Raw genomic sequence first — 72,089 nt, 5'->3', positions numbered from 1 at the left:
TAATTAGTTTTAGCCATCCAAACTCTATGTCTGAAGTCCTATACAAGAAGCATCCCATCTATTTACATTAAATTCATGCTCTCTAACTCGGTTATAAGATAATATAAACTTTAGATTACCTAGATGTTAACCAGCTGTAGGAAGGACGTGCCAATGTCATTTCCAGCTAGACATCAAGATTGTAGATACATTATTCTCAAAGATTAATATGTCTTAGACCCATACACACCTATGTATCCTCTTTCATGGTTGTAAGGCATGAGAGGCAACCTTTAGGGTTTTTGGAGCCTTCTATATTGTCAGTTCAGCCAAGAGTAGAGAAGGGAAATAAATCTTATTTAAGTGGGATTTCTGGGTTCTGTTTCCTTACTATAACAGTCGGCTCACCACTATTGTGGTACCATTAAAGAAGAATAAATCCCACTATAGCGGGTTGATATCAGCCCAACTCTAGTATTTTTAATTCTTAAATATTAATACATGTGGCCTCATATATTTTTTCTAATAAAATCCCATCATTGACTATACTCGACACTAATATTGAGGCATTTTCTAATAAAAATAGATTCAATCATTATAATAGATACCAATTTACCCCTCACTCATCCTCGAGCAATTAAAAAAAAAACGTCTAAGTCTGGATACCTTTGGGCTTAATCCATTCCCTATAAGGCCTTAGGGCACTAATTACTATTACTTGGATTCTAATTTGAAACTCAAACTACCCATACTAATTAAATTAGGAACATCATACTAGAGTTAAAAATTTAAACTAAAAATTCTTTAAAGCTGAGGCAAAACCCCACTATAGCAGTCATTACACTACATTACCAGTGCCACAATAGTGATGCCACTTTAGTTGTCACTACCCTGCTATAAAATTCTAAGGTAGTATATAGATGAGGGGAATGGGTTCATTTCCCTTTTTTCCTCATCTAATCAAAATTAGTCCTTCTTTTCCTCGATTACTTTGCCGTCGTCATTAGAAATAGGTAACACTCAACTTTGTTACTCTCTCTTACTTTTTTACTCGTGAGTGTATTAGTCTAGAATTTTATATTAAAATAGAGGATTAGAGTGAATTTTTGATTTTTTAATCTTTGGGCTTGGTAGTGTCAAAAATTTGAAGCATGGTTGCTTCCCTTAAATTTACAATTCTTCTATTGCGTTCTGGGTGTTAGAAACTTGAATCTTGACAATTTAAAAGGATAAAACTAAGAATAATGTGAAGGGTGTTATTTGGTTTTGAAATGGCAATTAGGGTATGATTTAAGACTTATCATGCCCGAATTTTTCTATAAGCTAGTTCTAGGACATTGCTTGAATACTAATGTAAGATCATTAAAATTTCAATTAATTTATTTTTGTGCTTACCATGTTCATAATATCAATTTTTGACTTAAATTTTGTTTAGGGATGTTAAAAGGGTAATCCGAGAGAGTTTAAAAATTTTTGGAAAGGGTTTGGAGAGATTTTGGAACCCCGAGGTAGTAGGGGTCTGGAATATCAATGTGCCATGGAGGTTAATATCTGTGTTTTTAATGTGTCACAGAGGCTACCCTCTACAATATTAGTGTGGTGTGGAGGATAGTCTCCGCGATATTGGCCTGCCATCCCAAGGCATAATTTTTGTGTAGTTTTTAATTTTTTTATTTGGGGTGAGAGGTTTTTGGGTCTTTTCACTCTTGTACGGCCCTTAAATATAAAATAAACTTATTTCCTTTAGTTTTCAAAGATTAACTCTCAAACTCAAAACCCAAGAAAACTCAAGGGTTTTATAGAGAATTCATCATCCGAGCTCTAACCTTTAAATTGACTACGAATTCTTTTGTGTTTAGAGATGTATTTCTTCCCCAAACTTTAATTTATATGTAGAATTTATTTGATGGATTTTTATGTGATTTAACTGTGGGTTTTGAAATTGGGTTAAGGGGTTATGGTTGTTATTGATTTAACTACTTGTCCCATGACATAAATTTATTTTCCATGCTTTAAATTGGTATTTTGGGATTGAATATGTACTTTAATTAAATAGTTGGAATGGAGAACATGGTTTCCCTAAATTGGATGAATTTTGATTTGGAATTGCATGAACCTTAACCCCCTTTATGAATTTGATTTAAATTATGAAAAATTACATGGTATAATTAGTTTTTGAACTCAATGTATTTTAATAATGGATAAATGGTTGTTTAAATTAGTTTTAAAAGGCATTTGTGGCCATGGATTGGATTTTAATGGAAGCCAGAGAGTCAATATGGTTGTGTGAATTGATTTGACATGTGTGATTTAGCTTGAAAGCATATTGGTATGATGATTCCAAGTGGTTAATGCCTTAATGAATGATTCCTATATTAATGGTTGGAATTATGTGTGTAAATGGTTTTAATTTCTCTTAAAGGGGATTGTGTAGCTCGTTGTGGAAAGTGGAGATCCCGGGGAAAATGATACTGGAAACCACGTTTGCCGGTGTGGGGGTCTTTATGACTATGTGCATAGTTTACACATTACATATATGTTTTGGAATGGTTGGAGCCTTGGTTTCTTTGTCCCTTCCTCGAATATCTCCGGTTTATGCGGTTAACACACACTAAGGCCCTTCCGTTGAGGGTAGCCAAACCCATATAGTCCGTAGGTGTTTTGGATGATTAGAGATACACTGTCCAGGTTGTTAATTTTAAAATCTCATGCTTAAACCTTAGTACCTATCTCGGTATCTTATATATACATATATAAATATGTGTATAATGGTTTTAATAGATTTTTGTTGAACATGGCATTATGTAATTATATCCCCTGAGTTATATGATAGATCTCACCCCATAAACCATCTTCCGATACTACATTGTTTCATAATGTAGGGTCTAAATTTATTTATTTTTACCCCTGTGTAGTGTTAGGTGGATTAGCACGTTCGTTGAGTAGCTGTGAAGTGGTGAGCCTCCATTATTCGGAAGGTATTTTCATTTCCATACTCTTTATTTTAATGTAGTACTTTTTGATTCGTTTGGTCATGGTAAGGGGCATGTCCTAACCTGCCTAGTATTCTAGTTTAGAGGTTATTGTGGACAACTATGGGTTGGTTAGTTTTTGTTTTGACACTTAGTTTCATTTAGTCATTTATCTATGTCCTTATTATTTTTTACATGGTTTTTGTATTATTGTTATTATTATTATTATTATTATTATTATTATTATTATTATTTTGTGCTCATGATGTTAGGCAATGGGGTGGTCTCCGGTCCATGGTGGACTTGAGATACCCATCATGGTCAGGCCCTAGTTCAGGCCATGGCAAGATTGGTACCAGAGCATGATTTAGTGTCTTCGGTGTCCATAATATTGTGTTAAATAGAGTCCTTTTTATGGGTGTGTAGCATGCCACACTTATAAGGAAGAGGCTACATGACATTTTGGAATGTTTCCCTTTTATGCGTTCTATTTTCGAGCTATAGTGTCTAGTGTTATGAAACTTCTCTAACTCTTGGCTTCCGCACGTTGCAGATCATGCCTCCCCAAAGATCTAATTTTCGTAGAATCTCTTTCGGGAACTCTATCCTACCTGAGGATAATATAGAGGGGACATACCTTGTATATGGAGTACAGACCTGATCTAGGGTCCTTAATCCTGATTGTGCTGCTCTACGTAGAGTTCCACCTGTCCCTACTAGTCCTTCTTAGGCTTCTCGAGGTGGTGATACTTATGCTATGCCACCTCAAATTTATTTATTTGCTCACTCAGTTGGTGACATCTGAGTCACTTTCTTTAGATCATGTTGGTATTATTGCTTCTTCATCTGAGGTTACTCAGGTTGGACAGTTTATGAGATTGAATCCCCCAACCTTTATAGGATAAGGTTGAGGAGGATTCTCAGGTGTTTGTGGATGATATGGAGAATATTTTTAGAGTAATGCATGCTATTGATTTTGAAGGTGTAGAGTATGTTGCATATCATCTGAAAGATATTTCCTATCAATGTTATGAGAAATGAGCAATTGAGGGGTGATAATGCAGATCCAGTAATATAGGATGAGTTTTTAGGTACTTTTCTTGATCACTTCTTTCCTCAAGAGTTAAGGGAAGCTAAGACGGAGGATTTTGTTAATTTAAAGCAGGGAAAGATGAATATGAAAGAGTATTCATTGAAATTTCAATAGATATCTAGTTATGCACCTGAGTTGGTGTGTAACCAAAGGTCCAAGATGATGAAGTTTGCTTCTAGGTTATCCCGTGACTTGGTATTACAGTGTAATGCTACAATGTTGAACAATGATATGGACATCTCCAGAGTCATGGTTTATATAGAACAAGTTGAGGGTAAAAACAAAAAATAGGCAGAGATCGGTGAGAGACAGAGAAAGAAGTTTAGGTATTCAGAGTAGGGCGGGGGTAAGCAGAATAGTGGGAGAGATGGTATATAGTGGACCAAGAAAAAGAACTGGGGCAATTCTTATTTTTCTACCAGTGCTGCTGATCCTAAGCCTTCGAGCGATCTTCATTCTCAAGATAACAATAGTTCTAAGGCACAAGGTGCCCAGTCTCAGGCTGGTGGAGCTCAATCTGCCTCACTTTATCCTCTTTGTCATTTTTATGGGCAATTTTTTATGGTTATTGTGAGGAGGGAATGAATTGGTGTTATAATTTTGGTTAGCTGGGTCACATGCAGCAGGATTTTTCTTTAGCCAAGGTTGCTACTGGAGCTAACAAGGTTCTTGTTTCCACATCTTTAGCTCCTGCGCCAAAGGGTGCTACTTCTGCAATCGGCACTGGTCAAAATCGCCTCTATACACATTCTACTCACTAGGAATTTGAGGCATCTCAAGATATTATTATTAGCATCTTACAACTCTTCCCTCGTAATGTGTATTGTTTGCTTGACCCTAGGTCTACCCTTTCTTATGTGACCCCTTATATTGTTGTGCATTTTGGTTTTGGTCCTGAGAGTATTTTTGACCCCTTCTCTATATCTACCCTAGTGGGTGATTTTGCAGTTTCTAGAAAGATCTATAGGGATACTATGGTGTCTATCTTTCATAGAGAGACATTGATGGATTTGATAGTGTTGTATAATGGTAGATTTTGATGTTATCTTGGGGATAGACTATCTTTATTCATGCTATACGTCTTTGGATTGTAGGATTCGAAAGGTCAATTTTCATTTTCCAAATAAACCAGTATTAGAATGGGAGGGGAGTTCCACAGTTCCTAGAGGGAGGTTCATCTCTTATCTTGGAGCATGGAAATTGATTTCAAAAGGATGTTGTATCATCTAGTTTGAGTTAAGGATTTTGATTCTGAAAGTCCTTCATTGTATTCTATTCCCGTGGTTAGTGAGTTTCTTGAAGTGTTTCCTGATGATCTTCCTGGAATTCCTCCCAATAGGGAAATAGACTTTGGGAATGATCTTCTACCAAACACCCATCCTATTTTTATTCTACCTTATAAAATGGCTCCGGCTGAATTAAAAGAGCAGTTAAAAGATTTTATTAATAAGGGTTTCATCCGTCTAAGTATTTCCCCATGGGGTGCTCCTGTGCTATTCGTGCATAAGAAAAATTGGTCTCTTCAGATGTGTATAGATTAACGTCACTTGAATAAGGTCACAGTTAAGAATAAGTTCCTTTTTTCTAGGATTGATGATTTTTTCGATCAACTTCAGGGTGATAGATACTTCTCTAAGATTGATCTTTGTTCAAGGTATCATAAGTTGAAAATTTGGGAGGTTGATATTCCCAAGACTGCTTTTGAAATCGGTATGGTCACTATGAATTTTTGGTTATGTCATTTGGGTTGACTAATGCTCTTACTGTGTTTTTGTAGCATATGAATCAGGTTTTCAGACATTTTTGGGACATGTTTGCGATAGTGTTTATTGATTCTATCTTGGTGTATTCTAAGAGTAAGGAGGATTATGTTAATTACCTATGAATTATGTTGTAGACCCTTAAGGACCAGAAGTTGTATGCAGAATTTTCTGACTGTGAGTTTTGGTTGAATACTGACTTTTGTTCATGTTATTTCTAGTGAGGGGATTAAGGTAGTCCATAAAAAGTCAAGGCGACGAGGAAATGTCCTAGACCTATGACTCCAACCGATATTAGGAACTTCTTGGGCTTGGTCGGGTATTATAGGAAGTTTGCAGAGTGTTTCTCTTCTATTGCTTCTCGATTGACAAGACTAACTCAAAAAAGATTAAGTTTTTATGGTTCGTGGCTTGTGAGGGTAGTCTTAAGAAGTTGAAGGATAAGCTGACTTTTGCACCAATTTTGACCCTGCCCGAGGGTATTGATGATATTTCTGTGTTTTGTAAAGTGTCCTATATGGGACTGGGTTGTGTGTTAATGTAGCATAGTAAGGTTGTGGCCTATGCTTCTAGGAATCCTAAGCTTCATGAAAGGAACTATCTGACTCATGACCTAGAGTTGGCGACTATGGTGTTTGCTTTGAAAAATTAGTGCCATTATCTGTATGGGGTGCATATGGATATCTATTCAGATCATAAAAGCTTGCAGTATGTGTTCACACAGAAGGAGTTCACTCTCAGGCAAAGGAAGGGGCTTGAATTTCTTAAGGATTACGATATGAGTTCACTACCACCCAAGTAAAGTTAATATTGTTGCTAATGCTCTTAGCAGGTTTTCTTTGGGGAGCTTATCTATGTTGATGATGAGAAAAATGGATTAGTGAAGGACAATAACAGATTGGCTAACTTGGTAGCTCATCTTTTAAACTCTGAGGATAGAAGAGTCATTATTCAAGAAGTGTTCAATTCATCTCTTGGTGCTGAGGTAAAGAAGAAGATGGCTTTGGATCCCATACTTATGAAAATTAAAGATGATGTGGGTCAGCAAAAAGTTACGACATTGAAAATTGTGGGAGATTGTATTCTGAGATACCAAGGTAGATTATGTATTCATGATATTGATGGGATGCGAGAAAGGATTCTAACTGAGGCTCGTGAGTCCTGATAAACAGTTAATCCAGGTTCTTCTAAGATGTACCATAACTTGAAGGAGATCTATTGGTGGAATAATATGAAGAGGGATGCAACAAACTTTATTGCTAAGTGTATAGTTAGCCAACAAGTTAAGGTTAAGCACTGGAGGTCTGGTGTCATGTCTCAAGAGATGGATTTGCCTATGTGGAAGTGGAAAATGATAAATATGGATTTCATTACAGGCTTTTCGCAGTCTGAGAATCAGTATGATTTGATTTGGGTCATTGTGGGTAGAATGACTAAGTCCACTCACTTCTTGCATGTAAGGACTAACTACTCAGGAGAGGATTATGCGAAGTTATTCATTCAAGAGATTGTGAATCTGCATGGTGCGCTAGTGTCCATTATTTCATACCGAGGTACATAATTTTTATCTCACTTTTGGCATTCATTTTAGAAAGGTTTGGGTACACAAGTGAACATTAGCACCGCTTTCCACCCTTAAATGGATGGACAAATAAAGCATACTATTCAGACCTTGAAGGATATGCTAAGGGTCTGTGATTGATTTCAAGGGAATTTGGGTTGATTATTTTCCTCTTATTTAGTTTGTGTATAATAATAGTTATCATTTGAGTATTTAGATGGCTCCTTTTAAGGGTCTTTATGGTAGGAGGTGTAGGTATTCCATTGGATGGTTTGAGGTTGGTGAAACTAGGTTGATTGGTCCTGACTTCATTTACCAAGCCTTGGAGAAGGTAAAAGTGATTAGATAAAGACTTAGACTACTCAAAGTCTCTAGAAGACTTATGAGGATGTGAGGTAAGAAAAATTAGAGTTTGAAGTGAATAATTGGGCATTCATGAAGGTATATCATATAAAATGAGTCATGAGATATGGAAAGGGGAAGCTCAGTCCTCGTTATGTTTATCCATACCACATTTTGAGGAGAACTGGGAACGTTACTTATGAGTTGGACTTTCCTGCAAGTTTGGGTTCTATTCATCCTATGTTCCATGTGTCCATGCTGAAAAAATGTGTAGGTGATCCTTCCTTGATAGTTCCTGTTGAATATGTTGGTGTTACGAATTCCTTATCTTATAAGGAAGTCCCAATTGAGATATTGTATAGGGAGGTTCGTAGATTGAGGACCAAGGATGTAGCTTCGGTGAAGGTCCTTTGGAGAAACCAAAAGGTAGAAGAGGCCCCATGGGAAGCTGAGAAAGATATGAAGGCTAAATATCCATTTTTGTTTCCCGAGTTAGATAAAAATGCTTAAGGTATGAGTTTCATTTTCCTCTGGTCATTTTTTGAGTTTATCATTTGATTCTTATATATTCTTGCTATTCTCATGCTAAAAGTATCCTAACTAATAATTCGGGGATGAATGATCCCAAGGGAGGATAATGTAAGACCATTAAAATTTTGATCAATTTATTTTTGGCCTTGTCGTGTTCGTAATATCGATTTTTGACTTCAATTATGTTTATGAATTTTAAAAGGGTAATTCGGGAGAGTTTCAAAATTTTTACAAAGGGTTTGGGGACATTTTAGGATCCTGTGGTAGTAAGGGTCTACGATATCAACATGCCACAGAGGCTAACCTCTGCATTTTTTTCGTGTCATGGAGGCTACCCTCCGTAATATTGGTGTGGCATAGAGAATAGTCTCTGTAATATTGGCGTGCCACTCTAAGGGATAATTTTTGTTCGATTTTTAATTTTCTCACTTGGGGTGAGGGGCTTATGGGTCTTTTCACCCTTGTACGACCCTTAAACATAAAATAATCTTATTTTCTTCAGTTTTCAAAGATCAGATTACTCTCTTTCACTCTCAAACTCAAAATCCAAGAAAACTCAAGGGTTTCACAGATAATACATCATCCGAGTTCCAAGCTTCAAATTGACTCTAAATTCTTGTGTGTTTAAGGCATGTATCTCTTCCCTAAACTTTAATTTTACATTGTGACATTGATTTGATGGATTTTTATGTGATTTAACTGTGGGCCTTGAAATTGTGTTGAGGGGTTTTGGTTGTTATTGATTTAATTACTTGTCCCGTGACTTGAACTGATTGTCCAGGCTTTAAATTGGTGCTTTTGGGAATAAATTGGTACTTTAATTAATGATTGGAATGGAAAATATGGGTTTCCCAAATTGGCTGAATTTTGACTTGGAATTGCATGAACCTCTACCCACTTTATGAATTTGATTTAAATTATGAAATTTTTCATGGTTTAACTAGTTTTTGAACTCAATGCATTTTATTAATGGATAATGGTTGGTTAAATTGATTTTAAAAGGCCTTGGTTTCCATGGATTGGATTTTAATGCAACTCAGGGAGTCAATGTGGTTGTGAAAATTGATTTGGCATGTGTGATTTAGCTTGCAAACGTATTAGTATGAGGATACCAAGTGATTAATGCCTTAATGAATGACTCTTGAATTTATGGTTGGAATTATGTGTGTAAATGGTTTTAATTTGGGCTTAAAGGGAGTTGTGTAGCTCGTCGTGGAAGGTGGAGGTCCCGGAAGGACTGATACTAGAAACCATATTTGCTAGCATGGGTGTCTTTATGACTGTGTGCATAGTTCATACATTACATATATATTTTGGAATGGTTGGAGCCTCGGTGGCTTTGTCTCTTCTTCGAATTGCTTCAGTTCATGCGGCTAATATGCACTGGGGCACTTTCGATGAGGGGGAGGGGCAGGCGGGGCGGGCAGACCCATATTGACCATGAGTGTTTTTAGGATGGTTAGAGCTATACAGTCCAGGTTAATGATTTTAAAATCTCATTCTTAAACCTTGTTCCCTATCCCAGTATCTTATATATACATATATAAGTATGCATTGTGGTTTTGATTATTTTTTTTGGACATCGCACTATGTTATCATATCCCCTGAGTTACATGCTAGAACTCACCCTACAAACCATCCTTATACGCTACATTGTTTCATAATGTAGGGTCCTAAGATACTTCTTTTACCCTTATGCGTTGTTAGGTGGATTAGCAAGTTCATTGAGTAGCTGTGAAGTGGTGAGGCTCCATCCTCTAGAAGGCCTTATCATTTCAATAATCTTTTATTTTAACTCAATAATTTTGAATTCTCTTTGTCATGGTCGTGGGAATATCCCGACCTGCTTAGTATTTTAGTTTTAAAGGCTATTATGGACAAATATGGGTTGGTTGGTTATTGTTTAGACAGTTAGTTTCATTGAGTCATTTATTTATCTCCTTATTACTGTTTACTTGGCTTCCATATTTTTTAATTATTATTTTATGCTCATAAGGTTAGGCGATGGGGGTGGTATCCAATCTATGATGGATTTAAGATACCCGTCACGGCTAGGCCCCAGTTTAGGTCGTGACAACTAATCTGGGTTTAAATTTTGAAAATGGGAAGATTTAAGTCAAGGGGCGCCATTGTTGCACCCCTTGGCTGGGAAGATTTTAGTAAAGGGTGCCATTATTACACCCCTTGGCTTTTGGGAATGATGAAAACCACTATAGCAGAGAAATTACTGCTATAGTGGCGCCACCATAGTAGGAGGCCGCAGACAGTGGTCTCCTAGTTTAAACTAGACTTTCTTAATTTTTTGCTGCTCAATTCTTACTTGAAATAAGCTGATTTTGGATGGGTTTCTTTATTAGTTTTTGTAGGTAAATGTATTGAATGGCAAGAAACCAAGATAATTCCCATGCATACGATTGGTTCCTGGATCAATCTAGTCGAGATCGGTATTGAAAGTATCGGAGAATGGGGATTTGCTTGAGTTAGGCTTTGACATGACAAATGTCGAGTATAAAACATTGAAATTCTACAATCGGCTACAGGGGTTTAGGTGGGGCCCATTGGTGGTAGCTTTTCGTGAAGGGGTCGCGACTTGGACAAAGGGTTCTTTGTCATACTCCCTACCATTCTATGGGGTTACACTAGCCATACAATCCGCATTTGGGAGTGGTTGTTTTCATTGATCTTTGCACCGTTAATGTCCCGACCTAATTTCTTAAGTCATGATGGTGCCTAGTATATCCCACCAATAGGGAAGCCAAACCCATAGTTCGGAATGGCTAGTAACAGACTACCAAATATATATTGAAAAGAACTGTGGAATAGATGAAATAAGGAAGGAATTACATAATATAATCCCAAAACCTGGTGGTATCTGTACAAGAGTTGCTAATAATATAATAGTGCAAAGTGAAGTTCAACTAAATACACTAATATAACTTATCTCCAAACACAACATAGAGACTAGTCTAATACATAAGAGAGATAGGTAATACTTCAAATTTTAGGAGATTACTCTAAGTCTCCAAACCATGGCTGCTTTATACGATGCACACAAATCAACGGCGATAACCCATACTATGATATATAGGTAGCAGAAGTGTAGTATGAGTACCAAAAAAATGGGTACTCAGTAGCATCATCGGTCGACTGAGCTAAGTCATGATATAAAGATGATTTAATGTAAGATAATCATAACTAAGTCAAGGTACTAAATCGAACCTGAGTCATCTCCATTATCACTATATATAATAAGTAATCAAAACAAAATAACAGTATAACATAAGGTATCCACACATGCCAATATCGCAGTACATAATAATTTAAAAATATCAGAATAACAATATAACATAAGGCACCAACGCATGCCCATATCGCTATACATAAGAATTGGACAATTAGGAATAATAATGTATCATGAAGCATCAACACAAGAAATCACAAGTACAAAGTTGGCTCCCCTACACCAATTGGTGCATAAAATAAAGAACTCACCACAGTGTTCCATACCACTGGGAGTACACCCAAGAGAAATGTAAATGGATCTAATCAACAAAATATCCAAACTCCATCGTTATTAAATCATCAATCCATACTTACCATCAATCGGTCAATTTATTAACATTCCACAATTATCATCAACATTGATAATTAAATGTGTGACAATATATACATAACTATAATAAAACCATCATTTAGACAACTATATCCTTGATACGCATTAATAGCTATTTATTAGTTAGTCGGCGCATATTTACTAATCCAATTGCTCACTAGTCATCATATACCTTCTAATTTTTAATTATACACTATTCACCACATAATCACTATTATTGGGTCAACAACTAGTCATTCTTCACCAATTAGTCAATAACTAGCACATAGCCAAAATTCATTACTAAGCCATATTTATCAACTAGCCAATATTTGTTTCTAGCCATCACAAACTCACTAATCACCATTGATCCAATAACCACTAGTCACCAAATATTCACTATTCAATTTATTGACTAAATGCTATGTAGTGACTAGCATCACTAATCCACAAATCCTAGTTAGGCAACTAGTCATCATCATCAACTAAATCATTACTATCAACTAAACATCATTGCTATAAGTCTTTATTTATGCTAAACATCATTATAGATTAATCATCATAATTACTAGTCATCAATACCACTAGTCCTCATTATTTCCAAGGTTCAACTATCCATATGTCATTATTAACCTCTTAATTTATATTCACCACTAATCATATTTTTAACCTTCAATCAACAACTATATCACTTTATACCTTGATCACTAGAGAACTATGAGCGACATCTATAATATCAATATTATACCCAACTATGCATGACCATAAATACATATAGTTTCCATACATAGGGCTAGCCAAACTCGAATCGGTAGATGTACTCATAGGCAAATCAATAATCATCCTCTGGACTTTTCAGATATATATACGTATCATCATGATCATCCTTTGGACTTGCCGAGTATCATTATATCATCATAGTATCCTCTGGCCTTGCCATTTATCATCTTATCATCATAATGCTATAAGTGATAATTCAATAGTCTAGTCCATTGGACCATGAGCATAACCATAAGAATTATCATAAGCAATGTCCCATAAGTAACCTATTCATTGGCCCACCATTAGCATAAAGAAAGCTTATCACTAACTTAAGCAATATCAAATCCATGGCATAATCTATGGCTTATTTGTAGCAAAGTTCATATCGTGCATTAGGGCTTAAACAATGTTATAGTCAAGGGACAATTCAATAGCCAAGCAATAGCATAATCAATAGCCTAAGTGATAGCCACATCCATGGTTTAATGAATAACATGGTCATGGGATTCTTTAATAACATAAACAATAGCTTATTATGACATCATCAATAAATTTACTATCAAGGTTCCTCAATATTGTTGCAAGGAGAATTTTCCAGGCATTTTACAAGCATCTATGGGTCATACAAGGACTACCTCAATATTGGCTTAAGGTGCATCAAGGCCCACTTCTAAATCCCCCAATATAACTTCTAATTTCATTTCTACCATGGACTAAGCTAAGGTATCTAATTGAACTCTTAGATGTATAGTAAGCCACCATTAAGTCCAAGATAGGGATCCAACTCAAATACTATCACTAAATCAATTGGAACTAAAATAACTTCCTTAGGGTAAGAATCTAAAGCCGTTCTTACCCTAAGCATGAGTGATAAGGTCACTCTCATCCAAATAGAGTAATTTTAAGCATTCTTATGTTAAGCATGAGGTATTAAGTCTAATCCATTAAGGTTCAGAACAACTAGCTAGGCATTTCACTATATGGGTGCAAGTGACCTAAAAGATCCAACTAACTATAAGTCTTGAATAATCATCAACCACCATCTAAAACAACTCTCAATCTACCAACAGATCACAATTATACTATGACAAAGCTCATTCTAACAAGAGATAAACCTAACCTACCTCTAATTCAAAGAATGCTCATCAATCTGCTAAGCCTTTGATTTCTTCTTTCAAGAAGCCACTTCATGATGCCAAGATATCAAAAACAAAATCTACTCATCAATACGAGTATAAAGATACCCCTATTACACCATTATGCTTTGGGTCCAAAAATGACTAAAGAAACCTCAAGTGGATCCCACTTATGAAAAACATATTTCTAAGGTCAACCCATAGTTCATACACCATCAAAGAATCATAACCCTCAAGAAAAAGGTAAAAACTAAGCTTATTTAGGGCTAAAATCAAGCCCTCAAACTATTTAGGATTTTGGTCAAATAATCAAGAAATTCAAGCTTGAAATTGAAGGATTCTTACCTTAAATCTATTGTTAATCATGAAAATATATGTTTATCAAGCTTCCAAGTCTTAACCAATACTCCATTTAGAGTTATCTCACCCTTCTAGGGCTTCTAGGCCTCAAAGATGAAGAGAAAAATAGCTAAATCGTAACTTGGGGGACTATTTATAGCCCCTTTAGGCATGGAGATACTGAGATCGCCATCAAATGAACTGCGATTTCCATACCATGATCGCCATGGGCCTTACTACGATCACCATGGCACTGGTACTAGAAAAATCAATACTTATTTTTGACCCTCGAAACTCATTTGGACAACAATTTCATAAATGAACTATGCAACCCCACTAAATTCAATATTCTAAATGTGTTGCTAAATTTGAATTTTCCATCCAAGGTCATTTATTCTAGTTATGGGCCCTACACCGATATCTTCCAATTTTTCTACTTTCCAACCAATAGGTTTAAAAGAAATCAGGTGCATTAGGACCCAAACCAAAGGTCTACCTAGCCTAAAATCAATACTTTGAGTCTGTTGATACAGTCAAAAATTTTATCCAAGATTGTTTTATTGAAGTTTTGCTTGGTTTCCATTTGGAACGAGGGAAGACTTCTAAATAAGTAATTAGTTTTAAAAACCAAACAATTTTCCTGATAGCCGAGATATCAGTCCCAGCAAGTCATAAATGGCTTGGCCAGCTATGGAGAATCCCTAATAGTAAAGGTAAGTGGAAATATGAAAAATGATTGGAAGGATCATTACAATATCCACTACTAAAAGAACTTTCATTCCCGAAAGTCAATGGATAGGAGGAATCTCAAAAGCTCAAAATGATGAGGTACTAGGCTCGCATGCTCTGAGCATGACTTCCTAGATAACCTCCATAAAGAGAGAAAACTTCTAAGGGATTTTACCACATGTATCCCTTTTTTTAACAAGCACTCTCATTTCACTTCCAAAGAGCCAAAACTCAACCTTAACCACTAACTGGCCTCTAATTAAACTAAGAAGGATGATGCACACAAATCTTAACCACAACATACTGAAACCATCATGATATCTGCACAAATCAATAAAGGCTTACCCGAGCCAAAACCAACACAAGACGTGAGTAGTACCATCGACTCCAAACCCAACTATAACTTTTTGTTACCATCTTAAACCTGCTATCTACTCCAAACTAGGAGGGAAATCACCTAAGTCCTATCCGCTTAATCTCATAATAGACAACTCAAGAACTGAGGTTGATCCATTGAAAGTCCACTTGAAAAACATAAAAATAAGCCCATAAGGTATTGTTTGAGCACACCAATAGGGATATTCAAGGGATGCAATATATGTTGATACTATATTTAATCCAAAGAGTAATCAAACTGGAATAAAAAAGATCAAGGTAAACTACCCATCACTGAATGATCAGTACCAGGATATCCCATTAACCGAGAATGAGACAATACTAAATCCAACTAAAATATATTACTCCCACTGAGTCTATCATATAAAATTTCAAAAGAATACTAATAACTCATGATCAAAATTGAAAGAACCAATACCGAGTATATGGACTAACATCTAAACACATATCAATTATAATCTAACATTTGAGAAAACCGAATAGGCAGCCATAAAGTAGGCTTAAGTATCCTAAAATTGAAATCCAAATGGAGGCAAATCTAAAAAGAAGGTTGCACTTAGCTTCACAACTCTAAGCTAAAATCTCAACACTAAGGCTGACTCGCTCGATCTCAACTACTCAAACCAAACCTAAAGACGAGTAGGCATTCATACTCCAATTTTGTTATAACTTCCAAATCACCATTCTAAGGAATCAAGTTAAAACTGAGCCAATAAGTGTATATCAAATGTCAACCACTCAAATCAACTTTAGTATCTAGATATGACATATCCAAGCAAAATTATACCAAGAAAAAATTAAAACTTAACTGAAGAACAAAGTCACCACACAGATAAACCATTGACTAAAAACATAACAACCAGCTCTATATTAGCTAGGGGTACGAAAAATAGCAACAGAACATAAATCATCCCAAAGGATAAAATACTGGTTATAGATACAAATAACCTACTCCATATCCGCTGGAGGGCATCAAATATACTCAAAAACTCACCAAGGCTGCAAACCACACTAGAAATGACAACAAATCTAACAACTCGAGGAAACACAACTTTTCCCAACAACTTATCAATCTAATGCTCTATCTTAACAATAATAGCCATAGGCATATATCAAAAGGGAAAATCACTACCCCAAGCCTCATTAGGACGAACAAACCTTAAAATAAGGGTTTATTAAATCCACCCATATAGGGTAATCATCACTCGATCAATCTATGGAACACATCATCAAAGAAGAAAAATGCTAACTTACGATGTAATCACAGGAAAGGCCACCTGGCTTTATCTCCCTAACTTCACAAAAGGCAAGGATCATATTATGATGAGAACAAAGCATAAAAATCCATGAATATAACAAAAGAAAACCATCATAAGGAGATAAATCTAACAATTCTAAGAGATAAATCTAGGGCCTCTCAAAATCCATATTAAATCGCTATTGGGCAATAAAATAGCCATGAATAAAGAATGGCCTCAAGCTGGTCAATCTCATAAATAGGTTAAATAAAAAGGGATAGCCAACATAAAAGCCTTTTTAACCCAGGAGGATGTCTAAGAATGTAACACCCTAGGTGTTGATCTCTAAGAACTACTAAAATTTTATCCTCATTGTCCTGACTACAACTCCCCTTACGAGTCGTAAGAAGTCTTAACAGGTCTTAGGGACCAAACTGTATCCTAAATAATGTGTGTGGCTAGGTTTTATTCTGATTATGAGTTTCTCACTATGAGTTATAAAGACCCATGATGAGTCATTTTGTGAAAATCGTAGGATGTTTTGTGTTTACCCCAAGTTCTGTGTTGAATACGACAGGACCCTACGAGTCCTAGGGTCTCATTACGAGCTATGGTGTACGATTCATAAGGTAGATAGTGTATGTGCTTGTTCACACTATCTTGATAATGACTTATGGAGACTAGTCGTAATGATTTTTGACAAGTCATCATGGGACCTGTAATGACTAACAGTTATTTTTTAGCTTTTTAATATGGGTGTTTTTGAAATTTCCTTATTATCCCAATAGTAACCCATGCCCTAAAAATATGCTTGGGTCCCTATTTTCTTAGATAAAACACTCCAAATATTATTTCTTCTCTCTCAAATCTCTTAAGCATCCATAATTAGTATTTTGAAAAAGTAGATCACCTAAGGGCTAAAGGGTTGAATTCTCTCCATAATCATGAGTATTTTCAGGCATGCTACTCTTTCCTAAATGCTAATTTATTAAAAACATATGTTTTAAAGCATTGTTCATATGGTATTGATATTGGTTTTGAAACATGAGTTGAGGGTTTTTGATTGTTTGTTGTTGAACAATGTTTCCCATGGTTTACCTATGATTATTCATGCTTTGATTATGGTTTTTAACTTGTGGGGTGTATGGATATGGTAAATAAACTAGGGACATGTGATTTTTCCCAACTAGTGACTTTTGAAGTAGTAAGAACCTCAACCCCATATTGTGAAATTGGTTTTAAATATGAAAAGTAAGCACATTGAACTACTCTTGAATTATTACATAGTGTGAAAAGCTAATGAAGCATGATGATTTTTAATTGAACCTTATGGGGATGTGTAAATCATACAAACTAATGCATAATTGAACAAATAGGGCTATAATTTTCCCAAGTTAATAAAAAAATTTCAACATATTGATGTTACCTTGCAAGTATAGTTGGTATGACGATATCAACAACATATGAATGAATGTGTATCATGGTTCAATGAATGGGAATATGTGATAATTATTTTAATTGGGATTTAATTAGGGTTGTGTAGTTGAGTCAAGAAAGTGGAGGTCCCGAGAGATCACTACTAGAAATTGCATTGCCGATGCGGGGGTCTAAATAACCGATTGCTTTGAGTCCCCCTTACTATTATCATATGATTGGGAGGTTTGAGTCCCCCATATTATATTACATAACTGAGTTCTTGTGTCACCTTGATATGCCAGGAGGTTTGAGTCCCCCCATAGTATATATATATATACCTCTAGTTTATCCAGCTACACGTACTGGGACCCTTCCAGTAGCTGGGCCCATATAGCTCATGGGTGCTTTATTATGTTATGATGGTTAAGCTACACAATCCAAGCTAAAGTTTTAAAGTGCATGCTAAACCTTGTTCCTTACCCGACAAGTGATATATATAAATACATATATGTATTCATATATGATTATATGTATTAGTTTTTGGACTGGTTTTGAATTGTTATCCATGATATCACTTTATCCTTATCCTTGAGTTATATGCTAGCAATCTAACCGCTAATCATCTCTAAATGTTGTATCTATATGTGATGCTAGTACTATAGATACCTCTACTTTTCCTATACAGAGTTAGATAGATCAGCTTAATTCGTCTGTTCCCTATGGTGAAGTGGTGAGCTTTTATTCTCTAAAAGGCTTAGACATTTTATCAGTTCTTTTCATAGACTAGAATTAAGAGTTTACATTATCATCAACATAATTATTACCATTGTTATTTTTTAGAGTTGGGGACATATCCCAACCAAATCTAGTTTTTGGTTCTTTTGCATAGAAGATTTGTTGGATTACTATCGATATAGGTGATGTTGGTCGATCATCATTTGTCAGTTATAGACATATCCTAAATCCCTTGATCTTATCTTATGCCATCTTTTTATATGTTTAGAATTCATCTAACATTAAGGATATTGTGTTTTGTTTGGATAGGTGTAGGGGGTGATCTTTGGTCTTCAATGGACTTGAGATACCCATCAAAGCCAGACCCTAGTTTGGGTCATGAAAAAGTTGGTATCAGAGCCTAGGTTCCTGTTATTGGGTATCCATATGGCTGTGTCATATCTTTTTTATGGGTGTGTAGTATGCTATACTTATAAGGGAGAGGCTAGTAGGAATTAATAAATGTTTCCCTTTCTTATTGTTCTAGTTTGAGCTATAGAGTCTAAGGTCTTGAATCTCTTCTAATTCCCATATGTTTTCTTTTCAGATCATACCTCCCAGAAGATCTGATTCTTATGGAAACTCTTTTTGTCCTATCTGAGAATAATATAGATGAAGATAATCCTACTCAAGGAGTTCAGACATAGTGTAGGGTTGCTATTTTTGATTGCCCTAGTGGAGTTCCACTTGTTTCCCCTAGCCCTTCTCGGGCACCTTAACCTGGTGTGTCTAATGTTAAGTTTCACCAGTCAATCCATTTGCTTATTCAGTTGGTGGACTCTCAGACTGAGTGTATTAATTCTATTGCTCCATCTTCTAAGGACACTAGAGTTGGCCAATATATGATGTTGAGTTCTCCTACTTTTACTAGTTCTAAAGTTGAGGAAGATCCTTAAAATTTCATCAATGAGATGGAAAAGATTTTTCATGTGATACCTGCTACTAATGTAGAAGTAGAGTTATTGTTTATTAATTAAAGGATATGGCGTATTAGTGGTATGATGAATGGGACCAGTCTAGGGCTGTTAATGCTGAGTCCACGTTGTGGGATAACTTATCTAGTGCTTTTTTAATTGCTTCTTTCCTAGGAGTTGAGAGAGGCAAAGGCCTAGGAATGTATCAATTTTAAGTAAGGCAGAATGACAATAAAAGAGTATCCCTTGAAGCTTCATCAACTGTCATGATATGCTCCAGAGTTAGTAGCTAGCATGAGAGCTAAAATAAGGAAGTTTGTTTCTGGGTTGTCTTGTGATTTGATCTTAGAAATTAAGGCTGCCTTATTAAACAAGGATATGGAAATCTCTAGACTGGTGGTATATATGTAATAAGTGGAATAGGAAAAGAAAAAGTAAGCAAAGATGAGTGAAAGGTAGAGTAAGATGTTTTGGTATTTGGATCAGGGTAGAGGTCAGCAGCAGAGTGCTAGAGATGGTAAAAAATAGTCTAAGAAAAAGTGGGGCAATTCTACTTCCTACTCAACGGCTAGTTCTCCTTATCTAAAGTCATCGGGTGACTGTCATTTTTAGAATAGTATGGGTCCCGAGGAATAAGGTGTCCATCCTCAAGCTAGTGAGGCTAGTCAGCTCCATCATATCCCTCTTGTAGATTTTGTGGCCAGGTGTATCGTGGTGTTAGTGAAGAGGGGAGGAATAAGTACTTTACGTGTGGTTAGATTGGTCATATATAGAGGAACTGTCCTTTTGGGTTGCTTCTGGAGCAAATAAAATTCCTATTTCTACATTATTAGCTCCTGCACCAAAGGGTGCTACTACTACTTCTGGATCCAACACTGGTCAGAACCGTCTGTAAGCTTTTACAACCACCCAGGATTCTGAGGCATCCCCTAATGTTGTTACTGGTACACTTAAACTTTTCTCTCATGATGTATATTTTCTACTTGATATTGAGTCTACTCTCTCTTATGTGACCCTGTATGTGGCTATCCATTTTGATTTTGTTCTTGAGTGTATTCCGGATCCGTTCAATATATCTACCCCGGTGGGTGACTTCATTATGGCTAAAAGGGTCTTTAGGGGTTGTGCGATGATGGTCTATGGTAGGGAGACCTTGGTGGATCTGATAGAGATGGATATATTAGACTTTGATGTGATTTTTAGGATGGGATGGTTGCATTTGTTCTATGCGTCTCTTGCTAGTTAGACCTGAAGGGTCCTCTACTTCCTAAATGAGTTAGTAATCAGTGTGAAGGTAGTTCCCAAGTGCCCAAGGGAAAGTTCATTTCGTATCTTAGATCTAAAAATTGGTTTCCAAGCAGTGCCTCTATCATTTAGTTCATGTTAAGGATTCTAGATCTGAAGGTTTTTCTTTGAAGAATGTCCCTGTGGTCTGTGAATTTCTTAAGATTTTCCCTGATGATCTTCCTGGTATTTCTCCTAATAGGAAATTGATTTTGTGATTGATCTTCTTCCGAACACTCATCTTATTTCTATCTCTCTTTACAAAATAGCTCCAACTGAGTTAAAAGAACTCAAAGAGCAATTGAAATATCTTCTAGATAAGGGTTTTGTTCTATTCGTGCGTATGAAGGATGGGTCCCTTCGGATGTGTATAGACTCGTCAATTGAATAAGGTGATCATGAAGAATTAGTATCCCCTTTCGAAGATTGATGATCTCTTTGATCAGTGTTGGGGTGCTAAGTACTTTTCTAAAATTGATCTTTGATTTTGTTACTATCAGTTGAAGATTAGGGAGGTAGATATCCTTAATACTGCTTTTCGAACCAGTTATGGGCATTTTGAGTTTTTGGTGATATCCTTTGGTTTGACTAATGCCCCAACAATATTTATGGATCTTATAAATAGGGTATTTCGTTAGTTATTGAATTTTTTCATAATTTTATTTATTGATGATATTTTGGTGTATTCTAAGAGTAGGGTGGATCATATCGATCACCTTCACCTTGTATTGTAAACCTTGAAAGATCAGCGTTCATGCTGTTTTTAGTGTAGGGATCATGGTGGATCCACAAAAAGTTGTGGTAGTTAAGAAGTGGCCTAGACCCACGACTCCAACTGATATTTGGAGCTTCTTGGGTTAGCTGGTTATTATAGAAGATTTGTAGAAAGTTTCTCTTCTATTGCTACCTTATTGACTAAGTTGACTTAGAAAAAGGTGAAGTTCTTGTGGTCTAATGCTTGTGAGGGTAGTTTCGAGAAGTTGAAGGATAAGTTGACTTCGGCTATAGACTTGACTCTACTTGAGGGTACTGATGGTTTTGTTGTCTATTGTGATACGTCCTGTGTGTGATTGGGTTGTGTATTGATGCAGCATGGCAAGATGGTTGCATATGTTTCTTGACAATTGAAGGGTCATGACAAGAATTATCAAAATCATTATTTGAAATTTTTGGTTGTGGTCATTGCTTTAAATATTTGGCATCACTATTTGTATAGGGTTCTTGTTGACATCTTCTTAGACCATAAGAGTTTGCAGTATGTATTCACTCAGAAGGATCTAAATCTCAGGCATAGGAGATGGCTTGAGTTGCTTAAGGACTATGACATGAGTCTCCATTATTATCCAGGTAAAGCTAACAGGGTTGTTGATGCTGTTAGTAGGTTGTGCATAGGGAGCTTATCTCATATGGACGAGGAGAAGCGGGATTTGGAGAAGGATATTCATTGTTTGGCTAATCTTGGAGTCCGTCTCTTGGATTCCAAAGATAGTGGTGTGATTTTTCAAGATGTGGAAAAATCATCACTTGGTGTTGAGGTAAAGGAGAAACAAGTGTCAAACCTTCTCTTGATACAATTCAAAGGGGATGTAGGTAGGCAAAATGTGATTTCTATTGAGATTGGTGGTGATGGTATCCTTAGGTACCAAGGAAGATTATGTGTTCCTGATGTTGATAGGTTTCGAGGAAGAATTTTGGTCGAAGCTCAGGAGTTGCGTTATATTATTCATTCTGGTTTGACAAAAATGTATCATGATCTTAAGGAAATTTATTGAGGAATAATTTAAAGCGGGATGTGGCCGATTTTGTGGCTAAGTGCATGGTAGGTCAGCAGGTGAAGGTGGAGCACTTGAGGCTCTGGGTTGTTCCAAGAAATTGATTTGCCTGTGTGGAAATGGAAAATAATTAATATGGATTTTCTTACCAATCTTCTGTGGTCTCACTAGAAATTTGATTCAATTTGGGTCATTGTGGATAGGATGACTAAGTTTGCTCACTTGTTTCGAGTGAGGAATAATTTCTCTTCTGAAGATTATGCTAGGTTGTTCATTGAGGAGATCTTGAAGTTTCATAGTGCTCCAGTTTCCATCATATCTGATAGAGATACTCAGTTCTCATCTCACTTTCAGCATTCTTTTCAGAGAGGTTTTGGGATTAAGGTAAGCCTTAGTATAGCTTTCCACTTACAGTGGATAGGAAAGCGGAAAGAACCATTTAGACATTGGAGGATATGTTCAGATATTGTGTGATTAACAATGGTGGTAGTTGGGTTGACCATTTGCCTCTCGTAGAATTTTCCTACAACAACAGTTATCACTCTAGAATTAGCATAGCTCCATTTGAGGCCTTGTATGGTAGAAGGTGTAGGTCTCCTATTGGGTGGTTTGAGGTTGGTGAAAACTAGTTATTTGTCCCTAATTTGGTTCACTAATCCATGTAGAAGCTGAAGGTGAATCGGGATAGGCTTAAGATGGCCCAAAGTCTCCAAAAGTACTATGGTCAAGTGAGGTGAAGGGAGTTGGAGTTTAATATTGGTGATTGGGTATTCTTAAATGTGTCTCCCATGAAAGATGTGATGTAATTTGGGAAGAAGGTAAAGCTCAGTCCCCGTTATGTTAGCCCTTATTTGGTTATGAAGAGGGTTGGCAATATTGCATATAAGTTGGAGTTGCCTTCTAGCTTGAGCTCTATTCATCTAGTCTTCCATGTCTCGATGTTGAGAAAGTCTTTCGGTGATCCCTCATTGGTGATTTGGTTAGAAGGTGTGGGTATTTTAGATTCCTTGTCCTATATGGATGTCCCAATTGAAATCTTGGATCGGTAAGTCTGTCAGTTACTGACGAAGGACGTGGCTTCGGTAAAGATTCTTTGGAGGAACCAAAAGTTTGAGAAATCTACTTGGGAAGCCGAGGAGGACATGAAGTCCAAGTATTCGTCCTTATTTCCTATTTTGGATAATTATGCTTGAGGTATGTGTATTTCTTAATATTCTTGTTTTCTGTATTTGTTAAAGGTAAGTGTGGTTATGTTTGGAGTCAAATCATTCTAAGAAAAGCCTTGTCCTGTCATTAGAGGATGAATGATCCTAAGGGGGGAGAATGAAACACCTCAGGTGTTGATCTCTGAGAATTTCTAAAATTTTATTCTCACTGTCATGACTACGAGTTCTCTTACAGGTCGTAAGGAGTCTTGATGGGTCTTATGGACCCAATCGTATCTTAAATAATGTGTGTGTCGCTAAGTTCTATTCTGAGTACGTGTGGCTCACTACGAGTCATAAAGATCCCTGATGAGTCATTGTGTGCAAATCGTAGGAGGTCCAATGTTTATCCCAAGTGGCTTCTGTGTTGACTATTTCTGGACCCAACGAGTCATACGGTCTTATTACGAGCCATGGTATATGAGTCGTAAGGTCAACAATGTATGTGTTTCATGACACTGTCTTGACATCGACTAGTGAAGATGAGTCGTGACGAGTCATCATGGGACTTATAATGACTGATGGTTATTTCTAACTTTTTAATGGGGGTATTTTAGACATTTTTCTCTTATCCCAATAATAACCCACGACCTATAAACATACTTGGCCCCTATTTTATCAAAAACACACTCCAAACATTCTTGCTTCTCTTCAAGTCTCTTAAGCATCCATACTTAGCGTTTCTAAGAAGTAGATCACCTAAGGGATAAAGGTTTAAATTCTCTCCATAATCTTGGGTATTTCAGGCATGCTACTCTTCCCTAATTGCTAATTTATTAAAATCATATCATTTAAAGTGTTGTTCATATGGAATAGATGTTGGTTTTGAAACGTGGGTTGAGGGTTTTTGAATGTTTGTTGTTGAACAATGTTTCCCATTGTTTACCTATGATTATTTATGCTTTGATTATGGTTTTGAACTTGTGGGGTGCATGGCTATGGTAAATAAACTAGGAGACTGTGATTTCCCCCAAATTGTGACTTTTAAAGTGGTAATGACCTCAACCCCATATTGTGAAATTGGTATTGAATATGAAAAGTATGCACATTGAACTACTGTTGAATTATTGCATAATGTGAAAAGCGAATGAAGCATGATGATTTTGAATTGAACCTTGTGGGGCCGTGTAATTAACCAAACTAATGCATAATTAAACCAATGGGGCTATGATTTTCCCCAAATAATGAAACTGTTTTGGCATGTTGATGTTACCTTACAAGTGTAGTTGGTATGATGATACCAACAATGTATGCCTAAATGTTTATCATGGTTCAATGAATAGGAATGTGTGATAATTGTTTTAATTGAGCTTTAATGAGGGTTGTGTAGGTGGAGGTCCCAAGGTAAAACTACTAGAAATCGCGGTTGCCAATGTGGGGGTCTAAATTATCGGATGGTTTGAGTCCCCCTTATTATTATCATATGATTGGAAGGTTCGAGTCCACCATATTATATTACATGATTGGGTGCTTATGTCACCTTGATATGTCGGAAGGTTCGACTCCCCTATAGTGCATATGTATACCTTCTGGTTCATGCGGCCAAATGTACTAGGTCCCTTCCAACTAGGGGAGAGCTGAGCCCATATAGCCTGTGGGTGCCTTCTTATGTTATGACGATTGAGCTATACAATCTAGGCTAAAGTTTTAAAGTGCATGGTAAGCCTTGTTCCCTACCCCGACATGTGATGTATTATAAATACATATATGTATTCGCATATGATTATGTGTATTGGTTTTCGGATTGGATTTGAATTGTTATCCATTTACTTTATCCCCTATCCATGAGTTACATGCTAGAGCTCCAACCGCTAACATTGTCCAGACGTTGTATCCCCATGTGAGCAGGTACTAGATATACCTCTACTTTTCCTACACAGAGTTAGGTGGTTCGTCAGTTTGTTGTGGTGAAGTGGTGGGCTTTCATTCTCCGAAAGTCTTAGACATTTCTCTAGTTCTTTTCATAGACTAGAATTGAGAGTTTACATTATCATCAACATTATCATTGTCATTGTCATCTGTCAGAGTCGGGGACATGTCCTGACCAAGACTGGCTTTTGGTTATTTTGCATAGAGGCTTTGTTGGATTACTGTGGACTTAGGTGATGTTGGTTGGTTATCATTTGTCGGTTATAGACACATCCTAAATCCCTTGAGCATATCTTATGTTATCTTATTAGATGTTTGGAATTCATCCGTCGTTATGAATATTATGTTTTGTTTGCCTAGGTCAAGGGGGATCTGGTCCTCGGTGAACTTGAAATACCCGTCACGGCCAGGCCTAGGTTCGGGTCATGACAAAGAATCTCAAACTCAATAACGGGCAATATAACTAAATTGCTATCTCTAGAGTCATACAGAACCACGAAAGGCAACTTACCTTTGACACCACAATACATCCCCGAATCAATCTAACACAGCTAACCAAGACAGAAAAATATCAACCTCATCGCACTATGGGAAATAAATCATCAAATCGGACTATATTAACTCAAGCCAACGAATAAGATCCAAAAGAATGAAATTATAACTAGACAATGATAGTCTAAACAAATACGCAATGAGGATCAATTACATCGAGTAATAATATCAACAATATCAATAGCCTCAAGCAGTGATAGAAATAGTAACAGCAATATCAACATTAATATAATGAATAGGCAGTGCCAAAATGAACATCAATATCATGTACCACTCCAGGGCCACAATAAGGCCAATGTGCCAAGATAAATAGTACTCGAACCCAAATAATACACTCATAATGAGAAAATATCAACACAGAACTACTCCATCCACTGCTAAAAGAGATAAACCACGGGTGTAGTCACATAAACATAAATTTAATAGCATGGAACACAATAATCAATATGAACTCATCAAGGCATATAATCATCAATGGATATCAAAACCCCAATACATATATGAAAAGACAAAAGCGGGAAATAAAAGCACATCTATCATGGTGAAATCCCTAATCACATGTCTGGTGGGGAATATGGAGAATAAATCTTAACTAGTCAAGACTTAGATGACCGACTAAGTCGTCAACTGAGGCGCCAGGGCATTATCTCTAACATATGGTTCCACAACATCATGAGGCTGATCTGAATTGGCTAAATGACTAGAAATCCCATGCTGAGGACACTCTATGGACAAATAACTGATCTCTCTGCTGTTTCTAAAGTTCTAATCCTAGCGAGCAACAATATTTAAGCCCAAATGGATGGCCAACTGACACTAAGATCAAATTCTAGTAGAATATTCATCCTTTCCACAATCATAGACTTTCTCATAAACTCTAGGCTAGCGAGGAATACATGCTAACTCTTTCTGATCACTAACTCACATTCGAGCTACTCTCAAAACTGATGTATCATCTTATCACAACCAAGACAATCTTTCAGAAGAAATACCAATAGCATTATCTTGATGGCATGGCCTCTCTCTACCACCTCCTTATGTCTCAATACGTGCTCTCTTTATGGCCCTCGCATAACCTACAACCTGAGAGAAAAAGACCCAACTGCTATCATAAGCTCTGACGCCAAGTGGAATGGCAATGCTAGTTCTTTAACAAATCAATGAAACAAGTCCTACTCTAAATGATATAGCATAGAAATATGCCTAGCCCACTTAAGAAACCAGAACTTATACTCAGAAACTGGTCAAGAACTCTGATGAACACAACAAATCCAACTCTGGCCTAAGAACTATTCGATGACTCAAATGTTATCCATGGCTGAGAGGGACCAGCAATCATGACTCAAATCCCTACCATTGAACCTAAAAGGGATGAAACAGTTAAGAGCTCAGCTGAAGCCTAAGCTAACCCCAAATCCTTTTGGCTGACGCTAAAAATATTTAATATCTATTTTTGACTCTTTAGTCTAGCGTTGCACTAAAACTCTGTAAACACGTGTTAAAGACTCATTTGTATCTGTCGATAACTTCACATCGTCCTTCAAGGATAAAATAGAATCAAAGAATTTGTTCAAGGTTTATAGCAATACGGACACACAATAAGGAGTCAAGAAGTGAATTTTCTAAAATGTCCCTGTAGCTTCTCAAAGATAGGTTCCAGATGTCTCCATACCATTCTGCATGACTTTACTAAACACTTACCTCTCGTACCAATACACTGGTGAAACCAGGCTATGGTACCAATTTATCACAACCCAATTTCTCAGGTCATGATGGTGCCTACCATATCCCACCAGTAGTCATGCCAAACCCATAGTCCAAAATGGCTAGTGACAGACTACCAAATATATATAGAAAAGATTTGTGAAATAGATGAAATAAGGAAGAAATTACATAATATAATCCCAAAACCTAGTGGTATCAATACAAAAGCTACAAATAATACAAGAGTACAGAGTGAAGTTCAACTAAATACACTGATATAACTTATCTCTAAATACAACATAGAGACTAATCTAATAGGTAATACTTCGAACATCAAGAGATCACTTTGAATCTCCCAACCATCAACAATGGTAACCCATACTATGGTTTATAGGCTGCAGAAGTGCAGTACGAGTACCAAAACAATGGGTAATCAGTAGAAATCATCGGCCGATTGAGCTAAATCATGATATAAAGATGATATAATGCAAGATAACCATAACTAAGTCAAGATAAAAAATCAAACCTGAGTCATATCCATCATCACTGTATATAATAAGTAACTAAAATAGAATAACAATATAAAATAAGGCATCCACACATGCCAATATCATTATACATAATAATTAATAAACATCAAAATAAAAATATAACGTAAGGCACCAATACATACCCATATCACTATACATAAGAATTAGACCATTCGGAAAAATAATATAACATAAAGCATTAACACAAGTAATCACAAGTACAAAGTTGGCTACCATCCGCCTACAAGTGCATAAAGTAAAGAACTCATCACAATGTCCCATACCATTGAAGAGTATACCCAAGTGAATTATAAATTGATCTAATCAACAATATATCCAAACTCGATCGTTATTTAACCTTCAATCCACACTTACCATCAATTGGTCAATATATCAACATTCCACAATTATCATCAACATCATAATTAAACAATTGGTGACAATATACGTATAACCATAACAATACCATCATTTAGAAAAGTATATCCTCGATACGCACTAATAGCTATATATTAGCTAGAGAACACTTATCTACTAATCTAATTATTCACTAGTCATCATATACCTTCAAATTGTTAATTATACACTATTCATCATATAATCGCTATTCATGGTTCAACAACTAGTCATCTTCACCAACTAGTCAATAACTAGCACATAGCAAAAATTCATTACTAAGCCATATTTATCAACTAGCCAATATTTGTTTCTAGCCATTACAAACTCACAATCACCATTGATCCAATAATTGCTAATCACCAATTATTCACTATTTAATTTATTAACTAAACTCTAATTAGTAACTAGCATCACTAATCCATAAATCCTAGTTTGGAAAATAGTTAGTCACTAATCCACAAATCCTAGTTTGGTAAATAATCATCATCATCGGCTAAATCATTACTATCAACTAAACATCATTGTTATAAGTCTTCATTTATGCTAAACATCATTATAGCTTAATCATCATAATTACTAGTCGCCAATACCACTAGTCCCCATTATTGCTAAGGTTCAACTATCCATAAATCATTATTAACCTTTTAATTTATATTCACCACTAATAATATTTTCAACCTTCAATCAACAACTATACCACTTTATACCTTGATCAAGAGAGAACTATGGACGACATCTCAAATGTCAATATTATACCCAACTATACATGAGTATAAATACATATATTTTCCATACATAGAGCTAGCCGAATTCAAACCAGTATATGTACTCATAGGCATATCAATAATCATTCTTTGACCTTATCGGGTATATACGTATCATCGTAATCATTCTCTGATTTGGTCGGGAATCATGATATCATCAAAATATCCTCCGGCCTTGCTGGGTATCATCATATCATCATAATATCCTCCGCTATTCCTGGGTATCATCGTATCATCATAATATCCTAGCTTTGTTGGGTATCATAATATTCTTTGGCATTGATGGGCATCATCATAATATCCATATTAATATCAATAATAAAGAGTAATCCCAACGAGGGATAAAGTAAAGGACAAGCCCCATGAGGGCTAACATAGAGAACAGGCCCCACGAGGGCTAAAGTAAATAAACATAAAAGAAGAAGCAAGAAGAGCATACCTTCATATTTCCTCATTCATTGTCAATGTCCTATTATCAATAAGTGTATATATATTTAACATGGATGCTATAAGTGATAAGTCAATAGTCTAGTCCATTGGACTATGAGCATAACCAAAAGAATTATCATGAGCAATGGCCCATAAGTAACCTATTCATTAGCCCACCATTAGCATAAAGAAAGCTTATCACTACATAAGCAATATCAAATCCATGGCACAATCTATAGCCTATTCATAGAATAGTCAATATCATACTTTAGAGCTTAAGCCATGTTATAATCAAGGTCCCATTCAATAAGGTGTTCGTTCGCCCTTTCAATAGATAAGCAATAGCCTATTCAATAGACTGAGTGATAGCCACATCCATGTATTTATGAATAACATGGTCATGGGCTTCTTTAATAGAATAAACAATAGCTCATTATGGCATCATCAATAAATTTACTATCAAGGTTCCTCAATATTGCAACAAGGGAAATTTTCTAGGAATTTCATAAGCATCTATGGGTCTCATGAGGACTACCTTAATCTTGGATTAAAGCGGGTCAAGGCCCACTTCTAAATCCCCTAATATAACTTCTAATTTCATTTCTACCCTAGAATAAGCTAAGGTATCTAATTCAACTCTTAGATGTATAAAACGTCACCATTAAGTCCAATGTAGGGATCCTACTAAAATACTATCTCTAAGTCCGTTGGAACTAAAGCAACTTTATTTGGGTAAGCATTTAAGGCCAATCTTTCCCTAAGCATAAGTGATAAGGTCACTCCTATCTAACTAGAGTAGTTCTAAGCATTCTCGTATTAAGCATAAGACATTAAGTCTAATCCATTAAAGTTCAAGTCAACAAGCTAGGCATTTCATTCTATGGGTCCAGATGACCTAAGAGATCTAACTAACCACAAGTCTTGAATAATCATCAACCAATACCTCAAACCCCTCCCAATCTAGCAAGATATCATAATTATACTATGATAAAGCTTGTACTAATAAGGGATAAACCTAACCTACCTAAAATCCAAAAAATGCTCATCAATCTGCTAAGCCTTTGTTTTCTCCTTCTGAGAAGCCTATCCAAGATGACAAGCTATCAAAAGCCTAATCTACTCATTAATACGAGCATAACGACACCCATATTACACTATCTTGCTTCAGGTCCAAAATTAACACCAATACCCCAAGTAGGTCCCACTTATAAAAAATAGTTTTTGAGATCAACCCAAAGTTCATACACCATCAAGGAATCATAACCCTCAAGAAGTCGGTGAAAGCTAAGCTTATTTGGGACTAAAATCAAGCCCTCAAGAAATTTGGTATTTTGGTCAAATAATTAAGAAATTCAACCTTGAAATTAAAGGATTCTTACCTTAAATCCATTGTTAACCACTAAAATATATGTTAAATCACGCTTCCAACTCATATCAAAGATTCAATTTAGAGTTATCTCACCCTTCTAGGGCTTCTAGGTCTCAAAGATGAAGAGAAAATGGTCAAATCATGACTTGGGGGCCATAGCCTCTTCAGGAATAGAGATGCTGATATCACCATCAACTTGTTCACAATATCCATGCCACAATTGTTATGGCACCAATACTAGAAAAGTCAAAACTTATTTTTGACTCTTGGAACTAATTCTAACTCTAATTTTTATAAATGATCTACGTAACCCCACTAAATTCGATGTTCCAAATGAGTTGGTGAAGTCATATTTTCTATCTAAGTTTGTTTAGAATAATACAGGTTGCACACCCATATCTTTCAATTTTTTGACTTATTGACCAATAGGCCGAAATGAGCTCGGGTGTATTAGGACCCAAACCAAAGGTCTACCTAGCCTAAAATTGATATTACGAATCTTTTAGAATAGACAGAATTTACATTCGAGATCATTTTACTAGATTTTTTTCTCAAGGTCATTCAGAACCAGTGAAGACTGCTAAACAGGGAATTGGTTCTAAAAAACAAATGAAATACTCGATAACTGAACTATCAGTCCCAGCAAGTGATAGATATCTTAGGAAAGATATGGAGAAGACATATTAGTAAAGGTAAGTGCAAATATAAAAAATGACCAAATGGGTCATTATAATAAATAAGGTGCTCGAAGTACCCCATATTCCTAGTGATGACTACATAGAAAAATCTCAAGAAATAGATATAGTTTGGCTAAGATACACTATAATTCTGGAGGAGTTCAGGGATCAGGTATTCTGACCCTTGACTGAGGATGTCACTGATACTAATTTTTCAACCGATGCTAGAAGGTGGCTGAACATGGTGGCCAGGAGGATTCTTTTGTCCAAGAATATTACTAACGTGACCTATCCTCAAATTTTATTAGTGGTCTATGCTATTTGGGGCATTCAAATAAATATGAGGAAGCATACTATGATGGAGTGGAAAGACTTCTATCATGCCCTAGGAAGGGTCCCTTCCTTTTCGAGTTAGTGTTGGAGTTGTACATATGGGCGATGTTACTGAAGGATCTCAGTGATTTGATAGTGAAGATGGACTTTCCTTTTTACCCCTTTTGGGTGAGAGCTCCCTCATCCCAAAAGATGAAGAAGGTTAAAGTAGATGGGGTCGAGAATAGAAGGGCTATAGAAGAGGCCCTTGGAGCAGATGAGAACGATAATGATGATGTTATTCTCTCCCAGTCCCAGTCCCAGACCCCGATCCTTAGAAGCTACTTGGGGTTGATCTGGGCACTGATAGGCCATTCATGGAGCAGAACCCTTCCTGTTCCATAGCCTCATCTACTTCCCAAGACATTGTAGAACTCTGACGAGATCTCGATGAGAAGAGGACGAAGAGGCACTCTCAGAATTACATACTCGCCTGAATGTGGAAGATCATGAAGGTTATGCTCGAGTGTGTGACACCTATTTTGAAGCTTCTTGAGCAAGAGCCAGAGGATCTAAGGGACTTTCCCTTCCAAAGTGATATGGAAGAAGATGACCCATCCCCAGCATCCTATGACTACCAACGCATACAACTAGGTTTCCTTTCCTCTCCCTTTCTTTTACATGATTGATTTGCATTGTCCCTATTTGGGAAATGTACTAAACCCTATTATTACTTCCTTTTATTTTCTCGTACATAGATGTTAATCTATTCCCACATTAATAAGTAATATGCCTGCTTATATGATATTTATGCCATTTATATATTAATGCAATGCCCCACACTATACATGTTAAAAAAAATCAACAACCACGAAATTCAAAAATAGGGGACAATAGGGCAGGGCTACTTACCCACCTATACCTCTATAGAGAAGCGCCTTTCACTATAGTGGTACCATTATGGCGGATAGAATCTAGATATAGCGGTGCTTCACACCGCTAGAGTGGCCCAAATAGAGGTTGCCTAGATTATTAAAAATTTTTCCTATGTTTTCATCCCCAACTCCTTAACACCCATAATGCAACCTAGAATATTCTAAGACCCTTATAATTTCCCTATAAATAAGTTTCAAACTGGTCCCAATCGACCATAGTCTTGTATTATAACATAAATGCTTCACAACAACATAAAAGCATAGGATAATCATTGTTAAACTAACCTCGCTATTATGGATTAAGACCTTGTTAACAATAATAACAACCATGCATGAGTCATGATTTCCACTAGTCTTAGCACAAATTTTCTGATTTCTAAGCGACAACAACAATTTGGACTCCATATAATGGCACATTTTACAATTATTCATATAGGTATGATTTCACGTAATCACCCAATCCCTTAGCCCTAAACACTGGTTTAAGCCATCATATTATTATCGACAACATTAAAGTCAAGGTCATAGTTCCACCTATTACCACACAGCTTATATTACTCACAACATTCACATAGAATAGATTCAAACAACTCAAGCAACTACAATCACAGCACATGAAATAAGAAAGATCAAAACCAATATCACCTATCCATGATTCACTAATATAATCTTTAATCACACATTTAAATACCTTTAAATTGGTTATGCAACATATTACAGACAGCCCATATAGCCAAATACCAATTGAAACCTCCTAGTTCTAATTTACATTGCTTACACCTTTCTAAGTGGAGTCAGAAGACATTCATTTGCCTAGTCAAGATGTCAGTTGCAATCAAGAGATAGCAATTGGACATAATCCATTCAACAACTTAATAACTATATGAGAGGGAATAAAGAAGTAACACGTTCTTCCTAAAATGTCTCAAAACTTTTAAAAGATTAGATGTGGAAATCAACACACCAATCTACAAGTCTCTATTCGATATATTGCTCTTCAATTGTAATATATTGCTCTTTGACTGTAACACCCAAAAAAGTACAAGTCAATATTAGAATCATTCTTCAAGTTCATAGAAAATCAAGCATCGTATTTTAATAGTTTGGTAAGTGATTTAGAAAGAGATTAAGGCCCTAAAGACGTAGATTAAGGCTCCAAATAACTCCTGGCTTATAGATAAGTCAAAAATATCCCCTACTGATAGAACTTGTATGAATAATATTGCTATAGTCAGCATCAAATAAGCATAACTTTTAAAGTACAAATTATTTGATATCTCAAAATCCACCAAAAGATAGAAAATTAAATTATATTTCTAACACAATTAGTTTCTCCTTAATCCGATATTGGAGTAAACAATTATTGTCAAATTACTAAAGCACCATCAAAGTTTCTTGTGACGATGACTCTTGATGATGAGTCGTAGTTAAACCCTACGGGTAGTCAGGAGAACTCATCATCATGGAAGCTGGGATCAAAATTTGGGTCCTTTGATCACGAATCAAGCTATGAATTGTGTCTAGACCCTATGAGCCGTAGCTTAAGTTGTTGGGACTGCTCCCAGGAGTTTTTTAAATAATTTTAGAGGAGTTGTTTGTTCTTTTCTTACCATTTTAACACCAAAACTATGTCGTTTAAGCATGCCAAGGGCTGAATCATTATACTAAAACACCAATAAGTCCCCTATTTCTCAAAATTCATTCAATACTTAGAAATTTTAGAGAGGAATAGGCAATTTTCCTCTCTAAGAAAGAAATAGGGCTTTCCAACTTCGATCTTCAAATCCAAATATTAATTTAAGGTTTTAAACCTCAGGTATGTGGGATTTCATAAATGGGTTTCCTTTCACCCATTCATACCCAAAGATAACTAAATTTCTAAAGTTTAATTCACCCTTCAAGATTAGGGTTTCCATATGAAGCATGAATTTCTTAAGTTTTAAGTTTATTTCTTTAATTAAACCATGGATATATGTTTTCCATAAATTTGAGCATATTCCTATACTCAGAATTATAAAATCTCATTATATTGATAAATTCTTTATTTTTGGACTTGAGTTATGAAATTCATTATATTAGAATTTTAATATTGCCATAATTAGTTGTATTCTTCAGAGATGGTGGGTTATGAACACCCGATGACCTAGGATTTCATACATGTACTTACGAATGATATATTTTCCAGCTTAAATGTTATTGAGTACTTTCAGATTATGCATTTATTGTTGATTTTTAGAATATTATTATTATTGAACACTTTTAGTTATCAGTGTCATTCAACTGGGAATAGTACTTAGCACCAAGTGAACGAAGGGATGAAGGCTCACCCATCAGTTAGGTTGAGACCTTTAGTAGAAGTTCTTAAGTTCCAGAACTACAGATCCACCATAGGTCATAAAGGGTCGCCCATTATACTAAAATTAACATCTAGTCCTTTTGGACATCTGTTAAGTGGATTCACATCAGTCAATGTTTGTACTCTTGGAAAGGTAATGAACACCCATCCAACTAGGGTTACAGGTTAGACCTCGATTAGCTCAAATTGGGGTATGTCGTTTAATGGTATCTCCCATAGTCTAAAAAATATTGTTCAGCTTCAGATTTTTGCATGACCTTGTATACAATTATTCAGTTTATCATACAGTACAAGTTTATTACTTAGTGTTGCATCCATTCACCTTAATACATGCATCAACTTTTGTCTATAGCAGTTATCTCCCATCTTATATACTCAGTACATTCAAAGTACTAATCGCATACTTTCTTTGCACTATATTATCTTATAATGTTAGTTTAGAAACTCAATATCTAGATCACGTTTAGTACAATTTTTCACAGTATCAGCAATACTACTTGTTGAGTTCTTATCACTCAAGGACCAATTATCAACTTTTTTAGTACTTTTATCTAGTTTCAGATAGTTGGAGTTAGTTGGAAGCTTGTCCTAACAACTCATATAATTTAGAGGCTTCCAAACATGGAGTTATATTTTCAGCATGTTGATTATGTCAGATAGTCTAAGTTTTAATAACTAGTGCTAATTTTTATTTTATTATAATCAGTTCATTTCAGTTTAGTTTCCATTCAGTATCTCATTATTTTCTTTCGTATTCTTAGTGTTTTGCTAGGCTTGGTCTAATTTGGGATCACTGATGACTCTAAGCACAATGTTATGACTAGAGGGTAATCTTAGACCATAACAAACTTGGTATCAGAGCATCAGGTTTAACGTGTCCTAGGGTGTCTAAAAGTCGTATAGTAAAGTCTTAGTCATAGGTGTGAAGTGTTCCATACTTATGAGCGAGAGGCTATGAAAAATCTTATGAAAAGTTTTATTTCTTTCATGATTCATGTCATATGATAGAGTGTGAACTCTATTAAAATCTTCTTCGAATGCATTCTTTACATGTTTATAGAAAATACTTCACAAGAGCACTAATGAAAGGAGGAATGGAAATCAATAAGAACCACTACCAACTCCATCAAACCTTCTGAATAAACAAGTCTCCCATATTAAGTTTAGGGTTGCTTTCCCAGCATTAGCCTAGTCCATGACTACATAGAATAACCAGTAAGTTATTGTACCAGCCAACCCAGTTATGAATATAGTAGCAACTAGAGTCTGGAACTTTACTCGAATGAATCCTTGAGTATTTTTTGGGTCTAAGTCTAAAGAGGATCCATAAGAGTTCTTGGATAGTATTCAGAAAGTGACTGAAATCATGGCTGTCACTTTAATTGAAAGTGTTGATTTGGCAACTTATCAATTGCAAGGAGTGTCTCACATATGGTTTAAGAAATGAAAGGATGGTAGAGGTGCAAACATAGGTCCAGTAGGGTGGGATGAGTTTGTTGCTGCATTTCTAGACAGGTTCTTCCCACTTGAGTTAAGGAAAGCCAAGGTATAGGTATTTATAAACCTGAAGTAGGTCAATATAAGTGTGAAATATTATTCACTTAAGTTTACTCAATTAGCAAGGTATGCTCCAATTATAGTTGCTGGCTCTAGGGCCCCAATGAGAAAATTTGTGTTAGGTGTTTCTAAGGATGTGGTCAAAGAGTGTAGGATGGCTAAGTTAGTTAAGGAGATGGACATCTCTAGATAGATGCTCCATGCTCAACAGATTGAAGAGGAGAAAATCAAGAAGAAAAAAAGGAGAGTAAGTAGACTAGGACTTGTAGCTTTGATTTCTCTCAGTAGAGGTCAGATGGTAGTAATCATTCTAAGTTTTGTTAAAAATCTTTAGCTCCATCCCCATCTTCTACTAGTGCCATAGTACCAAAGTTCAAGAACGATACTCGAGATAGAGTGTCAGGATCTAAGTCCCAGGGTAGTGTGAATAGTATTCATACTAACCTAGCTTTCAAGAAATATGGTAGGAACCACAAGGGTGAGTGTATGGTAGGTAGTGATACTTATTTGGGGTGTGGAAACTTATTGCACAAATGCCCAATGGCTTCACAGAGAAGTATGAATATTCATCATCAAAGTCAATCTAACTCTTCGGTAGCTCCAGTAGGTCGCTTGACTCAGCTGGGTGCCACATCTAATTTAGTTGTTAAACATCACCAGAATAGGTTCTATGCCCTTTAGACCAGACAGAATTAGGAGGGTTCTCCTAAGGTGATCAGAGGTATGTTATAGGTTTTTCATACTTATGTTTATACATTATTAGACCCTGGAACCATACGTTCCTTCGTGACCCCTATATAAAGTAGACTTTATGTCAGCCTCAAAATCCTGGAAGAACCCTTCTCAGTTTCTACTCTAGTCATAATTCAGTCAAAGCTAGATGAGTATACAGAAATTGCCCAGTCACAGTATCCTAGAAAGTCACCTCAGTCGACCTTATAGAGTCAAACATAATAGATTTTAATGTTATTCTTGGAATGGATTGGCTTTAATTTTCCTATGCCTTAGTTGATTGTAGAAGCCAAGTAGTCCAATTTAAGTTTCCATATAAGCCAGCCTTAGAGTGGAAGGGAAGTATCTTAGTTCCTATAAGTTAGTTTGCTTATTTTCTTAAGGCAAGGAAACTGATTTCCAAAAGGTACATCTATCATCTTGTTCGAGTCAAGGACTCAAGGTTCAAAACCCCACTTCTTGAGTCAGTTTTTGTGGTAAAAATTTTCCAAAAGTGTTTCCTGAAGATCGGCCCAAAGTTTATCTCGATTAGGAAATTAACTTCAGAGTAGATTTTCATCTAGATACCCATCCTATTTCAATTCCACCCTATAGAATGGCTCCAGTCGACCTTAAGGAATTAAAGAAACAATTAGAAAATATCTTAGACAAGGGTTTTATTAGGACTAGTATCTCCTCATGGGGTGCTTCAGTTATTTTCATGCGCAAGAAAAATAGTTCTCTCAGAATGTCCATCGACTATTGTCAGTTGAACAAGGTCATGATCAAGAATAAGTATTGCATTCCTGGGATTGATGAATTGTTCGACCAACTTCAAGTTTCTAATTATTTCTCTAAGATAGACCTCTGATTTGGCTATCATCATCTAAGAGTCAGAGAATGTGACATTCCAAAGAAAGTCTTTAGAATTTGGTATGCTCGATTTGAATTTATTGTTATTTCTTTTGGACTAAGGAATGCTCGTATAGATTTATGGACTTGATGAATAGGGTGTTCAAAAAGTACTTGGACATGTTCATTATAGTCTTCATAGATGACAACCTCATTTAATCTCAGAGTGAGGATGAACACGTAAACTATTTAAAGATTGTCTTGCAGACTCTTAGAGATCATCGGCTATTTGCTAAGTTTAGTAAGTGTAAGTTATTATTGAAATTAGTAGCATTTATAGGTCATATTATTTCCTATGTAGGAATTTGAGTTGATCCTCAGAAGGTCAAAGTAGTGAGAAATTGGCCTAGACCCATATCTCCATCAGATATTAGAAGTTTTTGGGTTCTGATTACTACTGATTATTTGTTAAAGGATTTTCCTCAATTGTTTCTCCCATGTCTAGACTGACTCAGAATAAAGTCAAAATCCAATGGTCTGATTCTTATGAGAAGATTTTTCAGGAGTTGAAAACTCGACTCACCTCTGCTCTAGTTTTGACTCTACCAGAGGGTTCAGACAGTTTTGTGGTTTATTTTAATGCTTAAAGAGTTAGACTTAGGTGTGTTTTAATGCAGTCAGTCAAGGTTATAGAATATTCCTCTAGACAACTCAAACCTCATGAGAAGACTTGCCCGACTCATTATCTTGAGTTAGCAGCAGTTGTTTTTGCCTTAAAGATTTGGAGGCATTATCTTTATAGGGTTCATACTGATGTGTTCATTAATCACAAGAGTCTTCTGTATGTGTTCAGCCAAAAATATCTAAATCCTTGTTAAACAAAGTGGCTAGAGTTGTTGAAGGACTATGATATGAGCGTCTTGCACTATACGGTTAAAGCTAATGTTGTGGCCGATGCTCTTAGCAGATTGTCTATGAGGATTATAGCTCACATTGTGAAGGATAAGAATGAGTTAGTTCTTGAGGCTCACCAGCTTTCTAGGTTGGGAGTCCTGTTGGTTGATTCAATCGAAGGTAATATCTTGGTTTTAAATGGTTCAAAATCTTTTTAGATAGATGAGGTTGAGAAAAAGTAAGATATTGTTGATATTTTTCTTAGGTTGAAAGAATTAGTTCAAAATTAGAAGGTGGAAGTTTTCTCCCAAGAAAAAGATAGTATTCTTCATTATTAGGGCAGACTATTTGCTTTGAATGTAGATAACTTGAGAAAATAGATACTAGCATAAGCTCACGATTATTGATATTCTATTCACCCAGGAGCCACTAATATGTACCATGGAATGGCATGAAAAAGAATATTGCAGAATTTATGGCTAAATGTCAAAATTACCAGTAGGTTAAGGTTGAGCACCACAGAACTAGTGGTACGCTTCAAGAAGTCAGCATTCCTACTTGGAAGTAGGAAGTGGTGAATATGGACTTCATTACAGGGTTTCCTTGTACTAATTGACAATATGATCCTATTTAGGTTATTGTGGATCGAATTAATAAGTCAACCCATTTTTTGCCAGTTAACACTTCAGATTTAGCTGAAGATTATGCTAAATACTATCTTAGTGGGTTGGTGAAATTGCATGGAGTCCCTTTTACCATTATTTCAGATAGAGGTACCCAGTTTACCTGTCGATTTTGGAAGATATTGCAGAAAGGTTTTGGTACCCAAGTACATTTTAGTATAGCTTTTCACCCATAGATAGATGGTCCGGAAGAGAGGACCATTCAAACCTTAGAGGATATGTTGAGAGAATACGTGATTGATTTCAAGGATAACTGGGATAATTATTTGTCTTTGATTGAGTTTGCTTATAATAGCAACTACCACTCCAGTATTCGAATGGCCTCATTTGAAGCACTTTATGGTAGGAGGTGTAGATATCCTGTTGGCTGTTTTTGGTTAGTGAAGTTGCTTAGATAGGGCTAGATTCAGTACATGATGCAATGGAAAAGTTTAGTTGATTAGAGAAAGGTTGAAAACTGCACATTTATCAAAAATCTTATTTAAATGTAAAAAGAAGGAAGCTTGAGTTTGCTATTTGTGATTTTGTCTAATTGAAGGTTTTGCCCATAAAAAGGATGAAGAGATTTGGTACGAAAGGAAAGCTCAGTCCTTGCTGTGTTGGCCCTTATAGGATTTTAAGTCGATAAGGTGATGTAGTTTATAAGCTGAAATTGCAGACAGACTTAGCATCAGTGTGTCTAGTCTTCCATGTTTCCTTGTTAAATAAATGCATTGGTGATCCAACAACAAATGTTCCTTTGGAGAGTGTGGGTGTTAAAGATAGTCTCTCTTATGAAGAGGTCCCAGTTGAGATCTTTGATCGTTAGGTTCATAAGTTAAGGAATAAGAAGTTTGCTTTGGTAAAGCTTTTGTAGAGGAATCAGTCAATTGAGGGAGACACTTGGGAAATAGAGGTAGATATGATAACCAATCATACCCATCTTTTCTCTTAGAACTTAGTTGCAACTTAAGGTAATAGTTTCCCCATAACTAATTCTTTCTATCTCGGGCCATTCAGCTATTTTCATGTTATAAAATGCATTCATGAGTTTGGTTTAGTCTATCTATCAATTATAGATTCAGTTATCAGGACATTATTTAGATCATAGGAGTACAGTGTGGGAATTACAGATTTTCCCTAACACTTTAGGTTAGTTAGTTATCTTTCGGGGACAATGACCCCAAGGGGGAGATATTGTAACACCCCAATAAAGAATTCAAGTCAATTGTAGAACCATGCTTCAAGTTCATACAAAATCAAATAACATGTTTTCATAGATTGGTAAGTGATTTATACATATACTAAGGCCCCAAATAACTTTTACCTTATAGATAAGTCAAAATATCCCTTACCGATTGAATTCGTGTGAAGAATATTGCTATAGTAAGATTCAAATGAGCATAAATCTTAAAATTACTAATTTATTTTGATCTCAAGACCCACCAAAATATAGATAATTGAATATCTTTCCAGCTCCACAAGTTTTGCCTTAATCTGATATCGAAGTAAAAAGTTATGGTCAAATGACTGAAGCATTGTCAAAGCTGCCAGTGAGAACGACGAGTCATAGTTAGACCATACAGGTTGTCAAGAGGACTCATCATCACGGTACTTGGGACCACAATTTGGGTCCTTTGATGATAACTCAAACTATGACTCGTGTACAAACCTACGAGTCGTAGCTTAAGTAGTTGGGACTGCTTCCAAGAGTTTTCTAAAAGATTTTGGAGGGGTTGTTTGATCTTTTCTCACCATTTTGACATCAAAACTACATCGTTTAAGCACTCCAAGGGCTGAATCATTATACTAAAACACCTATAAGTCTCCTATTCATCAAAATTCATTCAACGTTTAGAAATTTTAGAGAGAAAATAAAGCAATTTTCCTCTCCAAGCAAGCAATTGGGCTTTTCTATGAACAAAGGAAAAGCCTTGATTTTCTATAACTCTTTGGAATGAACGAGCTCATATCCTTATAAATTTATAAGGAAAATTATACATGGTAAATAATATACACGGTAAGAACAATACATGGTAAATTTTATCACAGAATATTCTAGACTAATTACATATAATCTACTTCCTAATATATGAAAGATATTAAAGCTAAATATTAAAGGTAAATATTGTAATTGATGTTGATTAACACCCCCCCCCCCCTTAAACTGATGGCGGTCAACCAAAAGTTTATCAATAAAGAACACATCATTTCTTTGTTTAAGACTTGGTGAAAAAATCCATTTGTTGATCTCTAGAGGAAACATGACGAAGAGAAATAAGACCATCATCAAATTTTTCACAACAAAGTAACAGTCAATCTCGATATGCTTGGTTCATTCATGGAAAACAAGATTGGTGGAAATATTTAAAACACTTTAATTTTCAAAGTAAATGGGAGTTCGAGAGGAATATTGAATACCAAAATTAGCAAACAAATGACGCAACCAAACCACTTCACTGCAAATAGTTGACATGGCACGATATTCTACTTTGGTGGATGATTTGGACACGGTTACTTGATTTTTTGACTTCCAAGATAGCAAGGAGTTTCCAAGAAGCACATAATACCTAGTGGTCAAACAACGAGTGTGGGGGCACCTACCATAACCAGTATTTGAGAAGGCACACAAGAGAGTAAGTGAGTCATTCCTGTAATGCAGACCCATAGTTGCGGTTGATCGAAGATAATGGAAAAGGCGATGAACAACAGTAAGATGAAGCCATTGAGAGTCAAACACAAATTGACTATGAATATGAACTTCATGAGCAATGTTAGGTCTAGTGACAGTTAAGTATATCTAGCTCCCAACAAGGCGTTGATAAAGGATCAGATCTGAGAGAGGTTCCCCATCAGTCTTAGAATAATGAGTGTCCTGCTCCATGGGTGTATCAACAGTGGTCTCACTAAACAGGTAAGCCATGTCTGAAATTTCTTTGGTATACTTTCGCTAGTAGAAAAAATAGCCACCAGCATTATGAAAGATTTCTATACCAAGAAAATAAGATGCATGCTCTACGTTCTTTATTTGAAATGAAGATTGTAACATACCCTTAAGCTGCAAAATACCTTCTGTATCATCCATAGTAATCAAGATATCATCCACATATATTATCACAAAAACCATCCCCCGTGGTGAAGGTGATCTAAATAGAGAATAATCATTGTGGCTCTATCAATAGCCACCTTGCAAAAAAAAGACTTCAACTTGGAGAACCAAGCGCGCGGAGCTTGATTTAATCCATTAATAGCCTTCTAAAATTTGCATACCATGGATGAGGAAGTGGAGATACCAGGAGGAGGCTTCATCTATACAGTCTCGAAAAGCTCACCAGTAAGAAATATCCAAAGAATCTACAAGGAGGATAAGATGGGGCTGACTTAGCTCCACTAGCCTGTGATTGGGTACCCTGTTCCTTAAAACCACTGGTAGACTAAAATCGACCATAAGGAGTTCTAGCCAATGAATATGAATTCAAAATCCCCTAATTCTTTTTCTTAGTCCACTGCCTGCTATCCCTCCTACTGTTCTGGTGATTTGTACTCTTTTCTAAATATCTGAACTTCTTATTTTGTCTCTCTCGCATTTTTCCCCTGTTTCTTCTTTTCATCCCTACTCGTTGTATATAAATCGCAAGTCTGGAGATATCGATGTCATTATTTAACATAGCGGCCTTACACTCCAAAACCAAGTCACGAGACAAACCTGAAGCAAACTTCCTCATCCTAGCCCTCATACTAGATACTAACTCTAAAGCACAGCAAGACAATTGATGGAATTTTGAAGCATACTCCTTCACACTCATCTTACCCTGCTTTAGATTTACAAACTCGTCTACCTTAGCTTCCCTCAACTTCTGAGGAAAAAATAATTAAGGAAGGCACCAGCGAACTCCTCCCACATAGCCTGCATAGCATCATTACGCCTCGACTACTCCCATTCCTTATGCCATTGATATTCCACATTTTTCATCTGACATGTAATAAACTCCACACCCTCTACATCAGTAGCATGCATCACCCTAAAGATTTTCTCTATCTTATCAATAAACCCTTGAGGATCCTCCTCAACCTTAAATCCAGTAAAGGTTGGGAGATCCAAGCTGATAAACTGCCCAACTCGAGTAACCTTAGAAGAACTCATAAAAGCACCAATAAGACCAGGCTAACAATACTGAGATGCCACCAGCTGGGTAAGCAGATGAATAGACCGATAGAACTCCGCATTAGAGATATCCCCCTAAGGTGACTGAGCATGAGTGTCACTAATTAGAGAAAGACTAGTGGGGACCGGTGAAACCCCATGTGGATCAGCACAATCAGGAGCAGGGACCCTTGACCAGGTCAGCACTCCATAGGTGGGGTGAGTCCCCTCCACATTCCCCTCAGGTGGGATGGAGGTTTTGGAAGATTTTCTACGAATATTAGATCTTCGAGGAGGCATGATCGAAAAGTGAGTAAACCAAAATCTAGAGAAATGCCATGACTCTAAACTCTATAGCCCAAAATAGAACACAACAAAGGGAAACATTCATAAGTTTCTTGTAGCCTCCCCCTTATAAGTATGGTGCACAGTACACCCATAAAAGAACTCTACTAAACATGACTTTGTGGACATACAATGACTCTAAATCATGCTATGGTATCAAGCTTATCATGATCCGTCCCCGAGCCTAGCTGTGACGAGTATCTCAAGTCACCAAGGGTTGGAGACCACCCCCATAGCCTGTCCAATCCAAGCAAAATCCAAATAATAACAAAGCAGAAGACAACCAGAGAACAAAGATAAAATAGTTAAAATAACTCAAGAATAAGCGCTAAGAGTCAACAACACCATCCAACCCATACATGTCCACAAAAGCCTCTAAATCAATTCGAATATCAAAATAGGTCGGGACATGCCCCCGACCATGAAAGTGAAAAAGACAATGATAATTAATGTGAACTCTTCAATTAAAATATGGAAAGAAACTGATGGAATGACCAAGCTTTCCAAAATATGGAAGCTCACCACTTTACCTTTCGCATCATCTAATACTGCACAAACCAATAGAAGAAACCCCAAGGACCCTACATTATGAAAGGATGTAGCGTTCGGGGACAGTTATCAAGGAATGTGCTACCATGTAACTCAGGGTAAGGATAAATAATGCCATTTTCTAAAATAGAACCAATATCAATATACATGTTCACATGTATGTATATACATACATATATAAATATCAGGATAGGGTACATGGTTTAAGCATGATATTTAAAATCATTAACCTAGACTGTGTAGCTCTAACCATTCTAAGTCACCCATGGCTATATGGTTTCAGCTCTCCCTATTGAAAGGGTCCCAGTGCATGTTAGCTGTACGAACCAGAAAAATTTGAGGAAGGGCTAGGGAATTCATGACCCAAGCCATTCCAATATATATATATATATATATATATATATATATATATATATATATATACATACACACATATATATATATATAAAGTGTGAACTATTCACATGGCCACCAAGCCCCCACGCCGACAAATGGGGTTTGCAGTATGGCTCCCCTGGACCTCCACCTTCCACGGTGAGCTACATAAGCCCCTTTAAGCTAAAATTAAAATAGTTACACATAAACTATCCATTTAACCAAGGAGTCATCCATTTAGGCATCTACCAGGTATCGTCATATGAATTAATTAGGCTTGAAGCCAATTCTATTACCAACACGATTATCCTATTAGACTCCAAAGTTCCAATTTAAAACCATTTCATGGACACCAAGTCCTTGTAAAACTATTCAAAACTAAACCATGGCCACCAAGGCCTTCCAAAACTATTTTTATTCCATTAAAATTTTATGCAATGCAATAGTTTGAAAAATGGTTAAATTATACATATAGCCATGTTTCAAAACCAGTTTCATAAGGTAGGTTGAGGTTATTACCAATTCCAATATCAAAATTCATAAAGTTTTGGGAAATCCACGACCCCCGTCCTATCCACCATGCCCATGCACCCCAATGGATTTTAAAATTCATCAATAAAGCATAAATAAATGTATGTAAACCATGGGAATACTATTTAACCAATAATCATCCAAAACCCTCAACCCAAATTCCAAAATCCAACATTAAAACCTTATGAATACCAAACCATTACATGAAAAGATAAAATACAAGTTTAGGGAAGAGTTACATACCTAAAAACACCAAGAATTTAGAGGAAAAACCATGAATTTAGCCTTGGATATTTAATTCCTAGAAACCCTAGCCTTGCTCGTAATTATGGAATGTTATAGAGAAGGGAGTGTTTATGTTATGTTAAATGAGTGGAAATAGGGCTAAGGGAATGTTTTATTTCATGGGAATAATGTAAAGGAAGTGAAAAAGAAAAGACCAAATTTCCCTCAATGAAAAACGTGTAGGAAAATAACTCTCAGTCGCTACGGGTCTTGTAATGACTCATGGTCACTAGCCACGAATCATCACCATGACTTGTTGTTGGATAATGACTCAGGGCAACCTCATTGAGTTGGTCGCGAGTCCCACCCTATGACTCATGACCAAACCTTATAACTCGTGGGGTCCTAGTCATACTAAAGATATAAATATAGATAATCCTTGTTAGTTTTACTACGACAGGCATTGTAGGACTCATATAGAGTGACTACGACTCATAGGGTCTTACTAGTTTCCTGGAAATTGAGCTCAAAACTCATAGAATTTTTAGAGGTCAAAATCTAGGGAATTACAATAATGGTGATTTTCAGTTGTGAGGAGGAAAATATCATCCGAAAATTTGCCAAAATCAAAGAAAGTAGGTCAAAAACGGGAGCTTTTTTGTGTGGCTTCTTGGTGAATATTTTTTGAACTTTTTAGAAATACCAAAATAGAGAGAAAATGAGATATATGTTGGAGGAAGGGGGAGAGGGTTAAAGTGTAATATTAAAGACTTATGTCTTAGTTTTGGATGATTTTGAAAGTCAAATGGATGATATCATAAATGGTGTCTATATGCTTCATTTTTTAAGTCTAAATGTTACTCCCTCAATTTCTTTTTATTTTCTCATGTTGTGTTGGAAACACCCCTTAATAAAGTCCTCACTCCTAGAAAATTAAAAATAATTTTACCAATATATCCTTAATTAATTTTGTACCTCTTTCTAAATTAGTAATTAAATACATTGAAAGAGAAATTCTCAAAACTCAGTTAATGGTCTTGGTAATTTGAACGAAGGTATAATAGGAAGATATTGATCAAATTATTCTAGAAGGATTAAAGAAGAACTTAAAAAATTATATACACACCCCAAAAAGAGCAAATAAAAAGAATGCAGGAAGTGGGTATTGTCTTTCCAAGTAAGTAGCTTGATATTCAAGACGTGTAATATAATCATTGATCAAGAGGTTACCGAACAATAATAATCACATTCATGAAGCACATTTTTATGCCTATTGGCAGCCTTGAGTTTACTGGCTTATCAACATTCAAATAGAGGTCAAAATACGTACATAGATAGATGTAGGACAATAAAAATTCATGGAGTAGCGTATCCATTCTTATTTATGTGAACATAGTAATGACAAAGCCAATATCACTCGCAATCATTTACATGGTGGCAATGGAGTGTCACACAAGCATTTTTTCTGAAAATAGCAATATTGATCACATCCCTGCATAGATCCACCCTGTGGAATGTTTTCACAAAGTCTGTTATAACTCACATTGAAGAGTTGCCATGTTTGCTTCATCAAGGATTCCGTAAGGCTATCATAAATATTATGTTGGGTTTAATTAGTGTGAATGAAAAATGGAGGGACACAACCTTTGAGCAAAAGACATATAGTTTTGGAAAAGGTGTGGTTGTTCAGATAGTTGTGTCTGTTCAGAAAAAGACACAATGTTTCGAATGAACAGACATGACTCTTCCAAAGGATACACTTTTTAAGTGAACCATTGTCACCTTTCAGAAGAGGCATCTGATGGCTATATAAACCTTCTTTCATCCACAGGTTTAGAAATGAATGAAAAATTTTCTAAAATGAAAACTCTTCTTGTCTTCAAAACATTCTTTGTGATCAATCAAATCATTGAGTGAGTTCGACGAATCCAATTATTTGAGGTACCACTATAGTTGGATTGAAAGTCATTTTTTCCTGGGAGGAAGATTCCAAAACCTCGGGTATAGTGAGGGAAATTATTCCTTAAAGACACTCCGTGAAGTCAGGGGACTTGGCTTTACAATTTTGTTTCATCTTAATTTCTAAAAAAATAAAACACACTTCTTAGAAAGATCAGTTTGATCTTGTGTTGAGGGTGTTTTTGTACTTCATAGTGTTCTTGTTTTAAAGTTGAACTAGTATTGAAGTATTGTTGCAAAAATACAGATTCTTGTACCCGAAAATACATAAAAGATAACAATCTTAAGGAATAATTTTGAAAAAAAGAAAGAAAAAATATTTTTTTTTGCTTGTTTGGTGAAATTTTCTTTTCACTAAAGTTTTGTTTTTCAGAATCTGTATTACTTATTTTTGGAGATTAAAGCTTTAAGCTTTCTACTCCGTTTGAACTTAACTGGTGATTTGAAGACATAAAATCTTTATCACAATTTAAAGATCACTCGGTTGACGATTGGAAGTCATAAAAACCTCATCGTTAACCAAAAACAAAAAGAAGAGTTTAAAGTTGCTTAACTTTATAAGTAGTATTCTGAAAATACTAAATTTTATTGTCTTGTGGTGACAGGAAATATGACTAATGAAATTCAAATGCAAGATGCGGCTACGACTATGGGGGCAACTAGTATTGCCTGAATAAGTCAAGCAAATGCTCTGCAACCAATGGCGCCTGCGGAGAAGCCCAAAAAATTTACGGACATTGACTTTAAGCGATGGCAGCAAAAGATGTTCTTTTACCTCACCACTCTATGCCTTTAAAGGTTCACTAGTGAGGATGCTCTTGAGGTGCCCGAGGAAACCTCGGACAAAGAGCATTTCATGATTGTAGAGGCTTAGAAGCACTCAGACTTCCTTTGAAGGAATTATATCTTAGTGGTCTCCAAGACGACCTCTATAATATTTACAGTGGAACTAAGACATCGAAGGAATTGTGGTGGGAACTAGAACGGAAATACAAGACAGAGGATGCGGCAATTAAGAAATTCTTTGTTGAAAGGTTCCTGGACTTTAAAATGATAGATAGCAAATCGGTTGTCTCTCAAGTGCAGGAATTGCAAGTAATCATTCACGATCTCCTAGCGGAAGGTATATCTTTGAAAAATACCTTAGTTGAACAAATTGAAAATATTCTTAGTACTCACATAAACTGGTTTGTAGGTTTGATTCTGAATGATGTATTTTAAGTAGCAACTATCATTGAGAAGCTACCACCTATGTGGAAAGACTTTAAAAACTACTTGAAGCACAAACACAAGGAGATGACTATCAAATATCTTATTGTCCGAATGCGTATTGAAAAGGATAATAAGGTTGTCGAGAGAAGGTCAAAAGAGAATTCTACAATTAATGGAGCACATATTGTAGAAAATGACCACAACAATTCTAAGAAAATGAAGAAAGTTGAACAAGAGAGCAATCAACCCAAGAAGAAATTCAAGGGAAAGTTCTTCAACTGTGGCAAGATTGGCCATAAGTTCATGGATTGTTGTGCCCCTAAGAAAGGCAAGAAAAGGACCAAGAAATATGATTGAGTCCAACAAAGAATGTGATGATCTGTGTACTATGTTTTCAGAATGTAACTTGGTGTGGAATCCTCGTGAGTGGTGGATGGATTCTGGTGCCACCCGCCATGTTTGTACCAACAAAGAGTTGTTTTCGTTATTTGCTCTGGCTCAAGTACAAGAAATGATCTATATGGCTAACTCTGCCACGGCTAAGGTAGAACGAACAGGAAAAGTGGGCTTGAAAATGACTTTAGGAAAAGTCTTGACACTTAACAATGTCTTGTAAGTTCAGAAATTACGTAGGAACTTGATTTCTGTTTGACTTCTAGACAAGAACAGATTCAAATGTGTAATCGATTCTGGAAAAATTGTAATTAGCAAAGGAGAAGTGTAGGTAGGAAAAGGCTATCTCACTGAGGGCCTTTATAAGATGAATGTAATGAATATTGAAATCAATAAAAATTCAAATTCTTCTTACTTGCTTAATTCTTATAATTTGTGGCATGAATGTTTAGACCATGTTAATTACAAAACATTATGAAAACTGATTAACTTAGAGGTTTTGCCAAACTTTGAGTGCAATAAATCAAAGTGTCAAATATTTGTGGAATCAAAGTATGCAAAGCATCCTTATAAGTCCATTGAAAGAAATTCTAATCCCTTAGACTTAATACACATTGACATTTGTGATATGAAGTCAACACCATGACATGGTGGGAAAACGTATTTCATAAATTTTATTAACGATTGCACTAAATACTGTTACATCTACTTGCTAAATAGTAAGGATAAAATAATAGATGTGTTTAGGCAATACAAAACTAAAATAGAAAATCAGTTAGAGAAAAAGATAAAAATGACAAAAAGTGATAGGCGGAGAATATGAATCTTCCTTTGCCAAAATATGTATAGAGAATGGAATCATCCATCAAACTACGGCCTCGTATTCACCTCAATCTAATGGAATTGCGGAAAGGAAAAAACAAACGTTGAGGAAAATAATGAATGTCTTACTTATAAGTTCTGATTTACCTCAAAACTTGTGGGGGGGAGGCTATCCTTACAGCTAATCGTATAATCAATAGAGTTTCCTACAGTAAGACACAATCAATTCCTTATGAAAATGGAAAGGAAGGAAACCCAACTTGAAATATTTCATAGTGCGGGGGTGTCTAGCAAAGGTCCAAGTTCCTATGCCTAAAAAGGTTGAGATAGGACCTAAGACGGTGGACTGTATGTTCATAGGATATGATAAAGTAGTAAAGAATGTCGGTTTTTGGTTCATAAATCCAAACATCCGGATATAAATAAAAATACGGTAATTGAATCAGATAATGCTGAATTCTTTGAAAATATTTAGCCATATAAAACTAGACATGAATAGTCTAGTGGAGGATCTAAACGACCTTGAGATAAACCAAGTGAGAATGTACATACTGAAGAGAATCCAAGACGTAGTACACGTCAAAGAACTTCTACTACTTTTGGATTAGATTTTGTAACATTTCTCTTAGAAAATGAGCCTCAAATATTTAAATAAGCGATATCATCGTCAGACTCATCCTTTTGGAAAGAGGCAGTCAATAGTGAGATTGATTCAATCTTAAGCAACCATACATGGGAATTGGTTAATCTTCCTCCAGGAAATAAACCTTTAGGTTCTAAATTAATCTTCAAAAGAAAAATGAAAGCAAATGGTACTATTGACAAATACAAGGCAAGACTTTTAGTTAAAGGCTTCAAGAAAAAAGAAGGCCTTGATTACTTTGATACATACTCGCCAGTAACAAGGATAACATCGATTTGAATATTAATTGCCTTGGCTGGGGTATATGGTCTTGAAATCCATCAAATGGATGTGAAAACCACATTCTTAAATGGAGAATTGGACAAAGAAATTTACATGGAACAACCTGAGGGTTTTGTGGTTCCAGAAAAGGAGAATAAGATGTGTAAACTTATCAAGTCATTCTACGGACTAAAGCAAGCACCTAAACAATGGCATGCGAAGTTTGACCAAATCATGTTGTCAAACGGGTTCAAAATACATAAATGTGATAAATGTGTTTGTATTAAATACACTCCAAATCACCAAGTCATTATGTTTTTATATATAGATGATATGTTGATCATCAGTAGAGACATTTCTGACATAAATGCAATAAAATGAATGCTCGAGAGCAAGTTCAATATGAAAGACGTTGGTAGCTATAAAACTCCATAGAACTCCACAAGGGTTGGCATTATCACAGTCTCATTTTATCGAAAATGTACTTGACAAATTCAAGTATATGGAATTATATTGCCAAGACTCCTTTGGATGTGAGCTTTAAACTTCAAAAGAATGAAGGTGAAAGTGACTCACAATTGGAGTACGCAAGAGTATTGAGATGTTTAATGTATATAATGAACTGTACACGACCAGACATATCATGTCCTATCAGTAAGTTAAGTTGGTACACGAGTAATCCTAACAAAACTCATTGGATGGCAATGAAAAGAGCTTTGGGGTATCTTAGATACACTCAAGACTATGTTTTGTATTATAATAAATATCCCACGGTACTTGAAGGATATAGTGATACAAATTAGATCACCGGGTCGAATGAAGTAAAATTCACATGTGGATATGTATTTACTATCGGTGGAGGAGCATTCTCTTGGAAATTATCTAAACAGACTTGTATCGCTCACTCTACAGTGGAATCTAAATTTATCGCATTGGATAAAGCCGGTGAAGAAGAAGAATGGCTCCAAAATTTCTTAGAAGATATTCTTTATTGGGCCAAACCAGTGGCACCAGTATGTATACACTATGATAGCCAAGCGGCAATAGGTACGGAGGGAGCATGATATACAATGGTAAATCTCATCACATAAGATGGAGACATAATATCATTACAGAACTTCTCTCTAGTGGAATTATCACTGTTGACTATGTTAAGTCAAAGGATAATGTGTCGGATCTATTTATAAAAGGCCTATCTAGAGAATGGGTAGCAAGGACATCCAAGGGAATGGTTTTAAGGCCTAGGACAAGTATCATGGTGGTAACTCTACCTGGTAGACTGGAGATCCCAAGAGCTAGGTTCAAGGACATTAAATAAAGTTATGTCTGACAGGTCCAACATTGTCAATTACCCAACCCATTCTCATAATGTAGACAATGTTTAGTAAACAAGGATAAGACTTAAAGTGAAAAGTCTTTTAATGATTATCTAAATTTGGCAGATTTGACCAAATAGTTTAATCTATAGAATTGAACGCTTTAAAATCACCTATGTGAGGGCGAAGTAGAAGCCTTTTCAAGGAGAATGTTAGTAAAAGCATATTCTCTAAGCTCTTATGAAACCAGGACGTGTTCATGGATGAAAAGAACAAAACCGTGAGAACCATAAATGGTAAAAGGTTGGTTGTGTGACATGTGTTGTCTAGGTGTACATTAAAGCTCGATGGTTCAAAGATATCAAATCTACCGATTGACTAAGTGCATCCGATGCATGTTCACTACGAAAAGTTCAAAGGAAAACCCACTTATCCAGATGCAATCAGTCTTTTCTTAATGAACACATACTCGTCCATAAAGTTTTACAAAGAATAGCCATTCCGCATTCATGTGAGGGATTGTTGGGTTTAATTGGTGTGAATAAAAAATAGAGGGACACAACCTTTGAGCAAAAGACATATAGTTTTGGAAAAGGTATGGCTGTTCAGATAGTTGTGTCTTTTCAGAAAAAGACACAATGTTTCAAATGAACAGACATGACTCTTCCAAAGGATACACCTTTTAAGTGAACCATTGTCACCTTTCAGAAGAGGCATCTAATGGCTATATAAACCTGCTTTCATCCACAGGTTTAGAAATAACTAAAAAAATTTCTAAAATAAAAACTCTTCTTGTCTTCAAAACATTCTTTGTGATCAATCAAATCGTTGAGTGAGTTTGACGAATCCAATTATTTGAGGTACCACTATAGTTGGATTGAAATCCATTTTATCCTAGGAGGAAGATTCCAAAACATCAGGTATAGTGAGGGAAATTATTCCTTAAGGACACTCTGTGAAGTCGGGCGACTTGGCTTTATATTTCTATTTCATCTTAATTTCTAAAAAAATAAAACACACTTGTTAGAAAGATCACTTTGATCTTGTGTTGAGGGTGTTTTTGTACTTCATAGTGTTCTTGTTTTAAACTTGAACTAGTGCTAAAGTAGTATTGCGAAAATACAGATTCTTGTACCCAAAAATACATAAAAGATAACATCTTGTTATGTTCAAATCCAACCTCCTTAATCGCTTCCCAAAATTTTAGTTTTGAGAAGTCGAACTCAAACTTATTGTGATCCAACAGCATTTCAAACGCTCTCTTATCTTTGCCAAACAAGAATGAAATATCTCCTTCAAGCATATTCCTTGATAAGTCAATTGTGTCAAAGATCCAACCAGTAAAAGAAGTTGGCACAATCCCTGTTAGTTGGTTGTGTTCAAGATAAAGATATGTGAGTTTTGGAGCTAATTTGCTAAGAGAGTGTGGAATTGTTCCAGTAAGTTTTTTCCTATCTAAGCGTAGGAACTCTAAGTTTGGCAGTTGAGAAAGTGAGGGAAGGATTGTATCAAAGAGGTTACCGTACGATAAGTTGATGTACGTTATGTTTTTCAACTTACTAAGAAATTCATGGACAGGTCCTGAAAGTTTGTTTGATTAATTCTCAAGAATATGAGCGTCGCGAGCTTAGCAATTGTGGGTGGAATTGGACCTGAGAGATTTCGAACATTGTTGATGTCTAAACTTTGGAGGTAGGGAAGGTCTCCAACAGCCGGGGAGAGGTGCTCGACACTATCAATTTTGAATAGGTTTAGGGACATAACACGATTGGTCTTGTCATCACACGAGTGTAACTTCAGCCCAATCAACACAACAATCGGTTTTGGGATCCCAAGTGATCAAGTCATACGGATTGCCTAGGCTTTTCTTGATTTCTAAAAGGGCTTTCTTGTCATTTGGATTGTACCTTTCGAAGAGAGATAGTGACAACCGAGAGAGAAAGAAGAGAGCAAAAGAAGAATGGAAACTACTTGTCATTTTTTTAGCTTTTTGATGAGACGCAAAATTATTACTCATATTATTTTTATTATTAATATTTTTTAATAATTTTTTTTTCCATTGACAATATAGCTACTCCATTCAATATGTCTTGATTTATTATTAATCTTGCGTAACACTATCAATTTCACTTCTAAAAACTTCTTTCTATTGAGTCAGTCATAACAAGAACGGGCAACATTATTCTGTAAACAGACATTTGGAAAAGAACCGAGTTGTTTTATCTAATTGGAATATATCAATCACAAGATTATTTTCTACTTTTGTTATTTCTCAACACTTTCAATTAAAAAATAAATCAAAATCATCAATGTCAGAATGATATTATGCATTAGAAAAACATTCCAGATTAACTGCTCCCCATTTTATGCTAAGAAGAATTCCATGTAAACCTCATATTTTTTCTCTAAAAAGTATGAGGTTGTTTTCCCTTTTTATGTTAACTATTTTAGTTACACATGCCTCACGTGTAATTTTTTATTACTTAAAATTAAATAATTTTACCTATTGCGGAGATTTTAAATAAAATATAAAAGTTTAAATCACTTTTCAAAGATTCTTCACACTTTAATATAATAATGTAAACATAAAAAAAAGATTTTAGTGTAAGCACATATATATTTTACCACCAGAAGTTTCAAGTGATTGATGGATCATCATTTTTGCGTTTGTCATGCAGTACCTCTTTCCCTTGCTGTCAGTGGCTAAGATAGACACATCAATTTAAACCATATTTGTGGTACAATTATTTTTCTTTTTCTTTTTCTATATTTAAAATCTTTCCTAATTTTTAAAGTCAAATATTTACAAAATCATTGAATACATTCTTATTACGTACTTAAAACTTTTAAAAAATTCATACTTCTTAAATTTTTCTTATTCTAATGTTTTTATATTTATTTTTATATTTTTCAATTTTTTTTAAATCAAATTTAGTTGATTTAGAATTCTTAAACTAATGAAAAAATATTAGTTGTCATTAATTTTGATGACATCTAATAAGGAGAGGTTTTACCATAAATATATTTAATTAATTTTTAATTCTAAAATATTAGAAAAAAATAATAAAAAGATGATTTTGTCTAAAGTAAAGACTTTTAATGAAAGCCAAAAGTTTCAAATAACATTTCTAGCCTTCACATGTAACGTTTAATTATTTAAAATTAAATAATTTTATCTATTGCAGAAATTTTTAATGTAGTATTAAAAATTTAGATCACTTTTTAAAGATCCTTCACACTTTAATATAATAATATTAAGATAAACATATATTTTATTGTAAGCACATGTATAATTTACCACCAGAAGCTTCATTTTTTATTATTTAAAATCTTTCCTTGTGTTTTAAAGTCAAACTTTTACAAAATCATTAATTATATTCTTATAGCTTATTTAAAACTTTTTTAAAATTTGGTACTTCTTAAATTCTTATTATTCGACCGTTTTCATATTTATTTATAGACTTTTCAAATTTTCTTATTATCAAATTTAATTGATTTAGAATTCTTAAACTAATGAAAATGTATTTGTTGTCATTAATTATGATGACTTCTAATAAGGAAAGATTTTTTCATAAATATATTTAATTAATTTTTAACTTTTAAATATTAACAAAAATAGCGAAAAGATGATTTTTTCTAAAGCAAAGACTTTTAATGAAGAGAAAAAAGTTTAACTAATATTTCTAAGGGTCTTCACACTTTTAATATATTAGTTTAGGCGTACGCGCTTCGCGCGTGTATCTCAGTTTAATGAATTCAAATGTTACAAAATAGGACATTTGTTTAAATTGATAAATATGTGTATAACAATAAATTCAACATCTTTTGAATATGTAAACATGAAGAATTTATTTAATTATAATGGTAGAGATATGAAAACAATATAATTAAATCTAATCTTTACACAAAAATTTCTCAAAGCTGACGAACATTCATCTACCACCTATAAACTACAACAAAATAATGTGATATTAGAGATATCAAAACAATACATCTAAACCTAACCTTTACATAAAAATTTCTCAAAGCTGACGAACATTCATCTACCACCTATAAACTACAACAAAATAATATGATATTAGAGATATCAAAACAATACATCTAAACCTAACCTTTACACAAAAAAATTCTCAAATCAGGGATATCAAAATAATACAATTAGACTTAATCTTTACCTAAAAAAAAATTTCAAAGCCGGTCAATATTTATCTACCACCTGTAAATTATAATAAAATAATACGGTAAAAGAGATATCAAAATAATACAATTAAACCTAACCTTTTCACACAAAAATTCCTCAAAGCTAATCAATATTCATCTACGACCTGTAACTACCACAAAACAATACACTAATAGAGATATTAAAACAATATGCTTAAACCTAACCTTTACCTAAAAAAATTCTTCAAAGCCGACCGACATTAATCGACTACTTATAATTTAAAATAAAATAATACTATAATAAAGTTATCAAAACAATACAATTAAAACTAACCTTTACATAAAAAATTTCTCAAAGTCAACTGACATTCATCGACGATCTATAAACTACAATAAAATAATATGATAATTTACTTTCATAAAAATTCTCAGATTGCACATTTTCTCTCACCATCACCATCTAGGTAAACCAATGAAGCCATTTTTTAAAACAAAAAGTCATCCGACAAAATAGAGAACTAAAAAGAAGGAGAAATAATACAATAAAAATAGTTAACATAAGGTATGTTAGTTGTGATATTTAATTCAACTAAGGAAAGGATTTGTATAATATACAATTCTAAGCTAATTGAAATCCTAAAACTTAGGAAAAGAATGTGTGAAGTAATATACAATTATGAATTAATTGAAATTCTAAAGAAAATATAGTAGAGATTGTATTTATTTGTCAAATATAAGGTACTACAATTAGGATTTTTTTTTAATAATGGTGATTTTTTATTTTTTTTAAAAATATATATTATTAGTATTTATGTATAATTATAATTTTAAAAAAAATAGTAAAAGACGATTTTGTTTAAAGAAGAGTGTTTTAATGATGGGTAAAATGTTCAAATCACTTTTCTAAGGGTTTTCACACTTTTAATATATTATAGATATAGATATGGATTATAGATTATAGATTATAGATTATAGATATAGATTATTATTATATAGATATATAGATTATATATATATAAATAGATTATATATTATATTATAGATATAGATTATAGATATAGATATAGATAATAGATTATAGATTATAGATTATAGATTATAGATCTCTATAGATATAGAGATTATAGATAAGAGATTTTACTAAAATAATTTTACCGTACATATGTATAAAAATTTATTTATAAATGAAAATATGGGGCCCTATAATTAAGAGGCTCTAGGATAATTGTCTAAATTACCTAATGGTCGAGATGTACCGTCTCTCAATAGTGAATAGTTGCATAAATCTTAATCTCTGCAAGAATGCCTTATAAATTTTATTCCAAACATGATTATGAATCTCTTAATCTAATTTGAGATTCACTACAAAAAAATGGGTCAAACTGTGGGAGTTAATTTTGCGGTTTGCGGGGATTTAAAATCTCTGCAAAATATAATTGCGGAGGTTCCCAAAACCCCCAGAATACGAGCTGTCACAAATGAGTTGCGACAGTTTTTTTTCGACCCCCATAATTAATTTGCGGGGGTTATTTTGCAGTGGTTATGACCCCCGTAATTAATTTGCGGTGGTTATTGACCCTCATTATTCTAAATTTAATTCTTTTTATAATAAATTTTTATTTAAAACTTGTGGGGGTTAAAACCTCGGCAATTGTTTTATTTTAAAAAAAATAGTAGGACCCATCAATTTTCAATAACTATTATAGATTCTAATTTTAGCTCAAATTTAATTGTTCCTTTAGGCATAACCTACAATTCAATATTTGTTCAATTCATAAATCATTAATACAACAAAGTAGTTAAACATTGTAATTGAAAAGCATATCAAAAATACATTGAACTTTAAACTTCAAAATTAAATTTTCAACATTAACATCTTCAAACTCCAAATTTTCAACATTAACTAATATCTTCAAACTACAAAATCAAATTTAAACACAAAACCTTCAATATTCTAAGATTCACACCAACCACAATATTACACCATCATAATTGAATATCCAAGACAAATGCAACGAAATCAAACAATGTCGTTAGGATCATTATCATCAAGTGATCTCCTTGCATCCATGGGCAAAATGGATCCACTAGCTGCATCACTTGGCTACATAAAAATGCACAGTATAAGAATCAATCGATAAAATTTTAGTCCTTAATATAAACATCAAGTTATATGAACACCATGCTTTAACAAGAAGTTATACTTATTTTTTTTTCCAATAGTGAAAAGTAATGAGCTAGATTTTGAGTTAGGATTCTGAACAAACTAGTGAACCAAAAACCTAAGCAACAACAACCAATTCATGAACTAGAATAGTTAGTTTAAGAATTCATGAACTAGAACAATCCTTTTTAGTTTAAGACGATAAGATTCAAAAGCCTTGGCCTGGATACTTTATTAAACTCTATGCTAAATCAAATCATTATGATAAAGTACTATACCAGTGCATGGCACTAACCTTCACGTCAACCCATGAGTATTAGAGAAAGCAAGACTCAAAACAGTTGCCGAGCACTATTAACTTATCAGCCAAACAATCCACCAGTTCCTAACACCCCTTGCTTCAGTTCCTTTCTTCGCTGCTCCTTACAAGGATATGGACTATTCATTACTCTTCGTACATGCCTAAAAACAAACAAAGAACATCAAAAAATAGTTTGAGCAGCTAATCAAACTCCACTTGAAAATTAGCACTGAAAGAGGTTTTACCTATCTTGTGCATGCTATGCAGGGAAAGAAGGCATGAATTCTTTAGACTTGGGAGAGGAACTTCACGAAATCACTCATGGTTTAAAGCAGCATCGGCAGTTATTCTCTGCAATATGTCATACAAACAATATCAAAAGAGGTATAAACAACATAGTACTGAATTTAGAAGTTTCCAAATTTAATGTCCATCACCTTCTTAGGATCATAAGTAAGAAGCTTATTGAACAGGCCAAGGCCTGCCTCTGATAGGACTGGTAACCCCATGAAGGATGTCACGTTTTGAAATTTCATTCTTAAATTATTATACCTATTACAAATAAATCAAATGGTTAGCAAAAAAATGAAAATATTTCCCCACCATAAATCATCACCAAAGGAGTCCAGAAAGCCAAGACAAACTAGAATCACTCAAAGATGGAAGCCTGGGAAAACAGAGGCAAAAATAAAAACATGAATCTCTGGCCAGCAAGAGTAATGATAGAATATAGAACAAAGATAATACTTACGGGTGCTTTACAAAGTTGACTTTCACCCCAGGAAGCTCGGAGAACCCTTCCCAAATCATCTCATTTGGGGTTCCAAGAATTATGAATATCTGGTAACAAAAAATCACATAAATTTTTAGCTCATCGTTCACCAAATTATGGTCGAACAGACCTAATGATTTTCCTTGTTAGAGTTTTTCCCTAGCATTTCGGAGACACTTTTGGATTTTCTCTTTAGTCTCAGTTGTCCTGTTCAACAAATTGACAATAACTTAATAACCAATTGAACTGGGTAATACGAAAATACTTTACAGTCTCGATCAGTACTACATTGCACGAAGGCGCTTCTCAAGCTCTTCAAATGATGGTGGAGAAATAAAAATGAAAATAGCATTAAGAGAGCTCGCTCTCACAGACCTAGCACCTTGAACGTCAATATCAAGGATACATCTCTACACAATCTTACAAAATTAAAAGGTTTGACAAATTTACAACAGAAAGATCTATCAATATGCTAATGCATAATTTGGCCCATGAGTGACACCACTAACAAGTCAATGTAAGACTCAGTAATCAGTTCAAACATATTACTACTACAATCCGGATCTTTATTTTTACAAGTTGTACTTTTTTCTTTTGATTGGGGTGGAAAGCAAGAAATTTGAAAGGCAGGACTGGAGGTAGAAGACACGTAAAGAAACCTCGGGTTCTACAAAACCAACAATAATTTTCTTTATGAGCATCACTCGACTGGTAAGTAGATGAAGTTAATTTAGGCATACCCTATTTGAAGAACTGGATCAGGTTTGTCACAATCCATGTGATTTGATTGAGAATGGTGGACATAAAAGGAGCTGCTTACAGCTTCTGCTGATGCATTAGAAATCCATAGAAAATTAGGAAGAGCGTTTAGTCCTTGTCCTTCAGTCTTAAACTGCCAACATAGAAAAAGAAAAACTCTTCACTGTTTATGCAACTATATATATGGACTTAACAAAGCAGTACAACATATATGTCATCTTAAGAGTTCTATGTCACTTGGATTCTTCAAAAATATAATGTCATCGCACTTATATATATCCGCTACTAGACATGCATTTGAGGGCACTTTTGAAGAGTCTGAGAAACATAGTAATGTACGTTCTTCAAGTAGAATGTGTACCGATGATAGTTCAAGAGAAACCTTAATCTTCAGCTACTTGTTCACATCACCAAGATGACGCTCCTAATAACATAACCATTATCATTTCAAAATAGATAATTACTGAGAATTCAAAAGCTAGAATTCACAATGAGCAAGATTAAATACATGTCCTCTTGTCCATAAGTATATCTCCAAAGGTAGCAAGATGCATGTATGATGACACTAGCTGCACCTCAGGCTCTTTCTACCCAACCTATTGACTCCATGATCATAGTTATATAGTTATTTAGGTGGTATTTTGAAAAGTTAATTTCTTGATAATGGACAGAAGAAACTAGGCAAGTAACAAACAAGTTTTTCTCAAATTTAACTATTTTTTTCAATAAAAGGGATCTCGGATCAAAAGTTATCGACTTGTCTCACCAACTAAATGAAAGGGTGTTATCACAATGTAGTTTGGGACTTATCAAGTCATCATGCATGACACAAAAAGACATCAAAAGGTTCAGAAAGTCCTTAATAATGGGGACAAATTAAACAGTTCAAACCTCCTATAGTGTACAACATATTTTCTTACGATTTTAATCCCTTCCAACTCTAAATTAATCACCAATCTTTTGCACCCATTAACCTTTTAATTATAACAAATGCATAGTTGTGATAATAAAGAATGATCATATATATATGTACCAATTAATTAGTACTGATCGATCAGAACCTCAAAAATAGACTACTAATAATATTATTCATTCAGCATATTCTAGCTTTTATCTCTCTCTCTCTATTACATTACGGTCACTGTAATGGTAATAAAAAACCTGGTAAAAGGTAGAATACAGATGAAATACTAGAATTATCAATACTCTATGCATTTACTATTTTCGCGTCAACTAAATAATTTTAATATGGGTAGATTTCTCATTTAGTCACTCAACTAATAATTGCTCTTTCTTTAGATTGCTCTTTCTCAAATTCCATTCAGCAATAGCAAGGCCAAAATCATAAAGCTAATCAAAGTAAAAGTTGACCAACTCAGACAAGATAAACCATACAAAATGCTTACAAAGGAAAAGCAAATGAGTGAGATCTACGTGGTTATATTGCTAATTTACCTTTGCACTGAAGTTGGAATCCAGTAGAACATTAGATAATTTGAGATCTCTATGGATTACAGGGGATTACAGCGCTCATGGAGGTATTCTAGTCCCCTAGTTAATTCAAACGCATCACTATACCATTAACTTCCGAAAACATAGAACCGAGGAAGAAAAGGAAGAGTTGACACTAATAATTCATAACATGACTTTCTTAAACTATGTGAAAAGTCAACACCGAACAAACAAACTAAAACGGATGATGTAGATTTTGGCAATACTATACTTACATTCAACAAACATGTGGTGTGAAAGAAGGCTTCAACGTGGTCATCAAATGTCTCAACACTCTACCAATTTCTCAAATGCCTATTTTTCTAACTTTAGCCCTTTGATTCAATGTTTCATGATTAAAATGAATTTTACGATCTGACTAAAAATTTTGCAAGCATGTCATATCACTTGAACCAACATAAAATATACTGTGTAAAGAGAACAAACAAACAACTTAAAATAAGACAAAACAACAAGGACATCATATTTTATTAAAAGAAAAGATAGAAGGGTTTAAACAAAAATGACAGAGAAACAAAACAAAATAGATTCCGAACTACAATCCTGAAATAATTCAGAAAATAGAAAAAAATAAAACAGACTACCAACAATCCTTCGAAGTAAGAAAATGAGTGACTTTCCAATTGCTGAGCTTGACATCTTAGCAACTGATTTGCTCATCATCATGACTAGAGCTTTCATCAATGTTAATATTTTGTACCACAATCAATTTATCTTGAATCATCTTTTCTATTTCTCTTTTCAAAGCACGATAATCTTCAATACTGTGACTCTGAACATCAGAATGATATGCATATCATATATTTGGATTAAAATTTCTTGAATACGAGTCTGGAGTATACCTAGAGAGATGACTGATCATGCCTAATTGTACTAATCTCTGGAATACACTAGTATATGATTCTCTAATTGGCGTGAATTATCCCTAGACTTTTGACTCTTTTCATTGTTTGACTTGGATTGAACATCAGGCCTAGAATGGCTTTAATATGTTTGTGGAGTTAGAGAATGACTCTGAGGAGTTGGTGTGAGCCATTGTGAGTGAGAAGGGAGTTGAACATATGGGTGTGCGCTATATACTAGATATGGAGGTGGGAAAATAGAGTATAATGGATTTTGAGAGTGATTATAGAAAGCTTGGGTATGCACTTGGACTTGAGACTGAGGGTAACGACGATGTGGTCTTCTGGGATCGCCTGTTGTCCAACTATAATAGCAGTTGCATATCCCTTATTCTTCTTCCCTCCAGTTTACCTTAATTGATTGCAATATTGTCCTAAATGTTTCACGGATTCCTCGTGTCCATCATGCTCTTAAAATTTCGATGGATCAAGGTTTGGAGAAAGGTTAACACTTGAATACATGCCCCAATTTTTATATGAAACATCATTTTTACCCACAAGTCCTAGGAAACTTTTCATAGCATTTCTGCACTCTTCATTTTTCCAACCATTTTCTCTAGTTCTTCTGTCATACTAGGCTTCTTGTTAATAAATTTTGATAGCCTAGTTAACTTAAAAGTAGGTTTAGGAGTAGCAATAATCACCAAGAATATCAAACATGGGCCCATTAGCAACATGGGGAAGCACAATTACTGGGTGGATAACCAATGTGGAAGACTCAGTAGAGGATTGAGCAATAAAATCACAGATGACTTGTGATGTTGTGAATGTAGTAGGCTTATGCTGAGGAGCTAGAGAATGAGTGGTGGAAGTATTGGGATGCAATTGAGGAATAAATTTTGAGTCATGTTGTGGTTCATCAACAACAGTAGGAAATTGAATTTGCAATTTTGGTGGAAAACTCAAGATATTTGTAGGATCAATAACGTATAATGGAGGAGGAGGCAACCTACTGGACCAAGCTCGGAAATGCCTTAGTCTCAAAATCTCTTGCTTTAAACTCTCATTTTCCCGACTCTTTATTTGATCCATGATGTCACTCTCTATATCCTTGTTGGACACAACTAACCCTTGAATTTGGTGTGATGTAGAGGACCAGCCAAAATGCCATAAACCAACCACCTTATACTAATTGAACAAGAGATAACAAATGTGTTAGAGTTCAACACTTTCTCAAAATCTTTTTCTCTTTTTTTTAAAAGATCATCGAATCCGAGAAGGGCGCCTACATATCTCACTCTCGAGAGAGGAGAATCAGGTATGCATAGTTCGTAAAGTTTGGCCGCAAAATGACTGATCAACTCTTTTTTTTTGTTTTTCCTTTTCTTGAAACTTTAAGAAGAAAAGAAAATAACATTTTGTCAAAAGAATTGATGAAAATCTTTTTTGAATTTTTCAGCTTAAACATCCCTATACAAAATAAAACCTATAATTACCGAAGAAAAATATTTTGAATTTTTGATTTAGAATTTCATATGACAATAAAACTTGAAACTATTAAAGGAAAATATTTTTATGGTTTTCTTTTAAAGATGTATATGGAACACCTACTCTAAATGAAAAGTGAAGAAAATCTTTTTTTAAAATTTTTAAATAAGATCACCAACCCACGAAGGGCTGCCTACATATCTCACTCCTGAGAGAGGAGAATCAGGTGTGTGTAGTTCGTCCATATTGAAAAATTAAGGATTAAATAGTAAATTAAACCTTCACTTAAGAGATACAACCAAAGACAAACGATAAAAAAAACTTCAAAAAAATCTTTTGGGGTTTTTAATTTGACACTTCACATAAAACTGACACTAACATCTACGAAAGGAAAATAGTTTGGTTATTTTCACTATATGAAATGTACAAAACTTCTACCATCATCTTTTTTTGAATTTTTTTTTTATAAAAACCTCCTATATAAAAAAATCTTTTTTTAAAAAAAATTGAATTATGAATGCATGATAAAGAAACAAAAGAAAAATCTCTTTGATGTTTTTTTTTTTTTGAGAAATGAGTGCAATAGGTAAAAATCTTTTTGAATTATGAAAAACAAAAGTCATAAAGAACTCTAAAAATACAAAACACTTTTTTTTTACTCACTTTTCTTTTTTAATTTTTTTGAATTTTTCCTTGTTCATACACTTTTTAATTCTAGCACATGTTTTTCCCAAATCAGTCTGTCAAATGACCCTATTACCATCAAAGATGCGACAATTAACACATAAGGATGCTTTAAAGGTGAGTCTCCTACAAAGGACCAAGTGAGTCCCGTTAGATCTCAATATGATGCAGATAAGCATAACCTAAAGGCTAATCTTGACTAGGGTCCACTAACAAAGTTGTTCGTAGAGTATGGTCGATAGTGGTTGTGATAGCTTTCCACCTACTCCACACACCTAATGGCTATCCCTCCTAAAATAAGGGTGACTCAACTAGAGGTCGTGCACACACGTGTACTACAAGACTTATTGCAAAAGAATGACTTCGGGTAATGCACATGATGCCAAATATAAAGCGGTAACACATAAGAGAAAAACCGTAAACACGTAGCAAGTAAGCATTCAACAATGATAAAATAAATACAAACAATAACACAAACAATGTTTATACACCCATAATGTCAAACTAAGCCCATACAACTCCAAAAATAAGCTCGAATTCTGAAAAATCCCCAACAGGGTTGCTAAAGCTGTCACACCCCCTTTTTTTTTACCAACAAGATGAATTATAAGTTTTAAAAGGGCTTTTGTTATTAAGTGACAAAAGAAAATAATTTATTTCGAAAAGGACTTTTAACGATCAAAACTTAGAGTAGCCACTTGGCATAAATATGGTGTGCCAAGTCACCTTTGAAAATCCTTTTTCAAAATGTTTTTGACTCTTTTAAACTGATCCGCAAACAGAGATTTTAGTTAAGGAATTCTATTGACTGAGGGGAAGGTTTTAGGCACCTCTCGATCCCGTGGTACGACCACGGTCTCTTCGTGGAGTATATCATCTAGTACGACACTATGAAGTGAATAAACCACATAAACACAATAACAAATAAACAAATCGAACAAAATAAATCCGAAAAAATAGTGTCAATTCAATTATTACAGTCCAAAATAAAAGATACTGAAATAAACCTACGCTAACCTACACTCGTCCTAAACTATGTTCTATCTGATACCTCGGGACTTCATCACAAAAGTCCTTAGCGTACAAGATACTTCGGGGCATACCCCGATGAATAAGTGCAAATGGCCTTGGGGCATTCCCTAGTTAAATGAATACATTTTCCAATTTCAAGCAACAAAATGAAACAATCTCAAGCACCGAAAATTCAATATTCCACAATAGTCAATTTCTATAATTTGTCTACCCAACCTAGTATTTGCCAACTAAATTTTAGGCCTAAACATGATAATACCAAATTCAACATAATTAGTGTTTATTTTAAATCAAATAACCATCAGTGAATCAAACTAATCAAAATTTGCCTTTAATCGATTTCAATCCCCACCCCGAGTTATCTTTAACATTGTCATCCAGATCAATCATTTAGAGGCAAACAACATCAAACATCAATAAAATTATTCCACAAGGACAACAATGACATCGAATTGCATCCAAAATTGCATAGAAATTATAAAGAAGAGATGAGAGAATTGCACCTCAATTTTTATTTCAATTTGTCAAAGTATTTGATTAAAGCTTCAACCGAAGTGCCTCAAATGACAAAGCCTCAACAACTAACAAAATCAACTCCATAATGAGAAATAGCAACTGGACAAATTTAAACCCAAAAAGAAGACGAAGACAGATTAATCATGAAACGACGACGTCCAAATCTAAGGAAGATACGAACAACGACACGATTTATGAATTGGTTTTAAGCTGGTTACGCCATTTTCATCTCGCCGGAGCTCTGACGAGTTTAGAAGGAACGAAAAATGGAAGAGGAGCTCAGATTCTGACCAACAATGACTTTTTTTGGCAAAAAATCACTGAAAAAAACCAAAATCAATCGGATTTACACCCATTTCCATCCAAACCCTCGATTCTTCTCTGTTTTTCTCTTTTTTGTGCTTTTTGATCTCAAATTTCTACTATATTTCTTTCTTTTCCGATGGTATGTGTGTAGCATTTTTCTGTGTGTGAAGTATGTATTTCCGTTAATTGAGTATGTGTGGTGTGTATGTGTGTGTGAGTTTTTGGTTAGTGTATGTGCAGGTGTGAATGTGAGTGCTCTGTAGATGAATTGTTATGTGTGTAAGTATTGTTAGTGTCTGTATATATGGAGAAGAAAATCATTTTCCAATGAGGTGTTGTGTGTGTATGGTCACTGGTGTGTGCTTGTTCTCTAAGGCAAAAAAAACATAAATTAGATTTTGAAGGGAGGGCACGTGAGGTAGGGGTTAGGGTAGAGGGTGGGGTAGAAAGTTGTTATTTTTGTTACGATGGTGGGGGAATTATCACATGATTGAGGATGCATGGTAATACAGGGTAAATGGGTAAAAATATACTCTTGGAAGGGATAAAATTACGTGTCTACACTCTTAATAGGTCTTAATTATTTAGATCTGGAACTAAGTTAATCATTCAGATATAGGGGTGTGCAAAAACTGAAGCAATCGATAAACCAAACCAATAAAAATGCTATTGTGTTATCGGTATTGGGTTATTGGGTTAACAATATTTTATTGGTTTTATTAACAAATTTATTGGGTAAATGGTTCGATTTCAGTTTTAGCTTATTGGGTTATCGGTTAAATCGATAACCCAATAAGGATACACTAAGTTATTTTTTTACCCCTATTTATGTTTTATATATATAAAAGGAAATCAAAATCCTTACAGATAATTCACCAATAAGAATAAATTATCTTATTGAAAAAGTAGACGCTTTTGACAAAGATGTAAGGCAAAATATTAGGATATATAATATACACTACTTATCCTCAATTTGGTGATTCACAAAGTATTAACCTATTCAGGGAAACAAAGGCACAATATAAAGCTTGAAGCATTTAGTATCTTCCAACAATAAGGATTCAATTTTTTCTTTAACTAACATTCAGTTTAATTTTGAAGATTCTTATAAATTAAAACGCATTGCATAGGATTTTTGTGGTAACTAAGATTTTTTTTTTATGTTAGTTGTTACTATTTCTATTTTATGAGTATTTTCTTATTGGTTAAACCGAAAATTGAATCATTAAGGACCAAAATTGATAAACCAAAACCGATAAGAAAATATCTTATTGGTTGGTTATTGGTTTTACATATTTAAAAATCGAAAACCGATAAACCAAACCAATAATGTATAAAATCGAACCAAACCGACCGATGCACACCCCTATTCAGATCTGGAATCACTACCACATAATCATCAGTCACCATCATTAACCACCTCTGCCACCACCACCTTTGTCAACCACCACCTAGTTACCAATCACCACTAACCACTTCCGCCATGACAACCACCATTCACAATTATAATTGTTGCTAACCACTATTTTCAATCGCTACCATATCTATAACTGTAATACTCCATATTTTCGTGCTAGAATTCTAACCATTGTTCCTGCGCGTCTAAGCTATAATCCAAGTGATTCTCACGTGAATACAAGTTGCATGATCACTATCCTAGTCTATGGAGTAGTTTAGAGGTGGAAAATTTTTATAGCAATGACATAGAACAAGGTAAAGCTAAGACCAATTGATTCATCCAAAGTTTGACATTCAATTCTACAAGGGTCAATTTCAAACGTGAATATCTTTTAATATACATGGAATTTTTCATCCCAAGACCTATTAAATTATTGATAATTGAATTATCTTTCCAACGATACCAATTTTGCAAAAATCCAATACCCGAGCAAGGAGTTATGCCTATTTTTATGAGAGGCAGTAACGGTGTGCGATGGGCAATGCGCCGCCCAATCAAATGTGTGCGATTGGGAGTGCGAGGCACACTGAAATATCTTCCATAAGGTGTGCGACGCACACCTTAAGGTCTGCCATGGGTTGTTCGCCGCATACCTCACTTCCAAGTGCCAAAAACACCCCTATATATGTCTATAACACGGGATTAAACTCCCACAACATCAAAATAAATTTACTTTCTCTCAAAATCACTAAGAACAACCTTTAGGGTTTCAACATAAAAACCCCAATAGCTAGAGATTCAACCGTGAGAATTCTATAATTTTTACATATTCGGAATCTCCGTTACGAAGGCTACGAGGGACACCCAAAAGTCTGTGAATAGCATTATATCATTCGAAAAGTCATTCAAAGCTTCAAGTTTAAGGTATGTGGGGTTTTTCAACAAGAACACCCTTTCAGTTTTGTGCCCAAAAATACTTTCTTTTACGAAGTTATGGATTTTATATGTTTTACTATGATTTTGAAGCATGAATTTATATCCTATATTGATTATCATTAGATTATGATGCTTTTGATATTTTAGAAGTGAAATTATATGAGAATGATGATATTTTGTGCCTTATGGCTAAATTTCCAGGTTTTAAAGAAATTTATATATGTTTATGATGTAAAGCTTGTACCTTGATAAATTTTCATATGATGTTGAGACATGAGTTTTGAACTCTATTTGAGATTTTTGTTTTTGAGAAATCATGTGTTATAAACACCTTGAGTTTGAATGATTTGAGATGATGAAGAAGCTTTGAACTTTAGGTTGTAAAAAAGGGTGTTTTTAAACCCGAGATGAGAAAAGAAATCCACTTTTATTGATTATTATGAAAAGGGTAGCAAGATGGTTCCCGTTGTGAATTGTTGAACTATTTATTAGTAAATTTTCTTTGAAAAGATCTGAGCTAAGTACGGGATTAGTCTTTGCACCAAGTGGGAGGTATAGCTGTTTTAGTACTTTCCTAGAACTACGTGCCTCCGTAGGATGTGAGCCTGAGGCTGATTTATATGGTGATCACTAGTGTTTGAATTGATGATTTAAGGTCCTACTCCGATGGCAAGGAATAAGGCGACTCTCCCCAATATGAGTAGAACGTTGGACTCCATGTAGCTCACATGGTTTATGTCGTTTGTAAGAGACTCCCAATGTGTGTGTGTATTCTCCTATCTAATATGAAAAGTCTTATTCTTCTATCTGAGATGAAAATATATTTGTTTGAAAGACTGAGTTTGAGAAAGTCATTGTTTTTGAAAGATTTAATGAACATATATTCCAAAGAGAATTGTTATGAGATTTGATTGCTTTGGTGATTTGGAATCGAGATGGAAGTGAATTGAGATTTATTATGATGACTCACATGTTTCACCCGATATATTTTACTCTCTTATGATTATGATGATTTTAATTCGAGATAAGTGAGTCATTTATTTCAGCATGCATAATTTTATAAACTGTGATGATATTAAGATATTATTTTATATATGTATTGCACCCCCATATTCTTGGTACGTTTCCATGGTACTGACCCATATATTCGTATGTGGGCTACATTTTATTGAAATGTAGAAACAAGGTATAGTGTACATCTTCAGATCCAGTCAGTTCGCAGCATCCAGTCAGCAGGTGATTAGTCCTTTTGATTCAAGGGCTTGAGTTAGTTATACAGTTCGAGAAGTGTTGTATTTTCTTTATCCAGCCGTATTGAGTTGGGATAGTCGGGAGTCATAATCCAGCTACCTATAGTCAGTACTAGTGGAGGCTTCATAGAAAGTCAGTAGAAGTTGATGTATTCCGTTTCAGTTTTGGTTGTAAAAGCAGAGTTGTAATCTTGTAAATTTAATTTTGTATCTATCATATTCAGAAAAGAGTTATTTTCCGCAGATTTATATAGATTTATAATTTTTGTTCAGTGGCTTATGAGTTATGCTAGTAGAAGGGTTAGCTTGGGGTCACTTGTGATCCTAAGCACCGTGTGACGTTTTGGGACCCGATTTCCGAGCGTTACAACAACCTTTATTATTTTAATTATATCTGACGTTATCACTACCGTCAATGTCAACACCACCACCACTATCGGCTAATCCCAACTACTAACCAACTCATCTATCACAACCAGCGCCACCGCTAACTACCACTAATACATCATCATCCATACATTCTTCGGTCACCACCACCACCACTATTGTCACTGGTGTCGCCACCTCTACCACCGCTTCAACTACCATCATTGCTAAAGTATATCTCCACTAATAATGATCTCCATCATCACAACTAACAACATCCCCAACTACCACCAATATATCGGCAATCATCGTGCATTCATTTTTTAAGCTATCACTATCAACACCTTCAACTACTAACATCAACCAACTTCACATCACTACCATCACCACTACCAATCGACACCATCGTAACAGTCACTACAATACCAAACATCTCTACCATCACAACTATCACTACCA

At 35.0% G+C, this 72,089-nt stretch overlaps 1 long non-coding RNA gene and 1 pseudogene across 3 annotated transcripts; both read right to left on the bottom strand.

Annotated features, from left to right (window-relative positions):
• Positions 1–47,959: 47,959 nt before the first annotated feature.
• On the bottom strand, positions 47,960–55,120 carry LOC107841521 (annotated as a pseudogene).
• Positions 55,121–59,102: 3,982 nt separating this feature from the next.
• LOC107842752 lies at positions 59,103–62,971 on the bottom strand. 3 transcript variants are annotated; one of them, XR_007050563.1, is made up of 8 exons: positions 61,808–62,361; positions 61,661–61,723; positions 61,281–61,432; positions 60,520–60,608; positions 60,206–60,435; positions 60,014–60,119; positions 59,763–59,929; positions 59,103–59,407 (listed from the first exon to the last, which is right to left on the bottom strand). It is a non-coding gene; the product is annotated as an uncharacterized LOC107842752 (long non-coding RNA). The 3 variants fall into 3 exon arrangements; XR_007050564.1 differs by having other exon boundaries at positions 60,206–60,320; positions 61,808–62,311; XR_001666072.2 differs by lacking the exons at positions 61,661–61,723; positions 61,808–62,361 and adding an exon at positions 62,755–62,971 and having other exon boundaries at positions 60,206–60,320.
• Positions 62,972–72,089: the final 9,118 nt, after the last annotated feature.

The sequence above is a fragment of the Capsicum annuum genome, unplaced genomic scaffold, assembly GCF_002878395.1.
Source record: "Capsicum annuum cultivar UCD-10X-F1 unplaced genomic scaffold, UCD10Xv1.1 ctg5446, whole genome shotgun sequence".
Taxonomy (NCBI): Eukaryota; Viridiplantae; Streptophyta; class Magnoliopsida; order Solanales; family Solanaceae; genus Capsicum; species Capsicum annuum.
This window is presented reverse-complemented; position numbering and strand designations above follow the sequence as displayed.